Source organism: Saccopteryx bilineata, chromosome 2, assembly GCF_036850765.1.
Source record: "Saccopteryx bilineata isolate mSacBil1 chromosome 2, mSacBil1_pri_phased_curated, whole genome shotgun sequence".
In the NCBI taxonomy this organism is placed as follows: Eukaryota; Metazoa; Chordata; class Mammalia; order Chiroptera; family Emballonuridae; genus Saccopteryx; species Saccopteryx bilineata.
In genome coordinates this window covers 177,447,583-177,519,671 of record NC_089491.1, presented here as the reverse complement: position 1 = coordinate 177,519,671, position 72,089 = coordinate 177,447,583, and the positions used below count along the sequence as shown (strand labels likewise).

Sequence of the window (72,089 nt, the reverse complement as noted above, 5' to 3'; positions counted from 1 at the left end):
TCAGGGAAACATTTCTATAGCATTTGAACTGTTGATTATGTTGTATACCCATCACCCAAAGTCAAGTCATTTTCCATCACCTTATATTTGTCCTTCTTTACACCCTTCCTTCCACCTCTCCCCAACAACCCCCTCCCCCATGTCTCCTTCCCCCTGGTAACTACTTTACTTTTATCTATATCTACGAGTATCAGTTTTATATCCCACCTATGTATGAAATCATGCAGTTCTTAGCTTTATCTGATTTACTTATTTTACTCAGTATAATGTTCTCAAGGTCCATCCATGTTGTCATAAATGTCACTATGTCATCATTTCTTATGGCTGAGTAGTATTCCATAGTATGTATGTACCACATCTTCTTTATCCAATCCTCTATCGAGGGACATTTTGATTGTTCCTATGTCTTGGTCACTGTGAATAATGCTGAGATGAACATGGGGCTGCATGTGTTTTTACACACCAATATGTTTGAGTTTTGGGGGTAGATAACCAGTAAAGAGATTTCTGGGTCATATGGTAATTACACTCTTAATTTTTTTTGAGAAACCTCCATACTTTCTTCCATAATGCTTGTACTACTTTGCATTTCCACCAGCAGTAAATGAGGGTTCCTTTTTCTCCACAGCCTCTCCAACACTTGTCTGGTTGATAATAGCCAATTTAACAAGTGTCAGGTGGTATCTCATTGTAGTTTTGATTTGCATTTCTTGAATAGCAAGTGAAGATGAGCATCTTTTCATATACCTGTTGGCCATTTGTATGTTGGCCATTCTCTTGGGAGAAGTTCAGGTCCTCTCCCCATTTTTTAATTGAATTGTTTGCTTGTTTGTTGCTGAGCTTTGTGAGTGCTTTATATATTTTGGATATTAACCCCTTATCGGAGCTGCTATTTGCAAATATACTGCTCACAAACATTAGGGGATATTTCAAAATGAATATGAAGTGATAAAATATCCCCTAACTTTTGTGAGCAGTGTATTATCTCCCATTTAGTTGGCTGCCTATTTGTTTGGTTGTCAGTGTCTTCTGCTATGCAGAAGCTTTTTAGTTTGATATAGTCCCATTTTATTATTTTTCCCTTTACTTCCCTTGCCTTTGGAGTCAAATTCATAAACTGTTCTCTACAGCCAAGGTCCATAAACTTAGTACTTATGTTTTATTCTATATAATTTATTGTTTTGGACCTTATATTTAGGTCTTTGATGCATTTTGAATTATCAATAATTTTTGTGCCAGGCAACAAACTGTAGCCACGTTACATTCTTTTGCATATTGCCTTCCAGTTTTCCCAGTACCGTTTATTGAAGAGGTTTTCTTTTCTCCACTGTGTGTTTTGGCTCCTTTGTTGAAGATGATTTGTCCATATATTTGCAGTTTTATTTCTGGGCTTTAAATTTTATTCCATTGGTCTGTGTGTCTGTTTTTCTGCCAATACCATGCTGTTTTTATTGTTGTGGCTCTATAGTGTAGTTTGAAGTCAGGTAGTTTGATACTTCTGGCTTCATTCCTTTTCCTCAGGATTGCTTTGGCTATTTGGGTTTTTTTATGGTTCTATACAAACCTGGTAGTTTTTTATTCTATTTCCTTAAAAAATGACATTGGAAATTTGATAGAGATTGTATTAAATTAGTATATGGCTTTGGGTAATAATGGCCATTTTAACTATTCAATATATTGATTCTTCCAACCCATGAACATAAAATATTTTTTCATTTCATTGTAATTTTTTATTTCTTTCAATATGTTTTGTATTTTTTGGTATATAGGTCCTTCACATCCTTTGTTAAGTTTATTCCTAGGTATTTTTTTTGTTGTTGAATTATAAAGGGTATTATTTGAGTTTATTTTCCTAAGTTTCACTGTTGGCATATAGAAAAACAATAGACTTTTCTATATTGATTTTGTATCCTGTGACTCTACTATATTGGTTTATTGTTTCTAACAGTTTTTTGGTGGAGTCTTTGGGGTTTTCTATATAGAGGATCATGCCATCTGCAAAAAATGATACATTTACTTCTTCTTTTCCAATATGGATGCCTTTTATTTCTTTCTCTTGCCTGACTGCTCCGTTTAAAACTTCCAGAATTGTGTGAATAAGAGTGGAGAGACTGAACAGACTTGTCTTGTTCCTGATCTTAGAGGGAAAACCTTCCTTTTATTCACCATTTAGAATGGTATTAGCTGATGGTTTGTCATATATGGCCTTTATTATGTTAAGGTACTTTCCTTCTATTCCAATTTTATTAAATGTTTTAAACATAAACAGATGTTAAATCTTATCAGATGCTTTTCTGCATGTATTGATAGGATTATATTATTTTTGTTCTTTGTTTCATTGATGTGGTGTATTATGTTGATCAATTTCCATATGTTGAACCATCCTTGTGTTTCTGGAATGAATCCCATTTGATCATGACGTATTGTTTCTTCAGTGTACTGTTGTATCTGATTTGCTAGTATTTTGTTTAGAATTTTTGCATCTGTATTCATTAGAGACATTGGTCTGTAATTTTCTTTTTTGTGTGTGTGTTGTCCTTGCCAGGTTTTGGTATGAGGATTATGTTGAATTCATAAAATGTGTTAGGGAGTATTGCTTCTTATTCTATTTTTTGGAAGGATAGGTACCAACTTTGAATGTTTGGTGGAATTCACTTGTGTAGTCATCTGGTCTTGGACTTTTGTTTTTTGGGGAGGTTTTTGATAGTTGTTTCTATTTCCTAACTGTTTTTTCTATTTCCTGATTGTTTTTTCAATCCCTTGAGATTCCATATGAATTTTAGTTTTGGTTTTCCTATTTCTGAAAAAAAATAGTTTTGGAATTTTGATAGGGGTTGCCCTGAATCTGTGGGTTGCTTTGGATAATATTAACATACTATTCCAACTGCTCATTGTTAGCATTTAGAAATGCAACTAATTTGGGGGCATTAATTTTGTATCCTGCTACTTTGTTAAATTTATTTTATTAGTTCTAATGGAGTTTTTTTGTTGTTCTTGTTCTTGTTTTATACTTATTTTAAGATGAGAAAACAGAGTCCCTGAGTAGTGAAGTGACTGGTCACCAAGGTCAAATGGCCTCTGATGTCTAATTTAGTCTTCCATGCTCTGTAATGGCAAAGGCCTATAAATATTTGTGTAAAAATAGTAATTTGAACTTGACATAAAATGCTTTGACAGTTATCTCTAGTGTTTCTTCTTCCTTTCTTATTCCTTCAAGTCTTCTGATTGCATTATGGTGTGGATCTTCACAGTCTGTCAATTCTGCTTGCTTCTAAGGAGGCATTTCCATTTTAAAATATTTATTTTATTGATTTTTAAAGAGAAAAGAAGGGAGAGAGGGAGAGAGATAAATATTGATCTGTTCTTGTATGTGCCTTGGCCAGAGATCAAACCAGCAACCTCTGTGCTTCTGGACAATGCTCTAACCCAAGGGTTCTCAAACTTTTTACACAGGGGGCAGTTCACTGTCCCTCAGACCATTGGAGGACCAGACTATAAAAAAAAACTATGAACAAATCCTTATGCACACTGCACATATCTTATTTTAAAGTAAAAAAAAAAAAACAAAATGGGAACAAATACAATATTTAAAATAAAGAACAAGTAAACTTAAGTCAACAAACTGACCAGTATTTCAATGGAAACTATGCTCCTCTCACTGACCACCAATGAAAGAGGTGCTCCTTCCGGAAGTGCAGCAGGAGCCGGATAAATGGCCTCAGGGGGCCGCATGTGGCCTGCGGGCCATAGTTTGGGGACCCCTGTTCTAACCAATTGAGCTATCAGGCCAGGATAGCATTTTCCCTTCAAAGTGGGGGTTTCGCTAAGGGCAGCTTTAGTGGTAGTAGAGACCATGGGCATGTTAGCTAGGGCGATCTTGGTGCCAAGTGAAATGAACTGAATCTGAACTAGGGACTTGAACATTGTGAGGACTCCTGCACTTCATTGCTTACCTTAGTTTTTTGGAACATCAGCTGTTTGCTTAAACTGGCTTTTCAAGTGGCTGGAGCCATTGTGGCTGTAGCTTTAGAGTCCCATATTTATAGTTCTAAGACTAGCAGGAAAGGTTCTCTGTTCTAAGCTCAAGTTTGGGAAAAAGCCAGCATAAGATTCTGATTGGCTTGACTTAGATCACATGTCTATTCCTAAACCAATCCCAATGGCTGAGGGTTGAGACTTTGTGATTGACTCCTCTTGAATCAGGTACCCATCTTTTGTCACATGTTGGAAACTTGCATCAGAACTATATGGTTTAAGAAAACATCTACCTTTGCCTGTGGTGGTGGCAAAGTGGATAGAGTGTTGACCTGGAACACTGAGGACTCAGGTTTAAAACCCTGAGGTTTCTGGCTTGATTGTGGGTTCATCAATATGATCGCAGGGTAGCAGGCTTGAAGATAAGGTGGCTGGCTTGAGCAAGGGTCACTGGCTTAGTTTGAGCCCCCACCCCCACCCCATCAAAGCATGTATGAGAAACAATCAATGAACAACTAAGGTGACCCAATTATGGGTGATGATTCTCATCTCTCCCCCTTCCTGCCTCTCTCTCTCTCTCTCTCTCTCTCCCCCCCTATTTCTCTCTCTCAAGAAGGAACAAAAGAAAAAAGAAAGAAAGAAAGCATCTACCTTCAGATGTTGTTCTGAACACCTGTTTTAACAAATTTTTCTTTTGAAATTCCTTTCCCTCTGTTTTCATATTTTTTAATTGATTGAATTTAGAGAGACAGAGAGAGGGAGAGAGAGAGAGGCAGAGGGAAGCATTTATTTGTTGTTCCACTTAGTTGTGCATTTATTGGTTGTTTCCCATATGTGCCCTGATCAAGGATGGAACCAGTGATGGGTTTCAAATAATTTAACAACCAGTTCTCTGCCATAATGACTATCTTAAGTATAAAAAACAATATACTAAAAGGTAGTTTATTATTTCATGCATTTAATACTTAAATAAGAATAATAAAAGAAGCACACAAAACTAGATGATGTTATAAAAAAAAGTTTTAGAATATTAATGAAAAAATATTAAATAATACCTGAGAAAAAACAATAAAACTGCTATTTAAGATATTTCCGAGGATAAGTTGTCACTCCCTAGTTTGGCACTTTTCTCTATATGTTATATGTTTATTTACTGAAGTAACCAACGTGAGGAATTAAAATGTAGTATTTCATCAAAGGTATAATAAATTTTATTAAATGAATAAATAAATATTACAAGCATAGTTCTGTCAAAATTTTTTCACCTGTAGATGCAATGAAGATTACTACAGGTGTAGCCTGACCTGTGGTGGCGCAGTGGATAAAGCATTGACCTGGAAATGCTGAGGTCGCTGGTTCGAAACCCTGGGCTTGCCTGGTCAAGGCACATATGGGAGTTGATGCTTCCAGCTCCTCCCCCCTTCTCTCTCTCTGTCTCTCTTCTCTCTAAAAATGAATAAATAAAATAAAATAAAAAAAAAAGATTACTACAGGTGCTTCGCATATGCTGTTGTGCAGATGAACATTAAGAAAGAGTAAGGAATGTAAATTTGTGATTTCCACATTGGGTGGCTTCCCAAGTGCCCACCTTAGAGAGAACTCTATTACAAGCGCCATTTTAACAACCAGTTCATCGAACTCAACAAAAATTACATGTCGGTTCTGCCACACCTGTGCAAACTGGCTGAATCCCACCACTGGATCAAATCCACAACCTTGATGTCTCAGGATGCTCTAACTGACTGAACTGGCTGGCCAGGGCTCTTTATGCTTATATATTTATAAAAATAGCATAGAACAGATGGACAGCTGTCAGAGGGGAGGGATTTGGGGGACTAGATGAGCAAAGATGAAGGAATTAAGCAAGAAACCAAAACAAACCAAAATTATATTTTTTGGTTTGTTTTGTTACACACACACATACACATACACACATACACATATATTTAACATGTAGACACAGACAAGATGTAATGATAGCCAATGGAAAAGGGGGGGAGGGGGAGGGGGAGGTAGGCAAACGGGGAAAATGAAGGCGAAAGAGACTTTGATTGTGGCAATGGCACACAATGCAGTAGCAAATGGTGTTTTATTGAGTTCTCACCTGAACCTGTACCCCAATAAATTCAATTTTAATTTTTTTTAAATAACATTAGGAGCAAGAACCTCTGTTAGGTCTCTCTTTATAGTATAGATGTTATTCAAGGCCAGGCAATAAAGCAGCCCAAACAGTCACATACTAATATTCTCTTCTTTCTAGGCTTCTTTGTGAATATATTAAATAGAAGACAAGCTAGTTTCCATTTAGTGTAGATATATAACTGAAAATTATTCTGGGCCACAGTGAAAGCACAACTGCTGTGCTATTCACCTTGCAAATAAATTTACTCTTTAGCATTCCAATCATGCATTCACTTACTGTATTGTCTGATTGTTCTTATATCAAACAGCTAAATTTTCTGCCTTCTTCCACTTGCAGTACTGGAAGTATTTCTTTTTCAAAATTGTATATCTTATTAGAGGAGCTGGCACTGAAAAAATGAACAAGTTAACAGGGTAGAAGAAGATCTTGTTCTGAAGTACTGACTTGGAGTGTCACCTGATGGAGAGGTGGGACAACAAGGGAAAGGTGTCAGGCTGTAGCCTCAGGTGAAGTGATGCACAGTGATTGGCTGGCTACTGGGCAGTGGGCTGTCCATACCTGAGGTATGAAGCCACCCTTGATTGAATTCTGGAAAGGGTAAATGAACCAAAGCCCATGAACATGAAGAGAAGTTTGGTATGGCAGACGGATTGGCTCCACTGCATATTTGAAATGTGTTTCTGAGTTCAGTTGAGCCTAGAGTACATTTTGAGTATTTAGCTCCTGAAAGAGTCTACTTTCAGAAGATTAATATTTACCAACTTTATGCATATCTCCTGAAATTATGCATCTTTGTCTCTCAGGTGACTAGAAATGTCAAGTGTCATCAGCAGAGTAAATATTTGGTCCTTTATGAGCACTACTGTTACACCAAAAAAAAAAAATTCAATGCACACATAAAACTAAAGAGAAAAGGGAGTACTGTATAATGCTTACCAGGTCAGTGATCCATTGATGAGCTTTACCAACCTCTTCTCTAAACTCTGACAAACAGTACATTCACTAACACTCTCATCTGGGGCAGCGGTTTTTATATCTGGATGTATAGAACAGAGTTATATGTTATTTTCTCCTCAGCATTTAAACTTAACTGGAGGAGGCAAGGCTGTGTTTAGCTAATTAATAAGGTTTTTTTTGTTTTTTTTACAATTGCATGTATCTGGTATTTTTCTTTTCTTTTTTTTAAAGGACAAAAAGAGAGAGAGAGAGGAGCAGACAAAAAGAGAGAGAGAGAGATGAGAAGCATCAACTCTTTGTTGCGGCACTTTTAGTTGTTCATTGATGGCTTTCTCATATGTGCCTTGACCCCTTGCTCAAGCCAGCAACCTTGGGTTCAAGCTGGTGACCATGGGGTTATGGCTATGATCCTGTGCACAAGCTGGTGACCCCATGCTCCAGCTGGTTAGCCTGTGCTCAAGCTGGCAATCTCGGGGTTTTAAACCTGGGTCCTCACCATTCCACATCAACATTCCCTCCAATGCATATCTGGCATTTTTATGATAAAACTTCCAAACCAATTAAAAATTAGACCAAAAAATAATCCACATCTTTCCCTTGCCTTATAGAGCTGAAAAATTGGCTGGAGAAGGCCTTACGCAAACTTCTGAGCTAGGACATATGCCAAGAAAGAGAGGAAGAGTGTGGACACAATAGGACAGGTGCAGTCTCTCTCTCTCTCTTATCTGAGCACCAACCTGTCTATGCTCCAGTTTTCAGCACACAGAAATTTCTGGTCCTTATCTATTAGCTGTGAGAAATATAGAAACCCCCCTAGAATCACAGACTCAGCATCTACTATAGCCTGTTTTCTGTGTCCTGCCAATCAACATACATTCAAAGGGTCTTGCTCTCTGGTGCCAGCCAGCCTGAGCTCTGCTCTGAGCTCCTAGGGCTCCTGCCTTGAACACACCCTTCTTATTAAAAGACACATTGGCAGCTCATTTTTGTTAAGAATGTTCAGATGCAAACATGAGGAATACTCAGTGTGGCTTAGGCAGTGAAAACAAAATAGATAAATTATAGTTGGTAATGTAAATAACAATAACTACAATCAGTTCTACTCAGCACTTGGCATATGAAAGGAAAAGGAATACAAATCTTTGGGCAATATTTAGTCACTCAAGACTTACTTACTGAGCACCCATTTTTGTGCAAGGTACCATGCAGTGGGGGTTCAAAACTAAAATAAAAATGCTGTTCCTTCCCTTGAGGCTCATACAATCCAGGAAAAAATGGTGAAAAAAAAATGGTTTCTTCTCCCTCTCCATTTTCTGTTAACCAACAACTACATTGACTCTCATTTCCATCACTCAATAGAACACATTGTTCAAAGTGAAGTTTTGGTCCCAGCGTCAGGCCAGTGAGGGAGGCATTTTTTAACAAGTGTCTTCAGTGCTTCTCCAATTTTACAATGCAGGTGACAGTCCACAGCAAGAGTCATTCTTTGCTTAGATAACCATTGCCACCTCTCCTGGCTAAAGGGATCTTTCATACTCCATCCACCCTTACAACCTCCCTGAGAAATTTGTCTTGACCTCTGAAGGGGCCACCTGAAGAAGCTATTTCATATCCAAAAAGCAAGAATGATACAGCCTGGTGAATTGGGTGAGTCTTGCTACCCACCAGCCACTATCCTCCCATAACTTCCTCAAACCTTTTTTTTTATGTGAAGGAATACTGTGTTCTGGTGAATCAATGTGCCAACCTAGGGTGATATGAACTGAACTGTGTTCCCACCACAAATTTAGATGTTGAAACCCTTCCCCCATGTGACTGTGTTGTACATATGGCCTTTCAGGAGATGATTTAGGTTAAATGAGGTCATAAGAGTGGAGCCTAGTCTGCTAGAACTGGTGTCCTTTTACCCTCCTTTACCTTCTGCACCCCCACTTCCTGCAGGTAATCAACATACTGTTGTCTACATCTGTAAGAGTTTGTTTCTTAATCCCTAGAGAGCCTCTCAAACTGCGAAAAATGTTGGATTTTGATTTTTCTGTTTGCTTAGAGCAGGTATGTGCAGGATAAAGTCTTCAAACCAAATCTGACTAACTACCCTCCATTTTTATAATCAAAGCATAGAAGAGACTCACAATATTAAAACAGATATAAATAATATAAATCTTGGCAATAAAAAAATAATAGGACATACAAAATAATTTGATAAGCAGAAGGAAAAGAGTAAGACTGTAAATTTCCTCATTTCTCATGGTGGATAGTCAGTGGAGTTAGGTTGGGAGAACAAGTTCTCAATTATCATGTACAGTGTTGCAATATTTTTGCACAATATTCAATTATACCTTCAAATTTTCCTCTAGAAGTAAAATTGTTCAGTACAGGATCAGTATATTTTTAAGGCTTTGATACAATATGCTGCCAAGTTATCTGTTAAAAAATGTACTATTTTATATTTTTACCAAGAGAGTAGGAAAATGCATATTACTTAAAACTGCATCTACCCAAGGTTTTATCCAACTTTTAAAACTTTTTTTAGGACCTGAAGATGGCAGCAGAGTAGGCAGATGCACAGACACCCAGCTCTCACCACCAAACTGGAATACAAATCAATTTAGAAAAAATCAGCATGAAAAACCAACTCTAAACTATAAGAACAGCTCTCAAAAACCAAGAAGCAAAAAGAAGCTACAACAAACCTGGTAGGGAGTGCATAAATCTCCCCTGCTTACAGGAATGGGGGGGTGAGGCTGAGAGCCCAGAGGGGATCTCATCCCAGGGAAAAGAGCAGAAAATACTGCTCAAAGCCACTTGCCTGGTGACCAGGGAGCAAGGAGTGTTGAAAAAACGAGCTTATCTCCCAAGTGGAAAGGAAAGAGAGAGGGACAGACTGTGAGGGGCTAAGGAATGCAGAGACGATCTAAAAAAAAAAAAAAAGCTGATTCATTCGTGCTGGAGGAAGCCAAAGCAGGGGGAGGGACTGATCCTTCCCACAAAACAGTACTGAATTACTTCCGAATCAGACATCTCTCCAGCTCCAATCAGCACAACAAGACACAGCTGAAAACAAGAAGTGGGGAAGAGGGGCAGTAACTCAGGTCTCCATGGAGATCTGAGATACACCTCCCCCTACTGAAGCTGAGAAAACACCCTGCCCCCAGAGGGATTAGTTGGTGGAAGAGGCCTTCAGAATCTCAGGTTACACCCACCGCATTCCTGGATACAGTTTCAAGGAAGCCCCCTGCTGAGATCAGTAAACAAGACTATCACCTGTTAAGAAAACAAACAAATCAAGACTTCAAAGCTGCCCAAATCAAAAAGTGGATTACAAATAATAGCTGATACCAACCCAAGAAGACCTAGAAATAATACAGCTGAAAACTGGAGGCAGACAACACCAAGCCTAGACTCAACCAACTCTACAAATAAAACACAGACAATGAGAAGACAAAAAAGTGCAATCCAAATGAAGCCTTCAGGAGATGAACTCAGTGATATGGAAATAATCAAACTTCCAGATGTGGAGTTCAAAATAATGATCCTAAGGATGCTTAAGGATCTTAAAACAACAATGGATGGTCATTAGGAACACCTAAATAAAGAAATAGCAAGTATAAAAAAGAATCAGTCGGAGATGACAAATACAATATCAGAAATAAAGACCACAATGGAAGGAATTAAAAACAGGATAGTTAGAGCTGAGGATTGAATCAGCGAGTTGGAGGACAACTGGAATGAAGGCATGAAAGTAGAGAAGAAAAGAGGAAAGAGACTCAAAAAGCCTGAGGAAACTCTTAGAGAGCTCTATGACAACATGAAGAGAAATAACATCCGCATCATAGAAGTTCCTGAAGAATAAGAAAAAGAACAAGGGATAGAGACTTTGTTCAATCATATCATAGCTGAAAACATCCCTAAATTAATGCAGGAGAAACTCTCAAAAGTTCAAGAAGCACAGAGGACTCCATTAAAAAGAAACCCAAAGAAACCTACACCAAGACACATCATAATTAAAATACCAAAGCTAAGTGATAAAGAGAAAATATTAAAAGCTGCAAGAGAAAAAAAAGCTATCACCTACAAAAAGCCCCCATAAGGATGACATCTGACTTCTCAACAGAAACACTTGAGGTCAGAAGAAAATGGCAAGAAATATTCAAAGTAATGCAGAACAAAAACCTACACCAAGACTACTTTATCCAGCAAGGTTTCATTTAAAATCGAAGGAGAAATAAAAACCTTCCCAGACAAAAAACAACTCAAGAAATTCATTACAACCAAACCAGTGCTACAGGAAATGTTAAGGGGCCTGTTGTAAACAGATCAAAGTGGGAAAAAATATAGCAAAAAAGGAATACAGCTTTAAAGAATAAAATGGAAATAAACAACTACATATCAATAATAACCTTAAATGTAAATGGATTAAATGACCCAATCAAAAGACATAGAGTAGCTGCGTGGATAAGAAAACAGGACCTGTAATTATGCTGTCTACAAGAGACACACCTTAAAACAAAAAGATACACATAGATTGAAGGTAAAAGGATGGAAAAAAACATTTCACGCAAATGGAAATGAAAAAAAAGCTGGGGTAGTAATACTTATATCAGACAAACTGGAATTTAAAACAAAGGATATAGTAAGAGATAAAGAAGACCACTACATAATGATAAAGGGAGAAATCCAACAGGAAGATATAACTATCATAAATATCTATGCACCTAATATAGGAGCACCTAAATATATAAACCAGACTTTGATGGATTTAAAGGGCGAGATCAACAGCAATACTATAACAGTAGGGGATTTCAATACCCCACTAACATCACTAGATAGATCCTCAAGAAAGAAAATTAACAAAGAAACAGCAGACTTATTTGAAACACTAGATCAACTCGATTTAATAGATATCTTCAGAACCTTTCACCCTAAAGCAGCAGAATATACATTCTTTTCAAGTGCTCATAGTACATTCTCTAGGATAGACCACATGTTAGGGCACTACAGTGGTCTCAACAAATTTAAGAAGATTGAAATCATATCAAGCACTTTCTCCGATCACAAAGGCATGAAACTAGAAATGAATCACAACAGAAAAGCTCAAAAATTCTCAAACACAAGGAAACTAAATAGCAGGTTGTTAAGTAATGAATGGATTAAGAATGAGATCAAAGAAGAAATTTAAAAATTCCTAGAAACGAATGACAATGAGCATACAACAATTCAAAATTTATGGGACACAGCAAATACAGTACTGAGAGGGAAGTTCATAGCACTACAGGCACACTTTCAGAAGCTAGAAAAAGCTCAAATAAACAACCTAACCCTGCATCTAAAAGAACTAGAAAAAGAACAGCAAGTAAAGCCCAAATGTAGTAGAAGGAAGGAAATAATAAAGAGCAGAGCAGAAATAAATGACATAGAGGCTAAAGAAACAATACAGAAGATCAATGAAACTAGGAGCTGGTTCTTTGAAAAGGTAAACAAGATTGATGAACCTTTAACTAGAATCACCAAGAAAAAGAGAGAGAGGACTCAAATAAATAAAATTAGAAATGAGAGTGGAGAAATAACAACTGACACAACAGAAATACAAAATGTTGCAAGAAAATACTATGAAGAACTGTATGCCAAAAAACTAGACAACCTAGATGAAATGGACAAATTCCTTGAAACATACTATCTTCCAAAAATCAATCTGGAAGAATCAGAAAACCTAAACAGACCAATTACACCAAATGAGATCGAAGCAGTTATCAAAAAACTCCCAACAAAGAAAAGTCCGGGGCCTGATGGCTTCACAAGTGAATTCAACCAAATATTCAAAGAAGAACTAACTCCTATCCTTCTCAAACTATTTCCAAAAATTCAAGAGGAAGGAAGACTTCTAAACTCCTTTTAGGAGGTGAGCATAATTCTGATTCCAAAACCAGGCAAAGACAACACAAAGAAAGAAAATTATAGGCCATTATCTCTGATGAATATAGATGCTAAAATCCTCAACAAAATATTAGCAAACCGGATCCAACAATATATGGAAAAAATCATACACCATGATCAAGTGGGATTTATTCTGGGGAGGCAAGGATGGTACAACATTTGTAAATCAATCAATGTGATTCATCACATAAACAAAAAGAAGGAGAAAAACCATATGATAATTTCAATAGATGCAGAAAAAGCATTTGATAAAATTGAGCACCCATTCATGAGCAAAACTCTCAACAACGTGGGAATACAGGAAACATACCTTAACATGATAAAAGCCATCTATGAAAAACCCACAGCCAACATCATACTCAATGGGCAAAAATTAAAAGCAATACCCTTAAGATCAGGAACAAGGCGGGGTGCCCCCTTTCACCCCTTATTCAACATAGTTCTGGAAGTCCTAGCCACAGCAATCAAACAAGAAAAAGAAATAAAAGGCATTCAAGTTGGAAAAGAAGAAGTAAAACTATCATTATTTGCAGATGATATGATATTGTATATAGAAAACCCTAAAGTCTCAGTCAAAAAGCTACTGGACCTGATAAATGAATTCAGCAAAGTGGCAGGATATAAAATCAATACTCAATGATCAGAGGCATTTTTATACACCAACAATGAACAGTCAGAAAGAGAAATTAAGGAAACAATCCCCTTCACTATTACAACAAAAAAAATAAAGTACCTAGGAGTAAACTTAACCAAGGAGACTAAAGACTTGTACTCAGAAAATTACAAAGCATTGATAAAAGAAATCAAGGAAGATACAAACAAGTGGAACCATATACCGTGCTTATGGTTAGGAAGAATAAACATCATTAAAATGTCTATATTACCCAAAGCAATCTATAAATTCAACACAATACCAATTAAAATACCAATGACATACTTCAAAGATATAGATCACACATTACAAAAATTTATATGGAACCAAAAAAAACATGAATAGCCTCAGCAATCTTTAAAAAAAAATAATAAAGTGGGAGGTATCACACTTCCTGATATCAAGTTATACTACAAGGCCATGTACTCAAAACAGCCTGGTACTGGCATAAGAACAGGCATATAGATCAATGGAACAGAACAGAGAACCCAGAAATAAACCCACAGTTCTATGGACAACTGATATTTGACAAAGGAGGTAAGGAAATACAATGGAGTAAAGACAGCCTCTTTAACAAATGGTGTTGGCAAAATTGGACAGCTACCTGCAAAAAAATGAAACTAGATCACCAGCTTACACCACTCACAAAAATAAACTCAAATGGATAAAAGACTTAAATGTAGGCCATAAAACCATAAGCATCTTAGAAGAAAACATAGGCAGTAAGCTCTCTGACATCTCTCGGAGCAATATATTTGATGATTTATCTCCATGGGGAAGTGGAATAAAAGACAGGATAAACAAATGGGACTATATCAAACTAAAAAGCTTTTGCACAGCTAAAGACAATAAGAACAGAATAAAAAGACAAACTACACAATGGGAGAACATATTTGACAATACATCTGATAAAGGGTTAATAACCAAAATTTATAAAGAACTTGTAAATCTCAAAACCAGGAAGACAAACAATCCAATCCAAAAATGGGAAAAGGAAATGAATAGACACTTCTTCAAAGAGGACATACAGATGGCCAACAGGCATATGAAAAAATGCTCAACATCACTAATCATTAGAGAAATGCAAATTAAAACCACAATGAGATATCACCTCACACCAGCCAGAATGGCGCTCATCAACAAAACAACACAGAATAAGTGCTGGCGAGGATGTGGAGAAAAGGGAACCCTCCTGCACTGCTGATGGGAATGCAGACTGGTGCAGCCACTGTGGAAAACAGTATGGAGATTCCTCAAAAAACTGAAAATAGAAATGCCTTTTGACCCAGCTATTCCACTTTTAGGAATACCCCAAGAACACCATAGAATAGCTCCAAAAAGAGAAATGCACCCCCATGTTTGTGGCAGCATTGTTCACAATAGCGAAGATCTGGAAACAGCCCAAGTGTCCGTCAGAGGACGAGTGGATTAAAAAGCCTTGGTACATATATTCTATGGAATACTACTCCGCCATAAGAAATGATGACATCAGATCATTTACAATAACATGGATGGACCTTGATAACATTATACGGAGTGAAATAAGTAAATCAGAAAAAACTAAGAACTATATGAATCCATATATAGATGGGACATAAAAATGAGACTCAGAGACATGAACAAGAAGAATGTGATGGCAATGGGGGTGGGGGGGCAGAGAGGGAGGGGGCAAGGAAGGAGAGAAGGGGTGGGGGAGGGGAGGGGCACAAAGAAAACCAGATAGAAGGTGACAGAAGACAATTTGACTTTGGGTGAGGGGTATACAGCACAATCAAATGTCAAAATAATCTGGAGATGTTTTCTCTAAACATATGTACCCTGATTTATCAATGTCACTGCATTAAATTTAATAATAAAAATGCACAAAAAAATAAAAATAATAAAAAATTTAAAAAAGAAAGTAAAATTTTTCTTTTTATTTTTAAGTTTTATTTAGAAAATTAACTTTAACATGCTGATATTGATCAATAAGAGTACATAGTTTTCAGGAAAACATTTCTATAGCATTTGAACTGTTGGCTATGTTGTCTACCCAAAAGTCACCCAAAGTCAAAATATTTCCTGTCACCTTATATTTGTCTCTCTTTACACCCTTCCCCCACACCCTCCTCATACCCCTCTTCCACCTTCCCATTACCCTAGTAACCACTTCACTTTTATCTATGTTCGTGAGTCTCAGTTTTATATCCCACCCATGTGTGAAATCATACAGTTCATTGCTTTTTTTAATTTACTTATTTCACTCAGTGTAATGTTATCAAGATCCATCCATGTTGTCATAAATGTCACCATGTCATCATTTTGTATGGCTGAATAGTATTCCATTGTACATCTTCTTTATCCAATCTTCTATTGAGGGACACTTTGGTTGTTTCCATGTCCTGGCCACTGTGAATAATGCTGCAATAAACATGGGGTGCATGTGTCCTTACATGCCAATATTTTCAAGTTTATGGGGTAGATAGATACCTAGTAGAGGGATTGCTGGGTCATATGGTAATTCTATTTTTAATTTTTTGAAGAACCACCATACTTTCTTCCATAATGGTTGTACTACTTTACATTCCCACCAGCAGTGAATAAGGGTTCCTTTTTCTCCACAGCCTCTTCAACACTTGTCATTACCTGTCTGGTTGATAATAGTTAATCTAACAGGTATGAGGTGGTATCTCATTGTAGTTTTGATTTGCATTTCTCAAATAGCTAATGAAGATGAGCATCTTTTCATATATCTGATAGCCATTTGAATATCCTCTTGGAAGAAGTGTCGGTTCAGGTCCTTTCCCCATTTTTCAACTGGATTGTTTGCTTGTTTGTTGCTGAGCTTTGTGAGTTCTTTATATATTTTGGATAATAACCCCTTATCAGACCTGCTGTTTACAATTCTTATATCTCATTTAGTTGGCTGCCTGTTTTGTTGGCAGTTTCCTTTGCTGTGCAGAAGCTTTTTACTTCAATATAGTCCCATTTATTTATTTTTGCCTTTATTTTCCTTGCCTTTGGGGTCAAATTCATCAATTTGTCTACAGCCAAGGTTCATGAGCTTAGTACCTATCTTTTCTTCTATGTAATTTGTTGTTTCAGATCTTATATTTAGGTCTTTCATCCATTTTGAATTAATTTTTGTGCAGGGGTACAAACTGTAGTCAAGTTTAACTCTTTTGCATGTGGCTTTGCAATTTTCCCAGCAACGTTTGTTGAAGAGGCTTACTTTTCTTATTGTTTGTTTTGGGCTCTTTTGTCAAAGACCATTTGTCCACATATTTGTGGTTTTATCTCTGGGCTCCTGATTCTGGTTCATTCATCTGTATGTCTGTTTTCCTATGGCTTCTTTTTTCCCAGGGTTGCCTTGAATATTTGGGGGTTTTTATAGCTCCATTCAAACCTGGTATTTTTTTTTAATGGCATTGGGATTTTGATGAGGATTGCATTAAATATGTATATTGTTTGGGGTAATATGGCCATGTTAACTATATTGATTCTTCAATTTATAAACATGAAATATTTTTCCATTTTATTGTGTCTTTTTCAATTTCTTTTAATAATATTTTGTAGTTTTCAGTATATAGTTTATTTCCAAAGTTTCATTGTTGGCATATAGGGAAGCAATAGACTTTTGTATATTCATTTTGTATCCTGCGACTTTACTATAATGGTTTATTGTTTATAACAGTTTTTTGGTGGAATCTTTGAGGTTTTCTGTATAGAGGATCATGTTATCTGCAAAAATTGAGACCTTTACTTTTTATTTCCCCATATGAATGCTTTTTATTTCTTTCTCTTGCCTGATTGCTCTGGTTAAAACTTCCAGAACTATACTGAATAAGAGTGGAGAGAGTGGGCAGCCTTGTCTTGTTCCTGATCTTAGAGGAAAAGCCTTCATTTTTTTACCTTTTAGTAAGATATTAGCTGATGGTTTGTCATATATGGCCTTTATTATGTTGAGATACTTTCCTTCTATTCCAATTTTTTGAGTATTTTGAACATAAAGGGATGTTGTATCTTATCGAATGCCTTTTCTGCATCTATTTATAGGATCATGTGATGTTTGTTCTTTGTTTTGTTGATGTGGTGTGTTACATTAATTGATTTTCATATGTTGAACCATGTTTGTGCTCCTGGAATGAATCCCACTTGATGGTGATGTATTGTTTTTTTAATGTGTGGTTGTATTTGATTTGCTAGTAATTTCTCTAGTATTTTTGCATCTGTATTCATTAGATATATTGGTCTGTAGTTCTCTTGAGTGTGTTATCCTTGCCAGGTTTTGATATGAGTGTTATGTTGGCCTCATAAAATGTGTTGGGAAGTATTGTTTCTTCTTCTATTTTTTGGAAGACTTTGAGAAGGATAAGTACCAAATCTTTGAGTAGATTTGGTAGAATTCACTAGTGTAGCCATCTGGTCCTGGATTTTTGTTTTGGGGGAGTTTTTTGATAGTTGTTTCTATTTCCTAATTGCTTATAGGTCTATTAGTGTTTCCACTTTGTGACTCAGTCTAAGATAATTGTATAGTTCTAGGAATTTATCCATTTCCTCTAGGCTGTTGAATTTGGTGGCATATAACCTTTCAAGATATTCCAGTGTGATTTTTTGTATAATATAAAATATCTATGGTAAATTCTCCTCTTTTATTTTGAATTTTGTTCATATGAGCCCTTTCTCTTTTTTCCTTAGCAAGTCTAGCCAGTGGTTTTATTGATTCTTTCTAAGAACCAGCTCTTTGTTGTATTAATTTTTTCTATAGGTTTTTTGTTGTTGTTGTTCTCTATTTCATTTAGTTCTCCAATTTTTACCATTTTCTTTCTTCTGTTGATTTTGGGTTGCCTTTGTTCTTCTTTTTTTAGGTCCTTAAGGTGTGATGTTAGTTGTTTACTTGGGAGCCTTCTTGTTTATTGATATAAGCTGGTGAAAATATAAGCTTCCCTCTTATTACTGCTTTTGCTGCATCCCAGAAATTTTGCTATGTCATGTTGTCATTTTCATTTGTCTATATATATCTTTTATCTCTGCTTTTATTTTTTCTTTGACCCAGTCATATTTTAGAAGTATGTTTTTTAATTTCCACATTGTTGTGTGTTTCTTTACTTCCTTTTTACATTTGAATTCTAATTTCAAAGCCTTATAGTCAGAAAATATGCTTGGTATAATTTCAATCTTCCTGAATTTGTTCATGTTAATTTTGTGGCCCAACATATCATCTATCTTTGAGAATGTTCCATGCACACTGGAGAAGAATTTATAATCTGACATTTTGGGATGAAATGTTCTGTAGACGTCTATCATGTCCATTTGGTCCCGTGTGTCTTGTAAGGCCGATATTTCTTTACTGATTTTCTTTTTGGATGATCTATCTAAAGCCATTAATCGGTGTGTTGAAATCTCCAAGTATGATTGTGTTTATGTCAGTTTCTGCTTTTAGATCAGTTAGTAGATATCTTATATATTTTGTGGATCCCTGATTCAGTGCATATATATTAAGAGGTGTTATGTCCTCTTGATACAATGTCCCCTTTATCATTATGAAATGTCCATCTTTGTCTCTGGTTACCTTTGTTGTCTTGAAGTCAGAGTTGTCAGATATGAGTATGACTACACCTGCTTTTCATTGGATATTATTTGCTTGGAGAATCATTTTTCTACCTTTCATCTTGAATCTACTTTCTTCTTTTTAGATTTAGGATAATTATTAACACTTGAGGATTTCCTATAGACATTTTATGTTTTGTTTTCTGGTAGTTCTCTGTCTTGTTTGGTTCTTCTCTTTTCTGTTTCTGTGGGTTGTTTTTGTTTGGTGGTATTCCATACTTCTTACCCCTGTTTCTTTTTTTTAAAGCTGTGTGGTTCAGTAGTGGCTTTTTTGTGGGTTATTACCATTAAGTTATCAAAAGAAAAATTGTCATATGTACAAAAGCCCTTTTTCTTATGAGTGCTTCTGCACTCCATTCTCCTTTGCTACTGCAGATCTTTATCCTCTCTCCTTTTATGTTATTGTTGTTACAGATTATCCTTGCTTGTATTGTGATCTTGATGGAGCTTTTACTTATAGTTTTTATTTGTTTTGTTCTTTGTATCTGGTCAAATATCCCCCTTGAGTATTTCCTGCTGTGGGGTTTTTCAGGTGATAAATTCCCTCAGCATCTGTATGTCTGGAAATTTTTTTATTTTTCCTTCATATTTGAAGGACAAATTTTTTTTAAAATAAATTTTTATTAATGGTAATGGGATGACATTAATAAATCAGGGTATATATATTCAAAGAAAACATGTCTAGGTTATTTTGTCATTAAATTATGTTGCATACCCCTCGCCCAAAGTCAGATTGTCCTCCGCCACCCTCTATCTAGTTCTCTGTGCCCCTCCCCCTCCCCCTAACTCTCTCCCTCCCTCCCTCCCTCCCTCCCATGTCCTCCCTCCCCCCACCCCTGGTAACCACCACACTCTTGTCCATGTCTCTTAGTCTCGTTTTTATGTTCCACCAATGTATGGAATCATGTAGTTCTTGTTTTTTTCTGATTTACTTATTTCACTCCGAATAATGTTATCAAGATCCCACCATTTTGCTGTAAATGATCTGATGTCATCATTTCTTATGGCTGGGTAGTATTCCATAGTGTATATGTGCCACATCTTGAAGGATAAATTTGATGGCTATAGTATTTTTGGCAAGTAATTCCTCTCTTTCAGTACTTTGAAGGTTTGGGTCAACTCTCTCACGGCTTGTAGAGTTTATGCTGAGAAGTCTGATGATAGCCTAATAGGCATTTTGTTATATGTTATGTTCTTCTTTTCCCTAGCTGCCTTGAGGATTCTATTTTTGTCCTTAATTTTTGACAATTTTATTACAATGTGCCTTGGAGTAGGTCTATTTAGGTTGTGGTATCTCAGTGTTCTGTTTTCTTCTTGGATTTGAGGTTCTAACTCTTTACATAAGCTTGGGAAGTTCTCATCAATTTGCTTGAATAGGCTCTCCATTCCCTTCTCCCTTTCTTCTTCTTCTGATACAGCCATTATTCTTATATTGCTTTTTCTGATGGAGTCAGATGATTCTTGCAGAGCTCTCTGTTTTTTTAACTTGTGAGTCTATCTCATCTTCTTTCTGTAGCATCTCTAGTTGCCTGTCTAGTGTCACTGACTTTTTTCTTTATCTGGCTTGTTCTATTAGCTAAACTTGATACCTCAGTCTTTAATTCATGTACTGAGGTCTTCATCTCTGTTTTTAAAGTTTTTATCTCCTTGGTGGGGTATTCATTTTGTTCATTAATTTATTTTCTGAGCTCATTTTTTTTGCCTATTAGTGTTTTCTTGCATCTCATTTAGTATTTTCAGAATTTCAATTTTGAATCTCTAACATTTAACTCCAAGGTTTCCATGTGGTTAAGATTTTTTTCTAGAGATTTTTTTTTCTTCCTAAACTATGTCTCTGTTTTATGTAGTCATGGTATTCTTTTTCTTCTTCTTTGATGGCATTTGAGTGGTATTGTTAGAAATACTAACAAAAATATCTCCTAAAAATAAAAAATTTAAATTTATAAAAATACAATAAAAATATAAAAATTTATGGAATTATTACAAGAATAAAAAGCACAGAATAAATTCTTTTTTTAATAAATTTTTATTAATGGTAATGGGATGACATTAATAAATCAGGGTACATATATTCAAAGAAAACATGTCTAGGTTATTTTGTCATTAAATTATGTTGCGTACCCCTCGCCCAAAGTCAGATTGTCCTCCGCCACCCTCTATCTAGTTCTCTGTGCCCCTCCCCCTCCCCCTAACTCTCTCCCTCCCTCCCTCCCATGTCCTCCCTCCTCCCACCCCTGGTAACCACCACACTCTTGTCCATGTCTCTTAGTCTCATTTTTATGTTCCACCAATGTATGGAATCATGTAGTTCTTGTTTTTTTCTGATTTGCTTATTTCACTCCTTATAATGTTATCAAGATCCCACCATTTTGCTGTAAATGATCTGATGTCATCATTTCTTATGGCTGAGTAGTATTCCATAGTGTATATGTGCCACATCTTCTTTATCCAGTCTTTTATTGAAGGGCTTTTTGGTTGTTTCCATGTCTTGGCCACTGTGAACAGTGCTGCAATGAACATGGGGCTACATGTGATTTCACGTTTCAATGTTTCTGAGGTTTTGGGGTATATACCCAGTAGAGGGATTGCTGGGTCATAAGGTAGTTCTATTTGCAGTTTTTTGAGGAACCACCATACTTTCCTCCATAGTGGTTGTACAACTTTACATTCCCACCAACAGTGTATGAGGGTTCCTTTTTCTCCACAGCCTCTCCAACATTTGTTATTACCCATCTTGTTGATAATAGCTAATCTAACAGATGTGAGGTGGTATCTCATTGTAGTCTTGATCTGCATTTCTCTAATAACTAATGAAGCTGAGCATCTTTTCATATATCTGTTGGCCATTTGTATTTCTTCCTGGAAGAAGTGTCTGTTCATGTCCTCTTCCCATTTTTTTATTGGATTGTTTGTTTGTTTGTTGTTGAGTTTTATGAGTTCTTTGTATATTTTGGATATTAGGCCCTTATCTGAGCTGTTGTTTGAAAATATCATTTCCCATTTAGTTGGCTGACTGTTTATTTTGTTATCAGTTTCTCTTGCTGAGCAAAAACTTTTTATTCTGATGTAGTCCCATTTATTTATCTTTGCCTTCACTTCTCTTGCCATTGGAGTCAAGTTCATAAAATGTTCTTTAAAACCCAGGTCCATGATTTTAGTACCTATGTCTTCTTCTATGTACTTTATTGTTTCAGGTCTTATATTTAGGTCTTTGATCCATTTTGAATTAATTTTAGTACACGGGGACAAACTGGAGTCGGGTTTCATTCTTTTGCATGTGGCTTTCCAGTTTTCCCAACACCATTTGTTGAAGAGGCTTTCTTTTCTCCATTGTGTGTTGTTGGCCCCTTTATCAAAAATTATTTGACCATATATATGTGGTTTTATTTCTGGGCTTTCTATTCTGTTCCATTGGTCTGAGTGTCTATTTTTCTGCCAATACCATGCTGTTTTGATTATCGTGGCCCTATAATATAGTTTAAAGTCAGGTATTGTAATGCCCCCAGCTTCATTCTTTTTCTTTAGGATTGTTTTGGCTATTCGGGGTTTTTTATAGTTCCATATAAATCTGATGATTTTTTGTTCCATTTCTTTAAAAAATCTCATAGGGATTTTGATGGGAATTGCATTAAATTTGTATATTGCTTTGGGTAATATGGCCATTTTGATTATATTTATTCTTCCTATCCAAGAACAAGGAATATTTTTCCATCTCATTGTATCTTTTTTGATTTCCCTTAACAATGCTTTGTAATTTTCATTATATAGGTCCTTTACATTCCTTGTTATGTTTATTCCTAGGTATTTTATTTTTTTTGTTGCAATAGTGAAGGGGATTATTTTTTTGAGTTCGTTTTCTACTATTTCATTGTTGGCATATAGAAAGGCTATGGACTTTTGTATGTTAATTTTGTATCCTGCGACCTTACTGTATTGGTTTATTGTTTCTAATAATCTTTTTGTGGAGTCCTTCGGGTTTTCGATGTATAGGATCATATCATCAGCAAAAAGTGATAGCTTTACTTCTTCTTTTCCGATATGGATGCCTTTTATTTCTTTGTCTTGTCTGATTGCTCTGGCCAGAACTTCTAGCACCACGTTGAATAAGAGTGGAGAGAGTGGACAACCCTGTCTTGTTCCTGATTTAAGGTAGAAAGTCCTCAGTTTTATGCCGTTTAATAGGATGTTGGCTGATGGTTTATCATATATGACCTTTATCATGTTGAGATATTTTCCTTCTATACCCATTTTGTTGAGAGTCTTAAACATAAAATTGTGTTGTATTTTATTGAAAGCCTTTTCTGCATCTATTGATAAGATCATGTGGTTTTTGTTCTTTGTTTTGTTGATATGGTGTATTACGTTAACCGTTTTGCGTATGTTGAACCATCCTTGAGATTCTGGGATGAATCCCACTTGATCATGATGTATTATTTTTTTAATATGTTGTTGTATTCGGTTTGCCAGTATTTTGTTTAGTATTTTAGCATCTGTATTCATTAGAGATATTGGTCTGTAGTTTTCTTTCTTTGTGCCATCCTTGCCAGGTTTTGGTATGAGGGTTATGTTGGCCTCATAGAATGTGTTTGGAAGTATTGCTTCTTCTTCAATTTTTTGGAACACTTTGAGTAGAATTGGAACCAAGTCTTCTTTGAATGTTTGATAGAATTCACTAGTATAATCGTCTGGCCTGGACTTTTATTTTTGGGGAGGTTTTTAATAGTTTTTTCTATTTCCTCCCTGCTGATTGGTCTGTTTAGGCTTTCTGCTTCTTCATGACTCAATCTAGGAAGGTTGTATTGTTCTAGGAATGTATCCATTTCTTCTAGATTGTTGTATTTGGTGGCATATAATTTTTCATAGTATTCTACAATAATTCTTTGTATATCTATGATGTCTGTGGTGATCTCTCCTCTTTCATTTTGGATTTTATTTATTTAAGTCCTGTGCCTTTTTTCTTTGGTGGGGCTTGCCAAGGGTTTGTCAATTTTGTTGATCTTTTCAAAGAACCAGCTCCTTGTTTTATTGATTTTTTTTATAGTTTTTCTGTTCTCTATTTCATTTATTTCTGCTCTGATTTTTATTATCTCCTTTCTTCGGCTGGTTTTGGGTTGTCTTTGTTCTTCTTTTTCTAGTTCCTTAAGGTGTGAAGTTAAGTGGTTTACTTTGGCTCTCTCTTGTTTGTTCATATAGGCCTGAAGTGATATGAACTTTCCTCTTATTACTGCTTTTGCTGCATCCCAGAGATTCTGATATGTCGTATTTTCATTTTCATTTGTCTGTATATATCTTTTGATCTCTGTGCTTATTTCTTCTTTGACCCATTCATTTTTTAGAAGTATGTTGTTTAGTTTCCACATTTTTGTGGGTTTTTCCCCCTCTTTTTTGCAGTTGAATTCTAGTTTCAAGGCTTTATGATCAGAAAATATGCTTGGTACAATTTCAATTTTTCTAAATTTGCTGATATTGTCTTTGTGGCCCAACATATGGTCAATTCTTGAGAATGTTCCATGTACACTAGAGAAAAATGTATACTCTGTCGCTTTGGGATGAAGTGTCCTGTAGATGTCTATCATACCCAGGTGTTCTAGTATTTCGTTTAAGGCCACTATATCTTTATTGATTCTCTGTTTGGATGACCGATCTAGAGCCGTCAGCGGTGTATTGAGGTCTCCAAGTATGATTGTATTTTTGTTAGTTTTTGTTTTAAGGTCAATAAGTAGCTGTCTTATATATTTTGGTGCTCCTTGGTTTGGTGCATATATATTAAGGATTGTTATGTCTTCTTGATTCAACTTCCCCTTAATCATTATGAAATGACCATTTTTGTCTCTGAGTACTTTTTCTGTCTTGTAGTCAGCATTATTAGATATGAGTATTGTTACACCTGCTTTTTTTGGGGTGTTGTTTGCTTGGAGTATTGTTTTCCAGCCTTTCACTTTGAATTTGTTTTTATTCTTGTTGCTTAGATGTGTTTCTTGTAGGCAGCATATAGTTGGATTTTCTTTTTTAATCCATTCTGCTACTCTGTGTCTTTTTATTGGTAAGTTTAATCCATTTACATTTAGTGTAATTATTGACACTTGTGGGTTCCCTACTGCCATTTTATAAATTGCTTTCTGTTAGTTTTGTATCTAGTTTGATTCTTCTCTTTTGTTTTTCTATCATTTGTTTTTGTTTGTTTGTGTTCCATACTTCTTTCCTCTGTTGCTACCTTTTTTAAGTCAAGTGTTTTTGTGGTGGTTTTTTCAAGGGTGGTTACCATTAAGTAATGAAAAGGGTACCTACCATATTCATTGTAGTACCCTATCTTATAAGTATTTCTGCATTTCATCATCCTTTGCTACTGTTAATCTCCGTCCTCTCCCCCCTTTTTTTCCTTTGTTGTCACAGTTTAATTTTGGTTTTATTGTGTTCTTGGTGGAGCTGTTACTTGTGGTGTTGTTTTCTTTTGTTCTTTGAATCTGGTTGGAAAACCCCCTTTAGTATTTCCTGGAGTGGGGGCTTTCTGTTGATAAATTCTCTCATCTTTTCTGTATTTGTGAATGTTTTTATATCTCCTTCATACTTGAAGGATAGCTTTGATGGGTATAGTATTCATGGCTGAAAGTTCCTCTCTTTCAGGGCTTTAAATATTGGGGTCCACTCTCTTCTAGCTTGTAGAGTTTCTGCTGAGAAATCTGATGATAATCTAATAGGCCTTCCTTTATATGTTGTACTTTTCTTTTCCCTGGCTGCCTTGAGAATTTTTTCTTTGTCATTGGTTTGTGTCATCTTTATTTGATGTGCCTTGGAGTGGGTTTGTTGGGGTTAAGAAAACTTGGTGTTCTGTTTGCTTCTTGAATTTGAGGCTTTAGTTCTTTCCACAGGCTTGGGAAGTTCTCGTCTATTATTTGTTTGAGTATATTCTCCATTCCATTTTCTTTCTCTTCTCCCTCTGATATACCTATTATTCTTATGTTATTCTTTCTGATGGAGTCAGACAATTCCTGTAGGGCTTTCTCGTTTTTTATTATTTTTGAGTCTCTTTCTTCTTCTCTCTGTTGTGCCTCAAGTTGTTTGTCTTCTATTTCACTAATCCTATCTTCAATCTGGGCTGTTCTGTTAGCTAAGCTTGTTACCTCATTTTTCAGCTCATGAATTGAGTTTTTCATTTCTGTTTGATTTGTTTTTATAGTTTCAATTTCCTTGGTAGTATATTCTTTGTGTTCATTGAGTTGTTTTCTGATCTCCCTATATTGCCTTTCTGTGTTTTCTTGTATACCTCTGAGTATTTTTAAGATTTCTTTTTTTATTTTTTTTTTATTTTTATATTTACCATTTTAGCCCATTCTTTTTTTTTTTAATTTAATAAATTTTTTATTAATGGTAATGGGATGACATTAATAAATCAGGGTACATATATTCAAAGAAAACATGTCTAGGTTATTTTGTCATCAAATTATGTTGCAAACCCCTCGCCCAAAGTCAGATTGTCCTCCGTCACCCTCTATCTAGTTCTCTGTGCCCCTCCCCCTCCCCCTAACTCTCTCCCTCCCTCCCTCCCATGTCCTCCCTCCCCCCCCCCCACCCTTGGTAACCACCACACTCTTGTCCATGTCTTATTTTTAAGATTTCTATTTTAAATTCTCTGTCATTTAGCTCCAAGGCTTCCAATATATTAAGTCTTTTCTCCATAGATTTTTCCACATCTATTTGTGTTACCTCTCTTTCTTTTGTATCCATAATATTCGATTTCCTCTTTCTTATTGGCATCTGAGGGTGGTCTTGTTGATAGCACTAATTAGAATTAATAAAGAGTAAAAAGTAAAAAAAAAAAAAAAAAAAAATGGGGTAAAACACCCCACAAAAAAAAACAATAATAATTTATTATTTCCCCCTTTTTTCTTTCTTCTCTTTCCCTCCTCTCCCCTTCTCAGGGAAATATCGTGCCTATAATGGAGGGCCTGATTTTGGGTGAAGAGTTCAAGGGGCAAAAAAAGGGAGTAGGGACCTACTAAATGCAAAAAAAAAAAAAAAAAGGAAGAAAATCTTAGACAAGCATAAGATGATTTGCTTGTAAGTGATGGTCAACTAAGAGATATAATGAGAGGGATAAGAGGGAACCAGAAAAAAGGACCAAAAAAAGAATAATAAAAAAGAAAAAAATAAAAATAATAAGTAAAAATCTGTTGTATTAAGTGGAGCGAAGACTAAATACAATGGAGACCTTGGGTTGGGAGGACCCAAAATGCCACAAAAATAAACAAACAAGAAAAAAACAAAAACAAAAGCAAAAAAGAAAATAAAGCCAAAAAAAAGCCTTGAGTCCCAAATGAACTAATTTGTTCGTGATTGAGGATTAAATGGGAGGAAAGTAAAACGAGAAAAGAAAAAACGAATAGAAAGGAAAAAATAAGAAAAAGAGAAAAACGAAGGAAGAAATAACAAAGGAAGAGAAAAAAACAAAATAAAGCAAAACAAAAAAAAAACAAAAGAGGAGAGAGTGAGAGTTAAGTGTTTTGGAGTATAACCTTAAAGGGGGGTGAGGATGAAGAAGAGAAATAAAATGTAACACTCATGGGTAGTGTAGTTCAAGAAAAGGGAAGCATAAGATGGGCAGAGAATAGAAGGACCGATGTGGAGGAAATAAAGGCAATAAGATAGAAGAAACAAACAACAACAAAAAAAAATTAGTGGAACAAGTTGTAAAGTCTGTGGATTTTTCTTGATTTTGAGAGGTTAACTTCTTCCTTTTTCTTTTCTCTCCCTCTTCCTGGTCGGTGACTCTGTACCCCAGGCTCTGCCCCTGTGTCACACTTAGGTAGGGATTTGCAGTTGATGGGATTCTATGGCAATGTCATATAATTGGCTTTAGTCTTGCTGGTAGTCAAGGCTTGGCGTTTGCAGGGTCCAACAATGAGAGAGTTTGCTTTCCTGGATTCTCTCTCCTAGTCCCCCCTTCCTGAATTAGCAGCCTGGTGATCCAGCTATAAGGCTGCAACTGCTTCTGCCTGGGGAGTAAGAGGCTCAAAGAGCTGGGAAATCCCCACTCTATCCCCACTCAGTGCAAGGCTTTGGGAAAGGCTCTTGCAGTCAGGGCCTCCAGTGTAATCAGGCGGGGGTGGGAGTCAATTGTTGTCAAGGTGACTGTTCAGCGCCTAGCATTCAGTTGGACCTCTCAACCCAGGCTTTCCACACTTTGTAGCCTGTTTTGGCTGGGAAGAAGAGGCACTAGTCTCTGCTTGCGACTAGTGTAGTATAGATCTTATTATCTGCCAAGTCCTTCTTGTTAGTGTTTATCCCTGAATATTGAGGCTCTATCAATCAGAAGTTGCCCCCGCCCCTTTAGCGAGAGGCACTAAAAAATATCACGCCTCTTGTCTTGGGTGAACTGAGAGAGATCTTATCAATTAGAACCGAGGGTGCGCAGATTTCATGGGTTAAGCTAATTTCAGTGATTGGGTTGCAGCTGTGCTCCCGAAGATATTTTAGGCTGCCTGCGTGCGCCCCTCCCCCAACGCTTGATTGTTAGCTTGAATGGCTGGGTGAGGTGCCCCGCCCACGGAGAGAATCTCCCAAGTAGGGAAGACCACCCTGGTGCCTCTCCCGCTCGCCCTGCCGCTGGCGGCTGGATCGCACCAGGCGCAGGATAACGTAGCACCCTGGGTGTGCGGGCCAGTAGGGTGCTCTGGGCATGTGGAATGCCCAGGGCACGCGCGTGGATGGGGTGCTCCGGGCACCGGTGGCTGGCGACTCTCACTCGCAGTGCGCGGGCCGCTGGGAACGTTAGCAGTGCTCGCTCTGCAATCGGACCGGGCGCGCGCCGGCGGCTGCTTGCTGCTCCCGAGTGTGGGCGGTGCTCGCTCTGCAACCGTACCGGGTGCGCGCCAGTGGCTGCTCGCCGCTCCGGAGTGTGGGCGGTGCTCGCTCTGCAACCGGACCAGGCGCGCGCCCTCGGCTGCTCGTGGCTCCCGAGTGTGGGCTAACTCACCACAGGCGCACTCCCTCGTGGCTTGAATGAACGTCCCTGCGGTAGCTTCCTCCACACCCTCGTCTCTCAGATTCAAGTGATAACAGTCCTTTCGCTTTCAGTTTGTGTGGAACTCCGGAATGCTCCGAGGATAAATTTTTCTGTTTCTAGTTGATAAATTTGTTGTGATTTAGGGGAGATCTGTCGGACGCGCTGCTCACGGCGCCATTTCCGTGACATCACTAATTCTTAAAAACAAACAAATAAATCAAAAACAAACACTCACAAAAATAAGAATATCAAATGTAAAGTTAAAGAAAATGAAATTCAAAAGAGAAAATGAGAAAAAAAGAATAAGAATAAAAAGGAGAAAAGAAAAACGTCCGATAAAAATAAAAAATAAATTTTAGTTTTGAGAGGTTTCTTCTAGTAGGTGTCACTGTATTACAAGTTTTAGCTCTGTGAAGTTCCTGAGCTATCTGCTGAGATGTTGATATCACAATGATGTAGGAGGGGCCGCAGGTGTGTTGGTGGGTGGGACATGTTGTGAGAACTTTAAGACTTTGGCTTTATGGTCCTAGCAATGGAGATCTCATGCCTCCAGGCACTCCTCCTCATGTCTCAACAGACCTGGGGACCAGACATGGATCATCTCTGTTGTTCTGGGGAGAGCTGTGGGGTTTTTCTCTGCCTCTCTCTGTACTTCATAGTGAGGGAGGTAGGATCTGGGAAGCTGGGAACCACACTTAAGTTGTCTCTGTCTCTGCTAAATGTGGGCTGCAGACAGACCACAGGAACGTGGCTGTGACCCTATGCTCTGGCCGCTTTGATTTATCTCATCCTCTGCTGCTTTACCTCACTGCTCCTTCTGGCAGAAGGAGACCCAGTCACTCTGAGTTTTCCTTTCTGTACCCCTCAGATATAATGCAAACAGCCTGAGCTTCCCTCCTCCCCATAGTCTAGCAGAGAAAAAAAAAGTCACACCAGGTTTGTCTCCTCCTCATAGCTGACAGTGCGTTTTATCTTCTGCGCCCTTTTTCTACCCGACCCACCTTTAGTCCATTCAGTGCATGGATCTTTCAGGTATGACTGGGAGTCCAGCTGGGGTTCCTTTGCTGCATTATCATTGTTCAATTTGTTGACATTTCAAGGGGAGATATCAGGAGTTATGTCTCATGCTGCCTTTACTCTGATGTCATTGATCTAGTTTCTAATCTGTTTTAGTAACCCTGCATAGCAAAGTTGACTAAATTAACATTTAAATAAAATCTAAGTTTCACAAAGCATTCTAAAAGGCCTTTTGTGACTCAAATTTCATCAGTGATACATTAGCACCCTCTGCTGGCTAAATTTTTCAATAGCTCAAATTGTTTAGTACTGCTTTTTGTTTTCCTTGATATTTTTTCTTTAAGAGCATTAGATGTTTCATTTTGGTTCAATTTTTTACATGTAAATTAGCAAATAAATATTAATAGAATAGTAATAAAAATGTGCAGAATTCTTTAAAATTATTATTTCATGTTTCAATCCTCACCTTAGAGGTGTTTTTGTGAAAAACCACCTAGAGACTTCCTGGTGGGCTGTAATCATGGAGTATATGTCATTGTCCTTTAAATTGTAAAATATTCAATAAAAGGCAATTTGTGTAGGCATCCTGCTAGCAGAACATATGGGTTCCAATTTTTATTAATTATAGGTATAATTTCCTGTTTATTTTATATGACCTATTGCTTAGGGGTGTCAGACTTAGAAAATAGAAATATTCCTCATGTGCTTTCATTGGACATACTTTTAATAAATACTTATACTAAAAAAATAGCAAATTGGTGAGTAAAAAATACCTATTGCTTATCTGATCTTTTTTTAGATTATTTATTTATTTTTAGAGAGAGGGAGAAAGAGAGGAGAGAGAGAAGGGGAAGGAGCAGGAAGCATCAATTCGCATATGTGCCTTGACCAGGCAAGCCCAGGGTCTCAAACCAGTAACCTCAGTGTTCCAGGTCAATGCTTATATCCACTGTGCCACCACAGGTCAGGCTGAAATTTAAATTTAACTGGGTTTCTTGTATTTTATCTGCAGAAATTACCTAGTTTCATGTGTATGTTCTGACATTCACAATTGAAATTCTTTTTTCTTGTGATATTCACTGTTTATCCTACCATGACAATGAATAAAAGCAAAACATCTCTTTCTCTGTTTTTTATTTCTGCCCCCACATTTTGTGAGATACTGCATAGGTTTTGACATATCAAAGCCTAAAGCAAAATATTGAATTAGCAGGATAGGCTAGGCATGAGATTAAACATATTTGTTGTTAAAAGTTATTTAATTAATGAATAGTTTGCATGAGAAAAACTCTGAATTCCTAGATATCTTTTATGTAGAAACAAAGATACTATATAAAATAAATTACATATTTGTTTCATTTTGTTTGTTTTCAGAATGGTAAATTTGGGCACCTAGATGCAACATAAATCAGTGAATCTCAAGCCTGCACAATAGATTCAATCACCTGGAGAAGTTTTAAATATCAAGGATGTCCAGACTCCACCTGCAGGCCAATTAAATCAGAACCCCTGAGGTTGGGCTCCCAAGGAACCTTAGGACTTAAAAGTAGCCCAGGTGATTTTAATACGCAGCCAGGATGGCAAGCCACTGTTCTGAGGCCAGCAAGTTCCTCCAGTGAGTGCTTCTTAACTTTGATGTGCATGCATGTCAATGGGCATTTCTAACCAGCATCCAGTCCATACAGTTACTGCTAGGCCAAGAACCTCAGTCAGAGAAGAAAAATCTTAGAAGAGGTCAGAAAAGACAAAGCATTTTTATTTCAATATGGAATGGTATAATGCTTGTGTAAATTTAATATGCAGAGCACTTATAACCACATTAATATAATGAAAACTGCCATAGAAATGAAGGAGGAAAAGTAAAAAAAAAAAAAACTTTTCTGGCCCTGGCCAGTGGCTCAGTGGATAGAGCATCAGGCCAGTGTATAAACGTCCCAGGTTTGATTTCTGGTCAGGGCACACAAGAGAAATGACCATCTACTTCCTCTCCCCTCTCTCTTCCCCTTCTTTCCCTCTTTCCCTCCCACAGCCAGCTTGATTGGTTCAAGTGTGGTGCCCCAGTTAGCTCCATTGAAGTGCATCTTCAGGCACTAAAAATAGCTCAATACTCAAACATTGGCCCCAGACAGGGTTGCTGAGTATATCTTGGTCAGAGCACATGAGAGAGTCTGTTTCACTATCTCCCCTCCTCTCACCTAAAAAAAACAAACAATAAAAAACTTAGTGAGTTACTGTATCATCTTCACTTGACTTACTGTTTTCTGTTACAGTATCCCACACTGGCCAAAAAGAGTTAATGTTTTCTCCCTGACTACTTTTTCAACACTGGTATGAGAATTTGCATTAGATCATTTTATATGCAGCATCTCAAATATGCAGTAATTTAAAGCATATAAGTTTAGATCATATTAGAATTTAGTTCATAGTTCATTTCCATCAGACCTTTTTTAACTCTTTTAGTCTGCTCAGACTTAAAGCAGCAATATGCAGAATTGTGCAACCATGTGAAGCTGATCAAATCAACCCTTGAAAGTATAATTAGTAAATCTACTCATGTGCTTTTGAAAAATTAATCAAGACAGGTTTAGTGAACCTTTGCTGAGAGAGTCTCTTTAGGACAAATGACTTGGTTCCCAATATATTTGCCAGTAAGGAAAACTCCAGCTGCATATCCCAGGGTGACCCATTTGTCTTGCTTGGATGGAGCATAATGACTTCTTAAGCACTGAAAATAATTCTGCTGGTTTAAAATCAATTTGGTTAATACAATTAAATGAAACTATTTGATCCTTCAGGTTCAAAAACCATCAATTCGATTCATACATTAACATTTTAATATAGAAACTGTCACCATTATCTTTCGATGCCTTCTTACAATGTTCTGCAGCAACATGTTGAGGAAAGCAGTGCATATAACATTGTCTTTAAAATCTCTCCAAAATTAGTTGTGAGAATTGATATTAAAATATTTCTTCCTCAAACATTTAAATTTTACCTCAAAGCCAATGCCTTTTGCCTGTATTTACTGGAAAAGACAGAGAGATCCAAACAGTGCTTTAAGTTCCATTGGATAGCCTATCTCCCCACCCCACCACCTTCAAAGTTATGAGACCTGCTTGGAGCACAAAAGTATAGTCAACAATATTTTCTTTTTTTTTTTTTTATAATTTTATTTTTTTAATGGGGTGACATCAATAAATCAGGATACATATATTCAAAGATAACAAGTCCAGGTTATCTTGTCGTTCAATTATGTTGCATACCCACCACCCAAAGTCAGATTGTCCTCTGTCACCTTCTATCTTGTTTTCTTTGTGCCCCTCCCCACCCCCTATCCCTCTCCCATTCCCCCCTCCCCCCCGTAACCACCACACTCTTGTCAATGTCTCTTAGTTTCAGTATTATGTCCCACCTACGTATGGAATAATACAGTTCCTGGTTTTTTCTGATTTACTTATTTTGCTTCGTATCATGTTATCAAGATCCCACCATTTTGCTGTAAATGTTCCGATGTCATCATTTCTTATGGCTGAGTAGTATTCCGTAGTGTATATGTGCCACATCTTCTTTATCCAGTCATCTATTGATGGGCTTTTTGGTTGTTTCCATGTCCTGGCCACTGTGAACAATGCTGCAATAAACATGGGGCTGCATGTGTCTTTACGTATCAATGTTTCTGAGTTTTGGGGATATATACCCAGTAGAGGGATTGCTGGGTCATAAGGTAGTTCTATTTGCAGTTTTTTGAGGAACCACCATACTTTCTTCCATAATGGTTGTACTACTTTACATTCCCACCAACAGTGTATGAGGGTTCCTTTTTCTCCACAGCCTCTCCAACATTTGCTATTACCTGACTTGCTAATAACAGCTAATCGAACAGGTGTGAGGTGGTATCTCATTGCCGTTTTGATTTGCATTTCTCTAATAGCTAAAGAAGATGAGCATCTTTTCATATATCTGTTGGCCATTTGTATTTCTTCCTGGGAGAAGTGTCTATTCATATCCTCTTCCCATTTTTTTATTGGATTGTTTGTTTGTTTGTTGTTGAGTTTTATGAGTTCTTTGTATATTTTGGATATTAGGCCCTTATCTGAGCTGTTGTTTGAAAATATCATTTCCCATTTAGTTGGCTGTCTGTTTATTTTGTTATCAGTTTCTCTTGCTGAGCAAAAACTTCTTAGTCTGATGTAGTCCCATTCATTAATTTTTGCCTTCACTTCTCTTGCCATTGGAGTCAAATTCATAAAATGCTCTTTAAAACCCAGGTCCATGAGTTGAGTACCTATGTCTTCTTCTATGTACTTAATTGTTTCAGGTCTTATGTTTAGATCTTTGATCCATTTTGAGTTAATTTTTGTACAGGGGGAGAGACTGTAGTCCAGTTTCATTCTTTTGCATGTGGCTTTCCAGTTTTCCCAGCACCATTTATTGAAGAGGCTTTCTTTTCTCCATTGTGTGTTGTTGGCCCCTTTATCAAAAATTATTTGACTATATATATGTGGTTTTATTTCTGGACTTTCTATTCTGTTCCATTGGTCTGAGTGTCTATTTTTCTGCCAATACCATGCTGTTTTGATTGTCGTGGCCCTATAATACAGTTTGAAGTCAGGTATTGTTATGCCCCCAGCTTCATTCTTTTTCTTTAGGATTGCTTTGGCTATTCGGGGTTTTTTATAGTTCCATATAAATCTGATGATTTTTTGCTCTATTTCTTTAAAAAACGTCATTGGAAGTTTGATGGGAATTGCATTAAATTTGTATATTGCTTTGGGTAATATAGCCATCTTGATTATATTTATTCTTCCTAGCCAAGAACAAGGTATATTCTTCCATCTCATTATATCTTTTTCGATTTCCCTTAACAATGGTTTATAGTTTTCATTATATAGGTCCTTTACATTCTTTGTTATGTTTATTCCTAAGTATTTTATTTTTTTTGTTGCAATCGTGAAGGGGATTATTCTTTTGAGTTCCTTCTCAGTTGTTTCATTGTTGGCATATAGAAAGGCTATTGACTTCTGTATGTTAATTTTGTATCCTGCGACCTTACTGTATTGGCTTATTGTTTCTAGTAGTCTTTTTGTGGATTCTTTGGGGTTTTCGATGTATAGGATCATATCATCTGCAAAAAGTGATACCTTTACTTCTTCTTTTCCGATATGGATGCCTTTTATTTCTTTGTCTTGTCTGATTGCTGTGGCGAGAACCTCTAGTACCACATTAAATAAGAGTGGAGAGAGTGGACAACCCTGTCTTGTTCCTGATTTAAGGGGGAAAGCCTTCAGTTTAGTGCCATTTAATATGATGTTAGCTGATGGTTTATCATATATGGCCTTTATCATGTTGAGATATTTTCCTTCTATACCCATTTTGTTGAGAGTCTTAAACATAAAATTGTGTTGTATTTTATCGAAAGCCTTTTCTGCATCTATTGATAAGATCATGTGGTTTTTGTTCTTTGTTTTGTTGATATGGTGTATTACATTAACTGTTTTACGTATGTTGAACCATCCTTGAGATTCTGGGATGAATCCCACTTGATCATGATGAATTATTTTTTTAATATGTTGTTGTATTCGATTTGCTAGTATTTTGTTTAGTATTTTAGCATCTGTATTCATTAGAGATATTGGTCTGTAGTTTTCTTTTTTTGTGCCATCCTTGCCTGGTTTTGGTATGAGGGTTATGTTGGCTTCATAAAATGTGTTTGGAAGTATTGCTTCTTCTTCAATTTTTTGGAACACTTTGAGTAGAATAGGAACCAAGTCTTCTTTGAATGTTTGATAAAATTCGCTGGTATAGCCGTCAGGGCCTGGACTTTTATTTTTGGGGAGGTTTTTAATGGTTTTTTCTATTTCTTCTCTACTGATAGGTCTGTTTAGGCTTTCTGCTTCTTCTTGACTCAGTCTAGGAAGGTTGTATTTTTCTAGGAATTTATCCATTTCTTCTAGGTTGTTGAATTTAGTGGCATAAAGTTTTTCATAGTATTCTACAATAATTCTTTGTATATCTACAGTGTCCGTGGTGATTTCTCCTCTTTCATTTTGGATTTTGTTTATATGAGTTCTTTCTCTTTTTTCCTTGGTAAGTCTTGCCAAGGGTTTGTCAATTTTGTTGATATTTTCAAAGAACCAGCTCCTTGTTCTATTAATTTTTTCTATAGTTTTTCTGTTCTCTAATTCATTTATTTCTGCTCTGATTTTTATTATTTCCTTTCTTCGGCTGGTTTTGGGTTGTCTTTGTTCTTCTTTTTCTAGTTCCTTAAGGTGGGAAGTTAAGTGGTTCACTTGGGCTCTCTCTTGTTTGTTCATATATGCCTGAAGCGATATGAACTTCCCTCTTATCACTGCTTTTGCTGCATCCCATAGATTCTGATATGTCGTATTGTCATTTTCATTAGTCTGTATATATCTTTTGATCTCTGCACTTATTTCTTCTTTGACCCATTCATTTTTTAAAAGTATGTTGTTTAGTTTCCACATTTTTGTGGGATTTTTTTCCTCTTTTTTGCAGTTGAATTCTAGTTTCAAGGCTTTATGATCAGAAAATATGCTTGGTACAACTTCAATTTTTCTGAATTTGCTGATGTTGTTTTTGTGGCCCAACCTATGGTCAATTCTTGAGAATGATCCATGTACACTGGAGAAAAATGTATACTCAGTCACTTTGGGATAAAATGTCCTGTAGATGTCTATCATATCCAGGTGCTCTAGTGTTTTGTTTAAGGCCACTATGTCTTTGTTGATTCTCTGTTTGGATGACCGATCTAGAGCCGTCAGCGGTGTATTGAGGTCTCCAAGTATGATTGTATTTTTGTCAGTTTTTGTTTTAAGATCAATAAGTAGCTGTCTTATATATTTTGGTGCTCCTTGGTTTGGTGCATATATATTAAGAATTGTTATGTCTTCTTGATTCAGTGTCCCCTTAGCCATTATGAAATGGCCATTTTTGTCTCTGAGTACTTTTCCTGTCTTGTAGTCAGCATTATCCGATATGAGTATTGCTACACCTGCTTTTTTTTGGATGTTATTTGCTTGGAGTATTGTTTTCCAGCCTTTCACTTTGAATTTGTTTTTATCCTTGTTACTTAGATGAGTTTCCTGTAGGCAGCATACAGTTGGATTTTCTTTTTTAATCCATTCTGCTACTCTGTGCCTTTTTATTGGTGAGTTTAATCCATTTACATTTAGTGTAATTATTGATACTTGTGAGTTCCCTATTGCCATTTTATAGATTGCTTTCTGTTAGTTTCGTGTCTTGTTTGATCCTTCTCTTTCGTTTTTCTATCTTTTGTTTTTATTTGGTTGTATTCCATACATCTTTCCTCTGTTGCTATCTTTTTTATCTCATGTGCTTCTGTGGTGGTTTTTTCAATGGTGGTTACCTTTGAGTAATGAAAAGGGTCTCTACCCTGTTCATTGTAGCGAACTATTTTGTGAGTACTTTTGCACTCCATCGTCCTTTGCTACTGTTAATCTCCGTCTTCTCCCCCTCTTTCTTTTTGTTGTTGTCACAGTTTAAATTTGGTTTTATTGTATTCTTCTTGGAGCTTTTACTTGTAGCTCTGTTTTTTTTTGTTCTTTGTATCTGATTGGAGAACCCCATTTAGTAATTCCTGGAGTGGGGAATTACTCATGATAAATTCCCTCATCTTTTCTGTATCTGTGAATGTTTTTATTTCTTCTTCGTATTTGAAGGATAGCTTTGATGGGTATAGTATTCGTGGCTGAAAGTTCCTCTCTTTCAGGACTTTAAATATTGGGGACCACTCTCTTCTAGCTTGTAGAGTTTCTGCTGAAAAATCTGATGATAATCTAATGGGCCTTCCTTTATATGTTGTATTCTTCTTTTCCCTGGCTGCCTTGAGAATTTTTTCTTTGCTGTTGGTTTGTGTCAATTTCATTATGATATGCCTTGGAGTAGGTTTGTTGGGGTTAAGAAAACTTGGAGTTCTGTTTGCTTCTTGAACTTGAGGCTTTAGTTCTTTCCACAGGCTTGGGAAGTTCTCATCTATTATTTGTTTGAGTATGTTCTCCATTCCATTTTCTCTCTCTTCTCCCTCTGATATACCTATTATTCTTATGTTATTCTTTTTGATGGAGTCAGATAATTCTTGTAGGGCTATCTCATTTTTTTTAATTTTTGAGTCTCTTTCTTCTTCTCTCTCTTGTGCCTCAAGTTGCTTGTCTTCTATTTCACTAATCCTCTCTTCTATCTGACCTGTTCTATTAGCTAAGCTTGTTACTTCGTTTTTCAGCTCGTGAATTGAGTTTTTCATCTCTGTTTGATTTGTTTTTATAGTTTCAATTTCCTTGGACATATATTCTTTGTGTTCATTGAGTTGTTTTCTGAGCTCCCTATATTGCCTTTCTGTGTTTTCTTGTATATCTCGGAGGATTTTTAGGATTTCTATCTTGAATTCTCTGTCATTTAGCTCCAAGGTTTCCAATATATTAAATTTTTTCTCCATAGATTTTTCCTCATCTAGCTGTGTTACCTCTCTTTCTTTTGTATCCATGATATTCGATTTTCTCTTCCTTAATGGCATCTGAGGGTGGTTTTGTTGATAGTATTAATGAGATTTAATAAAGAATAAAAAGTTAAAAAAAATAAAAAAAATAAAAAATCGAAGAGTTGTTTTTTTAAAAAAAATTAATAATGAAATAAAGAAAAATAAAATAAAATAAAAATTTTTAAAAAAAGGAAATTATTCCCCCCCTCCTTTTTTCCTCTCCTCTCCTCTCCCCTCTTTCTTGAGAAAATCTTGTGGTGGACTGTGAGTTATAACAAACAATGCCTGTGATGGAGGGCCTGAATTGGGGAAAAGTAATAAAGGGGCAAAAAAGAAAAAAATAAAAAAAATAAAAAAAAGGAAAAAAAGAAAAAAAAAGAGCGTATGGACCCACAAAAAGCAAATAAGGAAAAAATTTGGGTCAAGAATAAAATGATTTGCTTTTAGGTGTTGGTTGTCTAAGAGTTATGATGAGAGGAATAAGAGGAAAACGGAAAAATGGGGGGACAAATTAAAAACTTATTATTGTATTTAGTGGAACAAGAACTAGATAATATGGAGAGCCAGGGATGGGAGCACTGCTAGTGAGTTAAAAAGGTGAAGTAAAAACCCCCCAAAATGCCACAAACATAGGTTTGAGTCCCAGATAAGATAATTTGTTTGTTATTGAGGTTTGAATGAGAGGAGATGTAAAGGAGAAAGGAAGAAACTAATATAGAGGGAGAAAAGAAAGAGAGAGAGAGAAAAAAAAGAGGGAACCACTAAAAGAAGAAAAAAGAAAGGAGAGAGAGAGAGAGTTAAGGGTTTTGGAGTGCAACCCTCATAGAGAGAAAGGAAGAGAAGAGAAAAGATAATGGGAGATGTAACACTAATGGGTAGTGTAGTTCAAGGAGAGGAGAGAGTAAGACCAGTAGAGAGTTAATCGGCCAAATTGGAGGAAGAAAAAAAAGTATCAAGAATGAAGATAAGAGAAACAAACGAACAAATATAATAAAATGTGATAGGTTATAAAGTCTGCAGATTATTCTTGATTTTGAGAGGTTATCTTCTTGCTTTTTCTTTTCTCTCCCTCTTCCTGGTCGGTGACTCTGTACCCCGGGTTCTGCCCCTTTGGCACGCTCAGGTAGAGGCTTGCAGTTGATAAGTCTCTATGGCAATGTCATGTATTGTGCTTTAGTCTCGTGGGAGTCGAGGCTCATTAGCATTTATAGGCTCCGACAGTGAGAGAGTCCGTGTTCCTGGAGCCTTTCTCCTAGTCTTTCCTTCCTCAATTAGTAGCCTGATAATCCAGCTATGGGGTTGCTGCTGCCTCTGCCTGGATAGTAAGAGGCTCAAAGAGCTGGCAACTCCCCACTCTATTTCCACTCAGCACAGGGCTCTGGGTAAGGCTCAGTCAGTCAGAGCTGCTAGCATAATCAGGCGGGCTTTCCGCCCACTCAAAGACCACTGGCTCTGCCACTCTGTCCGGTAACACAAGCTGGCGCCCACTTCTGGGGGGCGCTTGGAGGAAACTCTCACTCACTGTCTGCGACCAGGATATCCAGCCAGCAGTCTCACGCTCTGAGTGAAACCCCCAACCGCAGAGAAAAGTTGCAGCGTTGGAATTGAGTCTCGCTCCGTCCCCGTGCGCGGCTTTTGCAAGGCGCTGGGGCGGCTCGAGATTCCGCTTTGGCCCACACAAAGGCCCCTGACTCTGCCCCTCTCTGCGATAACACGGGCGCGCACTGCGGAGGCACTCGGAGGAATCGCTCACTCCTTATCTGCGCGCGCACACCAGGATATGAGGCCGGCCGCGGTTCCCTCTGAGTGAAACCTTCACCAGCAAGGAAAATCTCCACCGTTGGAAGTAGTTCTCACTCCCTCCCGTGCGTGGCTTTCCCAGGGCGCTGGGGCTGCCCAGAGACTCTGTCCTCGGCCCACAGAAAGGCCTCTGACCCTGCCTCTCCGTGGGGCAACACGGGCACCCACTCTCGGGGCCTAGGAAGAAATTCTCGCCCACTAACTGCGCACCGACCAGGAGACCGGGTAAAATGGCCGCTCCGCTTGTCTTTCTTTGTTTGGGTTTGGCGCGAGTGTTAGCTTGTATTGCCCGGGTTGCCACAGGATCAGATTTTCCTCGGCTTGGATCTGTGTGCCACCGCCTGGTTCGGCCGTTTGTGCCGCGGCGGCCTGGATCTATTCACCCCCTTTGCCCGCCTCAGTTTCTATATTCACAGTTACCAGAGAAAGCCGCCCTGTTTAGGTTAGTGAGGAAGGTGGAGCATTTCTTACTCCCTTTTTCCTTCGGGGTTTGGTTATATATTTAGCCAATTTTTCACTCAATCATACCTTTGGGTGTATTGCGAAGCATCTGGAAGCTCCAAGTATAGGTTTTTCTGTTTCTGGTTGAAGATCTTGTTGAGTTTTGGGGGAGATTTATCGGTATCGCTTCCTACCCCGCCATTACTCTGACGTCATCCCACACTCTTCGTCAACAATATTTTCAATTCCCATTTTAGTGACTCAGTCGTTGGTATGTAACACTGGAGATTGCTTCCTCTCTTGGAACTCACTGCTCTGTTTTTCTAATAGTGTACCACTCTTTCTTTTGGTCTCTTTGACCACACTCTCTCCATCTCTTCTTTCTCTAACAGAACTGTAAATGCCGGTAAGCCCCAGCCTATAATCCTCAGCACTTTTGCCTTCCCATTTTATTTCTCTCCCTTCATTCTTATGGCTTCAACTATCACATATATGATAATTCCATCTGTAACTCCAGGCCTAGCCGCTCCTCCAAGCTTGAAATCCATGATGTTCAATGGGGTAGCTATTAGTCCCATGTGGCCAATAAATTTAAATTAAGAATAAATAAGCCTGACCAGGCAGTGGCGCAGTGGATAGAGCATCGGACTGGGATGCAGAGGACCCAGGTTTGAAACCCTGAGATCTCCAACTTGAGCTCAGGCTCATCTGGTTTGAGCAAAAGCTCACCAGCTTGGACCCAAGGTTGCTGGCTCGAGCGAGGGGTTGCTCGGTTTGCTGAAGGCCCGTGGTCAATGTTCATATGAGAAAGCAATCAATGAACAACTAAGGTGTCACAACGAAAAACTAATGATTGATGCTTCTTATCTCTCTGTTCCTGTCTGTCCCTCTCTCTGTCTCTGTAAAAAAAAAAAGGATAAATAAAATTTAAAATCTCATCCCATTCTTCACATTAGCTTAATTTCAATATTCAACAGCTACTTATGTCTAGTGTATCTAGTGGATAGGTCAGATAAAACACATCTCCAACATCACAGGAAATTCTATTGAACAGTTATACCTAGATAACAACAACAAATAATACAGGGTGGGGCAAAAGTAGGTTTACAGTTGATCATATGGAAAAATGATACAATAATTAATAAACAATAATACAAAAATAAACTGTTTCACATATTCATAAGTGTAAACGTACTTTTGCCATACCCTATATATGTGCCAGAGCTCTTCTGAGTCTCTTACATATAAACTAATTTAATTCTCACATAAAACTTTTGAGGTACTTATAGTAGTCAAAATCACAGAGGCAATGATCCCTGGCCAGTTGGCTGAGTAGTAGAGCATCTGCCTGGCATGTGGATGTCCCTGGTTTGATTCCAGGTCAGGGTACACAGAAAAAGTGACCATCTGCTTCTCTACACCTCCCCCTTCTCTCTCTCTCTTTCTCTCTTCCCCTCCTACACCATGGCTCAATTGGTTTGAGTGTATTAGCCCCAGGCACTGAGGATGGATCCCTGGAACCTCTGCCTCAGGTGCTAAAAATAGCTTGGTTGCCAGCATGGTCCCAGATGAGCAGAGCATTGGCCCTAGATGGGGGTTGCTGGGTGGATCCCAGCCTGGGTGCATGCAGGAGTCCGTCTCTCTAACTCTCCTCCTCTCACTTAGAAAAAGAGAAAATATGAATAAATGAATAAAATCATAGGGACAAAACCTAGAATGTTGGTTAGTGGGGGGTCAGGGAATGAAAATGGAGGAGTTATTGTTTGATGAGTATAGAATTTCAGTTTTGCAAGATGAAAATAGCATTGGAGATGGAGGATGGGGAGGGCTGCACAACAATATTAATGTACTTAATACCACTCAACTACACACTTAAAAACATCCAAGATGGACACTTCTGCCCTTTCAGCTCTCTGAGAAGCACCATGGTGGTTGGCAAGAACAAGTACCTTACAAAAGGCGGCAAAGGCTTTTTGAAGATGGCAGCGGAGTAGGCGGACACACAGACGCCCAGCTCTCAACACCAAACTGGAATACAAATCAATTTAGGAAAAATCAGCATGAAAAACCAACATTGAACTGCAAGAACAGCTCTCAAAAACCAAGGAGCAAAGAGGAAGCCACAATAAACCTGGTAAGAAGTGCCTGAATCTCCTCTGCTTACAGGAACAGCGGGGGGGGGGTGAGGCTGAGAGCCCAGAGAGGATTTCACAGAGGAAAAAGAGCAGAAACTACTGCTCACAGCCACTTACCTGGCGACCAGGGTGCAAGGTGGGTTGAAAAGACCAGTTTATCTCCCAAGTGGAAAGGACAAGGAGAGGGACAGACTGTGAGGGGCTAAGATATGCAAGAAATGAAATAAAAAAGCTGACTCATTCGTGCTGGAGGCGGCCATAACTGGGGGAGGGACTGAACCTTTCACAAAACAGAGCTGAAGTGCTTCCAGATCAGAGATCTCCGGACATCTATCCAGCTCCAATCAGCACAACAAGACACAGCTGAAAACAAGAAGTGGGGAGGAGGGGCAGTAACTCAGGTCTCCATGGAGATCTGAGATACACCTCCCCCTACTGAAGCTGAGAAAAAACCCTGCCCCCAGTGAGATTAGTTGGTGGAACAGACCTTCAGCGTCTCAGGTTACACCCACAGCATTCCTGGTTACAGTTTCAAGGAAGCCCCCTGCTGAGATCAGTTAACAAGATTATCACCTGTTAAGAAAACAAACAAGCCCTGGCCGGTTGGCTCAGCGGTAGAGCGTCGGCCTAGCGTGCGGAGGACCCGGGTTCGATTGCCGGCCAGGGCACACAGGAGAAGCGCCCATTTGCTTCTCCACCCCTCTGCCGCGCTTTCCTCTCTGTCTCTCTCTTCCCCTCCCGCAGCCAAGGCTCCATTGGAGCAAAGATGGCCCGGGTGCTGGGGATGGCTCTGTGGCCTCTGCCTCAGGCGCTAGAGTGGCTCTGGTCGCAACATGGCGACGCCCAGATTGGGCAGAGCATCGCCCCCTGGTGGGCAGAGCATCGCCCCATGGTGGGCGTGCCGGGTAGATCCCGGTCGGGCGCATGCGGGAGTCTGTCTGGCTGTCTCTCCCTGTTTCCAGCTTCAGAAAAATGAAAAAAAAAAAAAGAAAGAAAACAAACAAATCAAGACTTCAAAGCTGCCCAAATCCGAAAGTGGATTACAAATAATAGCTGATACCAATCCAAGAAGACCTAGAAATAACACAACTGAAAACAGGAGGCAGAAAACACCAAGCCTAGACTCAAGCAACTCTACAAATAAAACACCATTCTGAGAAGACAAAGGAGTGCAACCCAAATGAAACCACAAGAGACACCCTTGAGAGATGAGCTGAGTGATATGGAAATAATCAAACTTCCAGATGCGGAGTTCAAAATAATGATTGTAAGGATGCTTAGGGATCTTAGAACAACAATGGAGGGGCAGTTTGAAAACCTAAATAAAGAAATAGCAAGTATAAAAAAGGATATTGAAATATTAAAAAAGAATCAGTCAGAGATGACAAATACAATATCAGAAATGAAGACCACAATGGAAGGAATTAAAAACAGGATGGATACAGCAGAGGATCGAATCAGTGAGTTGGAGGACAACTGGAATGAAGGCATGAAAGCAGAGAAGAAAAGAGAAAAGAGACTCAAAAAGTCAGAGGAAACACTTAGAGAGCTCTGTGACAACATGAAGAGAAATAACATCTGCATCATAGGGGTTCCTGAAGAAGAAGAAAAAGAACAAGGGAGAGAGACTTTGTTCAATCATATCATAACTCAAAACTTCCCTAAATTAATGCAAGAGAAACTCTTACAAGTCCAAGAAGCACAGAGAACTCCATTAAAGAGAAACCCAAAGAAACCTACACCATGACACATCATAATTAAAATACCAAAGCTAAGCGATAAAGAGAAAATATTAAAAGCTGCAAGAGAAAAAAAAGTTATCACCTACAAAGGAGCCCCCATTAGGATGACATCCGACTTCTCAACAGAAACACTTGAGGCCAGAAGGGAATGGCAAGAAATATTCAAAGTAATGCAGAACAAGAACCTACAACCAAGACTACTTTATCCAGCAAGGGTATCGTTTAAAATCGAAGGAGAAATAAAAAGCTTCCCAGACAAAAAACAACTCAAGGAATTCATTACAACCAAACCAATGCTGCAGGAAATGTTAAGGGGCCTGTTGTAAACACCTTCTCCGATCACAACGGCATGAAACTAGAAATGAATCACAGCAGAAAAGCTCAGAAATTCTCAAACACATGGAAACTAAATAGCAGGGTGCTAAATAATGAATGGATTAAGAATGAGATCAAAGAAGAAATAAAAAAATTCCTAGAAACGAATGACAATGAGCATACAACAACTCAAAATTTATGGGACACAGCAAAAGCAGTGCTGAGAGGGAAGTTCATAGCACTACAGGCACACTTTCAGAAGCTAGAAAAAGCTCAAATAAACAACTTAACCCTGCATCTAAAAGAATTAGAAAAAGAACAGCAAGTAAAGCCCAAATGTAGTAGAAGGAAGGAAATAATAAAGAGCAGAGCAGAAATAAATGACATAGAGGCTAACAAAACAATACAGAGGATCAATGAAACTAGGAGCTGGTTCTTTGAAAAGGTAAACAAGATTGATGAACCTTTAACTAGACTCACCAAGAAAAAGAGAGAGAGGACTCAAATAAATAAAATTAGAAATGAGAGAGGAGAAATAACAACTGACACAACAGAAATACAAAATATTGTAAGAAAATACTATGAAGAACTGTATGCCAAAAAACTAGACAACCTAGATGAAATGGACAAATTCCTTGAAACATACAATCTTCCAAAAATCAATCTGGAAGAATCAGAAAACCTAAACAGACTGATTACACCAAATGAGATCGAAACAGTTATCAAAAAACTCCCAACAAAGAAAAGTCCGGGGCCCAATGGCTTCACAATGGAATTCTACCAAATATTCAAAGAAGAACTAACTCCTATCCTTCTCAAACTATTTCAAAAAATTCAAGAGGAAGGAAAACTTCCAAGCTCCTTTTATGAGGCGAGCATAATTCTGATTCCAAAACCAGGCAAAGACAACACAAAGAAAGAAAATTATAGGCCAATATCTCTGATGAATATAGATGCTAAAATCTTCAACAAAATATTAGCAAACCGGATCCAACAATATATGGAAAAAATCATACACCATGATCAAGTGGGATTTATTCTGGGGAGGCAAGGCTGGTACAATATTCGTAAATCAATCAATGTGATTCATCACATAAACAAAAAGAAGGAGAAAAACCATATGATAATTTCAATAGATGCAGAAAAAGCATTTGATAAAATCCAGCACCCATCCATGATCAAAACTCTCAGCAAAGTGGGAATACAGGAAACATACCTCAACATGATAAAAGCCATCTATGAGAAACCCAGAACCAACATCATACTCAATGGGCAAAAATTAAAAGCAATACCTTTAAGATCAGGAACAAGGCAGGGGTGCCCCCTTTCACCACTCTTATTTAACATAGTCCTGGAAGTCCTAGCCACAGCAATCAGACAAGAAGAAGAAATAAAAGGCATTCAAGTTGGAAAAGAAGAAGTAAAACTATCATTATTTGCAGATGATATGATATTGTATATAGAAAACCCTAAAGTCTCAGTCAGAAAACTACTGGACCTGATAACTAAATTCAGCAAAGTGGCAGGATATAAAATCAATACTCAGAAATCAGAGGCATTTTTATACACCAACAATGAACAGTCAGAAAGAGAAATTAAGGAAACAATCCCCTTCACAATTACAACCAAAAAAACAAAGTACCTAGGAGTAAACTTAACCAAGGAGACTAAAGACTTGTACTCGGAAAATTACAAAGCATTGATAAAAGAAATCAAGGAAGATACAAACAAGTGGAAGCATATACCGTGCTCATGGTTAGGAAGAATAAAAATCATTAAAATGTCTATATTACCCAAAGCAGTCTATAAATTTAATGCAATACCAATTAAAATACCAATGACATACTTCAAAGATATAGAACACATATTCCAAAAATTTATATGGAACCAAAAGAGGACACGAATAGCCTCAGCAATCTTAAAAAAGAAGAATAAAGTGGGAGGTATCACACTTCCTGATATCAAGTTATACTACAAGGCCGTTGTACTCAAAACAGCCTGGTACTGGCATAAGAACAGGCATATAGATCAATGGAACAGAACAGAGAACCCAGAAATAAACCCACAGTTCTATGGACAACTGATATTTGACAAAGGAGGTAAGGAAATACAATGGAGTAAAGACAGCCTCTTTAACAAATGGTGTTGGCAAAATTGGACAGCTACCTGCAAAAAAATGAAACTAGATCACCAGGTTACACCACTCACAAAAATAAACTCAAAATGGATAAAAGACTTAAATGTAGGCCGTGAAACCATAAGCATCTTAGAAGAAAACATAGGCAGTAAGCTCTCCGACATCTCTCAGAGCAATATATTTGCTGATTTATCTCCACGGGGAAGTGAAATAAAAGACAGGATAAACAAATGGGACTATATCAAACTAAAAAGCTTTTGCACAGCTAAAGACAACAAGAACAGAATAAAAAGACAAACTACACAATGGGAGAATATATTTGACAATACGTCTGATAAGGGGTTAATAACCAAAATTTATAAAGAACTTGTAAAACTCAACACCAGGAAGACAAACAACCCAATCCAAAAATGGGCAAAAGAGATGAATAGACACTTCTCCAAAGAGGACATACAGATGGCCAATAGGCATATGAAAAAATGCTCAACATCACTAATCATTAGAGAAATGCAAATTAAAACCACAATGAGATATCACCTCACACCAGTCAGAATAGCACTCATCAACAAAACAACACAGAATAAGTGCTGGCGAGGATGTGGAGAAAAGGGAACCCTCCTGCACTGCTGGTGGGAATGCAGACTGGTGCAGCCACTGTGGAAAACAGTATGGAGATTCCTCAAAAATCTGAAAATCAAACTGCCTTTTGACCCAGCTATCCCACTTTTAGGAATATACCCCAAGGACACCATAGAACGGCTCCAAAAGGAGAAATGCACTCGCATGTTTGTGGCAGCATTGTTCACAATAGCGAAGATCTGGAAACAGCCCAAGTGTCCGTCAGAGGACGAGTGGATTAAAAAGCTTTGGTACATATATACTATGGAATACTACTCAGCCATAAGAAATGATGACATCGGATCATTTACAATAACATGGATGGACCTTGATAACATTATACGGAGTGAAATAAGTAAATCAGAAGAAAAAAAAAACTAAGATGAATCCATACATAGAAGGGACATAAAAATGAGACTCAGAGACAAACAAGAATGTGATGGCAACAGGGGCGGGAGGTTGGGGGAGGGGGGAGGGGGTGAAGAAGGAGAGAGGGGTTAGGGGAGGGGAGGGGCACAAAGAAAACCAGATAGGAGGTGACAGAAGACAATTTAACTTTGGGGGAGGGGTATACAGCACAATCAAATGTCAAAATAATCTAGAGATATTTTCTCTCAACATATGTACCCTGATTTATCAATGTCACTGCATTAAATTGAATAAAAAAAAAAACTGAAAAAAAAAGGCGGCCAAAAGGGAACCAAGAAGATAGTGGCTGATCCACTTTCTAAGGAAGATTGGTGTGATGTGAAAGCTCCAGCTGTGTCCAACATAAGAAACATTGGAAAAATACTACTCATGAGAACTCAAGGAACCAAAATCGCATCTGATAGTCTCAGGGTCATGCTTTGGAAGTGACCCTAGCTAGTCTGCAGAATGATGAAGTTGCATTTAGAAAATTTAAGCTAATTACTGAGGATGTTCTAGGTAAAAACTGATTAATATTCATGGCATAGATCTTACCCATGACAAAATGTGCTCCATGGTCAAAAAATGGCAGACCATGGTTGAAGCTCATGCTGAAGTCAAGATTACCAATGGTTATTTGCTTATCTATTTTGTATTGGTTTTACTTAAAAACGCAACAATCAAATTTGGAAGACGTCTTATGTTCAGCATCAACAGGTCTGCCAAATTTGGAAGAAGATAATGAAAATCATGACCTGAGAGCTGCAGACAAAAGACTTAAAAGAAGTGGTCAATAAACTGGTTCCAGCCTGATCAAGTGGTGGTGCAGTAAATAGAGCATCAGCCTGGGACACAGAGGACCAGGTTCAAAACCCCAAGGTCGCCAGCTTGAGTGCAGGCTCATCCAGCTTGAGTGTGGGGTCAATGGCTTGAGGATGGGATCATATACGTGACCCCATGGTCTCTGGCTTGAGCCCAAATTTCGCTGGCTTGAAGCCCAAGGTCACTGGTTGAATAAGGGGTCACTGGTTCAGCTGGTCAAGGCACATATTAGAAAGCAATCAATGAACAACTAAGGTGCCGCAACAAAGAATTAATGCTTCTCATCTCTCTCCCTTCCTTCCTGTCTGTCTGTCCCTACCTATCCCTCTCTCTCTGGCTAAAAATAATAATAATAATAATAAATTGATTCCAGATAGAATTGGAAGAGACATAGAAAGGCTTGTCAATCTAGTATTTATCTGCTCCATGATGTTGTTGTTAGAAAAGTCAAAATGCTGAAGAAGCCCAAGTTTGAATTGGGAAAACTCGGAGCTTCATGGTGAAAGTAGCAGTTCTGAAAAAGCTACTGAGATGAAACAGATGCTAAAGTTGAACAAGCTGATAGCTGTAAATTCCCAGTACAAGAATCTGTTTAAAATTCAGAGATTTAATGGTGACAAATAAAAAGTCCTATCTGTGATTTAAAAAAAAAAAAGTCTAAGATAGTAAATTTTATTTGTATAGTAGTACAATAAAAACAAACAAGTTTGTACTAAGTACTTTTCAGATTGTGGTGAAACTAGCATGCACTGTAACCTTAGAAATGAGTAGTGAGGACACCTCATTATCACAGAAAATCAGTGCCAGCTAGAAAATCTAATTAAAATGGGAACTTTTACCTGACAAGGCAGTGGCACAGTGGATAGAGTATCAGCATAGGCTGCTGAGGACCCAGGTTCGAAACCCTGAGGTCTCCAGCTTGAGTGCGAGCTCACCAGTTTGAGCTCACCAGTTTGAGGTCTCCAGCTTAAGCATGGTATCATAGACCTGACCCCATAGTTGCTGGCTTGAGCCCAAAGGTCACTGGCTTGAAGTTCAAGGTTGCTGGTTTGAGCAAGGGGTCACTGGATCAGCTGGAGCCCCCCAACCCCCCATCAAGGCACATATGATAAAGCAATCAATAAACAATTAAGGTGCTGTAACTACGAGTTGATGCTTATCATCTCTCTCCCTTCTTGTCTGTCCCTGTCTGTCCCTGTCTTGGAAAAAAAAATGGGAACTTTGATAGACAGTTAAAAAAAAAAAGGTCTGGCCATGGCAGGTTGGCTCAGTGGTAGAGTGTTGGCCTGGCATGCAGGAGTCCTGGGTTTGATTCCCGGCCAGGGCACACAGGAGAAGCGCCCATCTGCTTCTCCACCCCTCCCCCTCCCCTTCCTCTCTGTCTCTCTCTTCCCCTCCCACAGCCAAGGCTCCATTGGAGCAAAGTTGGCCCGAGCGCTGGGGATGGCTCTATGGCCTTTGCCTCAGGCACTAGAATGGCTCTGGTTGTAACAGAGCAACACCCCAGATGGGCAGAGCATCACCCCCTAGTGGGCATGCTGGGTGGATCCCGGTCGGGCGCATGCAGGAGTCTGTCTGACTGCCTCCCTATTTCCAACTTCAGAAAAATACAAAAATAAATAAATAAATAAATAAGTAAATAAATAAATAAATAAATAAAATGGTATGCTTAGAACTTTAGCTTAAAAAATGAAACTGGAAGTGACGTCAGAGAAATGGCACCGTGAGGAGCGATACCGATATAACTTCCCAAAATTTCAACAAGTTCTTCAACCAGAGACAGAAAAATCTATCCTTGGAGTGTCTAGAAGTCCCACATACTAAACACGAAGTATGATCTAGTGAAAAATTGACTAAATATATAATCAACCCCAAAGGAAATAAGACGGAGAAGGTAACACTCTGCCTTCCTCACTAACCTAAGCTAGGACTGCTTTCGCTTGGAACTGAGATAGAGGGCTAAGGGGGGTAAAGGGTGTGGAGAGAGCCAGGCTGCAGCACAGATGTCCAAGCCAAGGATAGAGTGTACCTGCGGAGACTCAGCCAACGTGAACTAACACCCTCGCCGGACCCTGATAAAAACGGGCGAGTGGCGGCCACCATTAGCCTCGATATCCTGGTCAGCAAGCACGGATAGTGTGCAAGAGGTTCCTCCTAGCACCCCAGGAGGGGGTGCCTGTTTTCCCGGACAGAGGGGCAGAGTCAGAGGCCTTTTCATGGCCTGTGACCAGAGTCTTGGTGTGGTACCTGCACCCTGAACAGTGGCGCATGGGGAGTGCACAAAAGTGAACTTCCCTACACCCAAACTTCTCCGGGCGGGCGGGGTGCCTCACCCAGCCATATAAGCTAACAGCCCCGGGAAGGAAAAAAAATACAAAAGCATTGGGAGGAGGGGCGCGCAAGCAGCTTGCAGTCTGACTCGGGAACATATCTGTGGAACCAATCGCTGAAATTAGCTTAACCCACAGTCCGCTCACCTCCCAACTGACCTATGCGGTTCTAACTGACAAGATCTCTCTCAGTTCAGCATCCAAGAAAAGAGGCATAATATTGTTTAGTGCCTCTTGCTAAAGGGGTGGGGGCAACTTCTGATTGGCAGAGCTTTCATACTCAGGGCTATATGTTAAAAAGAGGTATTTGGCAGCTTGTAAGGCCTCCTGTTTTGCAAATAGTGAGTAGGGCATCTTCTACCCAGCCAAAATAGGTTACAAAGTGCAAAAAGCCTGGGGAGAGTGGTCCCACAGAGTGCTGAGGCATACTGGACATGCCTGGAGGCACATAGAAAGAACCCTGATAGCAATTGGCTCACAGCCCTGCCTTATTATGCTGGCGGCCTTACCCAGAGCCCTGTATTGAGTGGGGATAGAGTGGGGATTTGCCAGCTCTTTTGAGCCTCTTACTCCCCAGGCAGAGGCAGCGGCAGCCTCATAGCTGGATCATCAGGCTGCTAATTCAGGAAGGAGAGACTAGGAGAGAGGATCCGGGAAAACAAACTCTCTCATTGTCAGAGCCTACAAATGCTAACAAGCCTCAACTGCCAATGAAACTGAAGCCTAATATATGACATCGCCATAGAAACTTATCAACTGCAACTTTCTACCTAAGTGTGCCACAGGGGCAGAGCCTGGGGTACAGAGTCATTGACCAGGAAAAAGGAGAGGAAAGAAAAAGAAAAAAGATAGCCTCTCAAAATCAAAAAAAATCCACAGACTTTATGACCTTTTCCATTTTTTTGTTTGTTTTTTTCATCTTCTTGTCTTATTTTCTTCTTCTTCCACTTTGGTCGTTTTATTCTCCACCCATCTTATTCTTTCCTCTTCTTGAACTACACTACCTATAAGTGCTACATTTACCATTTTTTTTCTTCCTTCTTTCTTTCTCTCTATAAGGGTTGCACTCCAAAACCCTTAACTCTTTCTCTCTCTCTTTTTGTTCTTTTTTTTTTTGTCTTTTCATTTTTTCCTCTTTCTTTTTTTCTCCCTCTATATTAGTTTCTTTCTTTCTCTTTTGCTTTTCCTCTCATTCAATCCTCAATCATGAACAAATTATTTTATTTGGAACTCAAATTTTTTCTTTGTGGCACTTTGAGTGCTTTTTACTTGGCTTTTTAACTCATTAGAATTTCTCCCAACCCTGGCTCTCCATTCTATCTAGTTTTAGCTCCACTTAATACAATAGTAATTTTTTTATTTTTTTCCTTTTTCCTGTTTCCCTCTTATCCCTATCATTATATCTCTTAGTCAACCATCACTTAAAAGCAAATCATCTTATTCTTGACCCAAATTTTTTCCTTTTTTGTATTTTGTGGGTCCCTACCTCCTTTTTTTCCCCTTTATCACTTATCCTCAACTCAGGCCCTCTGTTATAGGTAGTTTTTGTTCCATTTAGCACAATATAATTCACAGTTCATCACAATTTTTTCTCAAGGAAGAGGGGAGAGGAGAGGAGAAAAAAAGGGAAATAATAAATGTTCTCTTTTTTCCATTTTTTTTTACTTTTTATTCTTTATTAATTCTCATTAGTACTATCAACAAAACCATCCCAGGATGCCATTAAGGAAAAGGAAATTGAACATCATGGATACAAAAGACAGAGAGGTAGCACAGATAAATGAGGAAAAATCTATGAAGAAAAAATTTAATATATTGGAAATCTTGGAGCTAAACGACAGAGAATTTAAAATATAAATACTAAAAATACTCAGAGATATACAAGAAAACACAGAAAGGCAATATAGGGAGATCAGAAAACAACTCAATGAACACAAAGAATATATTACCAAGGAATTTGAAACTATAAAAACAAATCAAACAGAGATGACGAACTCAATTTACGAACTGAAAAATGAGATAACAAGCTTAGTTAATAGAACAGGCTAGATAGAAGGTAGGATTAGTGAAATAGAAGACAAGCAACTTGAGGCACAACAGAGAGAGAAGAAAGAGACTCAAAAATTAAAAAAAAATGAGAAAGCCCTACAGGAATTGTCTGACTCCATCAAAAAGAATAACATAAGAATAATAGGTATATCAGAGGGAGAAGAGAGAGAAAATGGAAAGGAGAACATATTCAAACAAATAATAGATGAGAACTTCCCAAGCCTGTGGAAAGAACTAAAGCCTCAAATTCAAGAAGCAAAAAGAACTCCAAGTTTTCTTAACCCCAACAAACCTACTCCAAGGCACATCATAATGAAATTGGCACAAACCAACGACAAAGAAAAAATTGTCAAGGCAGCCAGGGAAAAGAAGAATACAACATATAAAAAATGGTCTATTAGATTATCATTGAATTTCTCAACAGAAACTCTACAAGCTAGTCTAGAGTGGACCCCAATATTTAAAGTCCTAAAAGAGAAGAACTTTTAACCAAGAATACTATACCCATCAAAGCTATCTTTCAAATACGAAGAAGAAATAAAAACATTCACAGATACTGAAAAGATGAGGAAATTTATCAGCAGAAAACCCCCACTCCAGGAATTACTAAAGGGGGTTTTCCAACCAGATACAAAGAACAAGACAAAACCACAAGTAAAAGCTCCACCAAGAGCACAATAAAATGAAATTTAAACTGTGACAACAAAAACAAAAAAGAAGGGGGGAGAGGACGGAGATTAACAGTAGCAAAGGACAATGGAGTGCAGAAGCACTCATAAGATAGTGTACTACAATGAACATGGTAGGTACCTTTTCCATTACTTAATGGTAACCACCCTTGAAAAAACCACCTCAGAAGCACATGACTTAAAATAGATAGCAACAGAGGAAAGAAGTATGGAATACAACCAAATAAAAACAAAGGATACAAAAACAAGAGAAGAATCAAACAAGATACAAAACTAACAGAAAGCAATTTATAAAATGGCAATAGAAAACCCACAAGTGTCAATACTTACACTAAATGTAAATGGATTAAACTCATCAATAAAAACACACAGGGTAGCAGAGTGGATTAAAAAAGAAAATTCAACTGTGTGCTGCCTACAAGAAACACATCTAAGCAACAAGGATAAAAACAAATTCAAAGTGAAAGGCTGGAAAACAATACTCCAAGCAAATAACATCCAAAAAAAAGCAGGTGTAGCAATACTCATATCTCATAATGCTAACTACAAGACAGCAAAAGTACTCAGAGACAAAAATGGTCATTTCATAATGATTAAGGGGACACTGAATCAAGAAAACATAACAATTCTTAATATATATGCATCAATCCAAGGAACATCAAAATATATAAGACAGCTACTTATTGACCTTAAAACAAAAACTGACAAAAATACAATCATACGTGGAGACCTCATTACACTGCTGATGGGCCCTGGCTGGTTGGCTCAGTGGTAGAGTGTCAGCCTGGTGTGCAGGAGTCCCGGATTCGATTCCCGGCCAGGGCACACAGGAGAAGCGCCCATCTGCTTCTCCACCCCTCCCCATCTCCTTTCTCTCTTCCCCTCCCACAGCCAAGGCTCCATTGGAGCAAAGTGAGCCCTGGCACTGAGGATGGCTTATGGCCTCTGCCTCAGGCGCTAGAATAGCTCTGGTCGCAACATGGCGACACCCAGGATGGGCATAGTATCGTCCCCTGGTAGGCATGCCAGGAGAATCCTGGTCGGACGCATGTGGGAGTCTGTCTGACTGCCTCCCTATGCTTCTCACTTCAGGAAAATACAAAAAAAATACTTAAAATACACTGCTGGCGGCTCTAGATCATTCATCCAAACAGAAAATCAATAAAGATATATTGTCCTTAAACAAAACACTAGAGCACCTGGATATGATAGACATCAACAGGACATTTCATCCCAAAGTGACAGAGTATACATTTTTCTCTAGTGTACATGCAACAATCTCAAGAATTGACCATATGTTGGGCCAAAACAATAACATCAGCAAATTCAGAAAAATTGAAATTGTACCAAGCATATTTTCTGATCATAAAGCCTTGAAACGAGAATTCAACTGCAAAAAAGAGGAAAAAAACCCACAAAAATGTGGAAACTAAACAACATACTTTTAAAAAAATGAATGGGTCAAAGAAGAAATAAGCGCAGAGATCAAAAGATATATACAGACCAATGACAATACGACATATCAGAATCTCAGGGGTGCAGCAAAAGCAGTAATAAGAGGGAAGTTCATATCACTTCAGGCCTATATGAACAAACAAGAGAGACCCCAAGTAAACCACTTAATTTCACACCTTAAGGAACTAGAAAAAGGAGAACAAAGACAACCCAAAACCAGCCAAAGAAAGGAGAAAATAGAAATAAATGAAATAGAGAACAGAAAAACTATAGAAAAAATTAATAGAATAAGGAGCTGGTTCCTTGAAAAGATCAACAAAACTGACAAATCCTTGGCAAGACTCACCAAGGAAAAAAAAGAAAGGACTTATATAAACAAAATCCAAAATGAAAGAGGAGAAATCACCACAGATATCATAGATATACAAAGAATTATTGTAGAATATTATGAAAAACTATATGCCACTAAATTCAACAATCTAGAAGAAATGGATAAATTCCTAGAACAATACAACCTTCCTAGACTGAGTCAAGAAGAAGCAGAAAGCCTAAACAGACCAATTAGCAGGGAAGAAATAGAAAAACTATTATAAACCTCCCCCAAAATAAAAGTCCAGGCCCAGACGGTTATACTAGTGAATTCTATCAAACATTCAAAGAAGACTTGGTTCCTATTCTACTCAAAGTCTTACAAAAAACTAAAGAAGAAGCAAGACTTCCAAACACATTTAATGAGGCCAACATAACCTTCATACCGAAACCTGGCAAGGACGGCATAAATAAAGAAAACTACAGACCAATATCTCTAATAAATACAGATGCTAAAATACTAAACAAAATACTAGCAAATCAAATACAACAACATATTAAAAAAATAATACATCATGATCAAGTGGGATTCATCCCAGAATCTCAAGGATGGTTCAACATACATAAAATGGTTAACGTAATACACCATATCAACAAAACAAAGAAAAAAACCATATGATTTTATCAAGAGATGCAGAAAAGGCATTCAATAAAATACAACACAAGCCTGACCAGGCAGTGGCGCAGTGGATAGAGTATCGAACTGGGATGTAGAGGACCCGGGTTCGAGATCCCAGCTTGAGTGCGGGCTCATCTGGTTTGAGGAAAAGCCCACCAGCTTGAACCGAAGGACGCTGGCTCCAGCAAGGGGTTACTCAGTCTACTGAAGGCCCGCGGTCAAGGCACATATGAGAAAGCAATCAATGAACAACTAAGGTGTTGCAACGTGCAATGAAAAACTAATAATTGATGCTTCTCATCTCTCTCCGTTCCTGTCTGTCTGTCCCTGTCTATCCCTCTCTCTGACTCACTCTCTGTCTCTGTAATAAATAAATAAAAATTAAAAAATAAATCTAGTCTTTAAAAAAAAAAATGCAACACAAATTTATGTTTAAGACACTCAACAAAATGGGTATAGAAGGAAAATATCTCAACATGATAAAGGCCATATATGATAAACCATCAGCTAACATCAGATTAAATGGCACAAAACTGAAGGCTTTCCCCCTTAAATCAGGAACACGACAGGATTGTCCACTCTCTCCACTCTTATTTAACGTCATGCTAGAAGTTCTAGCCAGAGCAATCAGACAATATAAAGAAATAAAAGGCATCCATATTGGAAAAGAAGAAGTAAAGGTATCACTTTTTGCAGATGATATGATCCTATACATCGAAAACACCAAAGACTCCACAAAAAGATTACTAGAAACATTAAGCCAATACAATAAGTCACAGGGTACAAAATTAATATACAAAAGTCCATAACCTTTCTATATGCCAACAATGAAACATTAGAAAATGAACTCAAAAAAATAATCCCCTTCATGATTGCAACAAAAAAAAATTAAATACCTAGGAATAAACATAACAAAGAATGTAAAGGACTTATATAACGAAAACTACAAAGCATTGTTAAGGGAAATCAAAAAAGATACAATGAGGCTCTGGCCAGTTGGCTCAGCGGTAGAGCATTGGCCTAGCGTGCGGAGGACCCAGGTTCAATTCCTGGCCAGGGCACATAGAAGAAGCGCCCATTTGCTTCTCCACCCCTCCGCCACGCCTTCCTCTGTCTCTCTCTTCCCCTCCCGCAGCCAAGGCTCCATTGGAGCAAAGATGGCCCAGGCACTGGGAATGGCTCTGTGGCCTCTGCCTCGGGCACTAGAGTGGCTCTGGTCACAACATGGCAATGCCCAGGATGGGCAGAGCATCGCCTCTTGGTGGGCAGAGCGTCGCCCCTGGTGGGCGTGCCGGGTGGATCCCGGTCGGGCGCATGCGGGAGTCTGTCTGACTGTCTCTCCCTGTTTCCAGCTTCAGAAAAATGCAAAAAAAAAAAAAAATACAATGAGGTGGAAAAATATTCCTTGTTCTTGGATAAGAAGAATAAATATAATCAAAATGGCCATATTACCCAAAACAATACACAAATTTAATGCAATTTCCATCAAAATTTCAATAACATTTTTTAAAGAAATGGAACAAAAAATCAGATTTATATGGAACTATAAAAAATCCCGAATAGCCAAAGCAATCCTAAAGAAAAAGAATGAAGCAAGGGGTATTACAATACCTGACTTCAAAATACAATATATTATAGAGCCACGACAATCAAAACAGCATGGTACTGGCAGAAAAATAGACACTCAGACCAATGGAACAAAATAGAAAGTCCAGAAATAAAACTACATATATATGGTCAAATGATTTTTGATAAAGGGGCCAACAACACACAATGGAGAAAAGAAAGCCTCTTCAACAAATGGTGCTGGGAAAACTGGAAAGCCACATGCAAAAGAATGAAACTTGACTACAGTTTGTCCCCTTGTACTAAAATTAATTCAAAATGGATCAAAGACCTAAATATAAGACCTGAAACAATAAAGTACATATTCAATAGAAGAAGACATAGGTACTAAACTCACGGACCTTGGTTTTAAAGAGCATTTTATGAATTTGACTCCAAATGCAAGGAAAGTGAAGGCAAAGATAAATGAATGGGACTACATCAGACTAAGAAGTTTTTGCTCAGCAAGAGAAACTGATAACAAAATAAACAGACAGCCAACTAAATGGGAAATGATATTTTCAAACAACAGCTCAGATAAGGGCCTAATATCCAAAATATACAAAGAACTCATAAAACTCAACAACAAACAATCAAACAAGCCAATAAAAAAATGGGAAGAGGACATGAACAGACACTTCTCTCAGGAAGAAATACAAATGGCCAACAGATATATGAAAAGATGCTCATCTTCATTAGTTATTAGAGAAATGCAAATCAAAACTGCAATGAGATACCACCTCACGCCTGTAAGATTAGCTATTATCAACATGACAGGTAATAGCAAATGTTGGAGCGGCTGTGGAGATAAAGTAACCCTCATTCACTGTTGGTGGGAATGTAAAGTAGTACAACCATTATGGAAGAAAGTATGCTGGTTCCTCAAAAAACTGCAAATAGAACTACCTTATGACCCAGCAATCCCTCTACTAGGTATATACCCCAAAAACTCAGAAACATTGATACGTAAAGATACATGTAGCCCCATGTTCATTGCAGCATTGTTCACAGTGGCCAAGACATGGAAACAACCAAAAAGCCCTTCAATAGATGACTGGATAAAGATGTGGCACATATTCAATATATACTATGGAATACTACTCAGCCATAAAAATGATGACATCGGATCATTTACAACAAAATGGTGGGATCTTGATAACATTATGCGGAGTGAAATAAGTAAATCAGAAAAAACTAAGAACTGCATGATTCCATACATAGGTGGGACATAAAAACGAGACTAAGAGACATGGACAAGAGTGTGGTGGTTAGGGGGGGAGGAGGGAGGGAGAGGGGAAGGGGAGGGGGAGGGGCACAAAGAAAACTAGATGGAAGGTGACGGAAGACAATCTGACTTTGGGTTATCGGTATGCAACATAATTGAATGACAAGATAACCTGGACATGTTTTCTTTGAACATATGTACCCTGATTTATTGATGTCTGCCCATTAAAATTAATAAAAAAAATTTAAAAATGAAATTCATATGATGAAAGTAAATTTAATATTGCAATTATTTGCTCATACTTAGAACACTCATTGGTTATCTTTACATAATAGTTTTGCAAATACTATAAATAAAAATTAGTGAATAGGCACTAATTAATTTTTTAGATAATAATGCACATGTACAACTCTGGCTAGTTAACTCAGATGGTTAGGAGCTTCATCTCAAAACAACAAGGTTGCAGGTTTGATCCCCAGTCAGGGCATACACAGGAAGCAACCAAAGAATGCATGACTGAGTGGAACAACAATAAATGCTTCTCTTTCCCCCTCCCTCCTTTCTTCTCTCTGTCTCTCTAAAAAAAATTAATAAAAAAAAAATTAAGCCCTGGCCAGATAGCTCGGTTGATTGGAGCATCGTCCCAGAGCACGGAAATTACCGGTTCGATTCCCAGTCAGGGTACATACAGGAGCAGCTCGATGTTCCTGTCTCTGTCTCCCTGTCTCTCTCAAAAATAATAATAATAATAATAGTAATAATAAAAATAATAGTTCACATGCACAAAATTCAAAAGGTTTAAAAATGTACTCAGTTAATAGTAACACTCCCTCCCTCTTCAGTATCCAGTTCACTATCCCTGGTGAAGATAAGTGTTTCCCCCTTTCCCTCTTCAATGCCCCACTGCTTTCACTTAGCAATATATCATAGAAATCAGTTCATACCAGGAGTATGTATATTTAAATAACACCTGCCAAATTACTCTTCCTAGAGATTATAGTCTAATTAAATGCCCTCACTAACAATGTATGATAGTGTATCATAATTTTTAATTTATTTTTTATTAAATTAGTTTCAGTTAAATGACATAATGATTATCTATTTGTCAACATTGTGAAATGACTGCAACAATTTAAGTCTAGTTAACATCTTCCATCTTATACAGTCACCAAAATATTTTCTCCTATGATGAGAATTTTTAAGGTTAACTGCTAGCAATTTTCAATATATAATATATCATGTAGCATTAAGTTTAGTCATTATGCTACACATTACAGCACCACAATTTATTTATAACTGGAAGTTTGTACCTTTTGACCCCTTTTACCCATTTTTCCCACCTCCCACTCCCCGACCTCTGGCAACCACCCATCTGTTCTGTGTATCTATGAGCTTGGTCTTTTGGAATTCGTTTTTGTTTTTGTTTTTTTAGATTACACATATAAGTGAAATCATACTGTATTTGTCTTTCTCTGTGTAACTTATTTCACTTTGCATAATGCCCACAAGAGCCATCCTCATTGTCACAATGGCAAGATTTCATTCTTTTTATGGTTGAATAATATTCCATTGTATATGTAAATATACCACATTTTTTTTATTCACTCATTTGTCTGCGGACACTTTTGTTATTTCCTTGTCTTGGCTATTTTAAGTAATGCTGCAATAGCCATGTGGTGCATATATCTTCTCAAGTTAGTGTTTTCATTTTCTTTGGATAAATATTTTTAATTTTCATAGTGGCTGCACCAGTTAACATTTTTACCAAAAGAGCTCAAGAGTTTCCTTTTCTCCATATCCTCACCAATACTTTTTATCTCTTGTCTTTTTGATAATAGCTTTTCTAACAGGTGTGAGGTGATAAGTCATTGTGCTTTGATTTGCATTTCCCTGTTAATTAGTGAGGTTGAGCATCTTTTTGTATACCTGTTGGCTATCTGCATGTCTTCTTTGGAAAAATGTCTATTGAGAAAAATATTCATTGATTTGTTTTTATTATTGAGTTGTATGAGTTCTTTATATTTTTTAAATATTAAGCCTTTATGAGATATATGATTTACAAATACTTTCTCTCATTCTCATTCTCATTTTATTGATGATTTCTTTTGCTGGGCAGATGTTTAGTTTCATCTTTTTCATATTTTTTATACTGGTAAATTTTACAGGTGAAGCAGTATGTCATAGTTTACATATCTGTTATTATGAGTAAGGTCATATAAATTTTACGCTTAAGAGGCACCCATTTGTATTTTCTACCATGTCATTTGCTCATTTTTCTGTTCTTTTATGTAGATGTAAAAAATTTATTGACATGATTTTATTATAAAATAGCATGTTATTTCATGATTTATTGTTGAAAATATTCTTTCATTTAACTATGTTTTTGAAGATTTAAAAATATACCATTAAGGGCCCTGGCCAGTTGGCTCAGTGGTAGAGCATCAGCCTGGCGTGCAGGAGTCCCGGGTTCGATTCCCAGCCAGGGCACACAGGAGAAACACCCATCTGCTTCTCCACCCCTCCCCCTCTCCTTTCTCTCTGTCTCTCTCTTCCCCTCCCACGGCCAAGGCTCCATTGGAGCAAAGTTGGCCCGGGTGCTCTCTGGCCTCTGCCTCAGGTGCTAGAATGGCTCTGGTTGCAACAGAGCAATGCCCCAGATGGGCAGAGCATCGCCCCCTGGTGGGCATGCCGGGTGGATCTCGGTCTGGCACATGCAGGAGTCTGTCTGACTGCCTCCCCGTTTCCAACTTCAGAAGAAAATAATAATAATAATAATAATAATAATAATATATACACCATTAAGTATATCAATATAATCTTTTATGGTTTTGTGCTTTTTGTGTTAGTTTAGGATTTTCAATTCTAAGATTATTTAAAAATCCTCCCATGGATGGCTCTGTGGCCTCTGCCTCAGGCGCTGGAGTGGCTCTGGTCGCAACATGGCGACGCCCAGGATGGGCAGAGCATCGCCCCCTGGTGGGCAGAGCGTCGCCCCTGGTGGGCGTGCTGGGTGGATCCCGGTCGGGCGCATGCGGGAGTCTGTCTGACTGTCTCTCCCCGTTTCCAGCTTCAGAAAAATGAAAAAAAAAAAAAAAAAAGAAAAAATAAATAAATAAATAAATAAAAATCCTCCCATGTTCTGGCATGTTTATGGCTTTCTTTTCTATTAACATCTTTGCTATCTCTGGAATTTATTTTGGTATAGGAATGAGTTAGGGATTTAACTTAATTTCTTCCAGATGTCCCTAGTTTTCCTCAAACCCTTTACAGAATATTTTATTCTTTCCCACTATGTTTACCTTTTTGATTTGAGACTCAGATCACATAGTTTCTCCTTTCCCTGAGAATTAGGTACATATTTCCTTGAGAACCAGGCAGTTTGTTTAACATACCCGTTTCCATAGACCTTCTCCCACCACCCCTAACCCATCATGAGGCCTTCACATAAAGGGCCTCTGTTGTAGTAATATAAGGTTATAGTAATTAAATATATAAAAATATAGAAGATATATAAAATCAATTAAAATAATATTAAAATAATTATTAAAATTAAATAAAAGTTATACCATTTGGATTAACATAGTGGCTTAGTGCCATAACTCTGTAATGTGATAAACAGACTCTGACTTACAAGCAGGGCCCAGTTAGTATGTATGTAAAGTTAAACCTAGATAAGAAGTAGCTTGTTGTTATTTACATTAACTTTGTAAACTGACGTAAATAAGAACATCTTAAAAAGTGGTTTGATGTAAACATTTCAGTAGATTGACATAGAGGGGATTCCCTGCAAGGAACTCTCAAAAAGGTGGTTTGAGGTGATAATCCTGTAGATTGACACCTGTTAGAAGGCATTGGCCAGAAAAGGTACTAAAGATACTACCTGATGCAGTAGTCGCCCAGACTCCAACGTTGATGTGGACTGTCTCCACATTGCTCTGAGCTCTGACCAAAGCCAGCTGAGAGGAGCATGCTGGGGCCCCCTTAAGCTGTATCCAGGCACCCCAAAAGGATTTTTGGGTAATAAATTGCCTGTGTTATTATTGCAACCTATTTGTGTGTTGGTCATGTCTTTCCTCCAGTGGCACTTAACAGTAGCATCCTCATAGCCGCCTCAAGAGTAGTCTTGACATGGACAAGAGTGTGGTGGTTACCAAGGGTGGGGGGGGAGGGAGGACATGGTAGGGAGGGAGGGAGAGAGTTAGGGGGAGGGGGAGGGGCACAGAGAACTAGATAGAGGGTGACGGAGGACAATCTGACTTTGGGCGAGGGGTTTGCAACATAATTTGATGACAAAATAACCTAGACATGTTTTCTTTGAATATATGTACCCTGATTTATTAATGTCATCCCATTACCATTAATAAAAATTTATTAAAAAAAAAAAAAAGAGTAGTCTTGAAGACACTGCCAGCCCTGCTGATAATAAGCAGGAGTGTCCCACTGCACGGGGAAGTCAAATCAGGGAAACCTGATCGACGTAGAGCTTGGGCTGTACTGGGACAGTCTCCTCTTGTCTGGAGGTCTCCTTTCCCAGCCCCATAACTTGCTACCTCTCTTCATACTTCAGGTCTCAGTTTAAATGTCACTCTCTCTAGGTTAGGTGCCATGTACTTCCTCTTTGGTGCAGCTGTTCCCACAATGACAAAGATTGAATCTATGTTGGTCACTTCAGGATCCCTAGTGCCTACATTAATATATAATGAACAGTGAGTGCTTGATAAATATGTGAATGAATGCAATGTCTATTTGTCTTTCAGACTGATTCTCCTCCTCATGCTGTGGTTGAGACTATGAGGGGGAGCTGTGGTTCCCCCAGTGAACCCTGAGTCAGGGAACTCTTAGAGCCCCTCAGGGCCTCCAAAGCAATGCTCTGCCCCTATGGGGTCTCTGCTCCATTGCTCAGCAACTGAATACCAATTTTTTTAAAGTTTTTATGGGAGTCAGCATTGTCAACTCAAAATGTCGCATGTCAAGACTGTCATAACCCAAGGACCCCCTGTATTCTACAGTAAATAGAATATCCTGGGTGACATCAGAGAAATGGCGCCATAAGGAGTGATACTGATAAATCTCCCCAAAAATTCAACAAGATCTTCAACAAGAGACAGAAAAATCTATCCTTAGAGCCTCCAGAAGTCCCACACTAAACGCAAAGGTATGATCGAGCGAAAAATTGACCAAATATATAATCAACCCTGAAGGAAATAAGGAAAAAGAAACACTCCACCTTCCTCACTAACCTAAATAAGGGCTGCTTTCACTGGGAACTGAGAGTATAGGAACTGAGGCAAGCATAGGGTGTGAATAGAACCAGACTGCAGCACAAACATCCGAACCAGGCTGTGGCATGGACATCCAAGCTGAGGAAAAACTGCGCTTGTGGCAACCCAGTCAACACAAGCTAACGCTCGCACAAAATTCAGACAAAGACAGGCACTTGGGACAGCCATCCTCCCCGATCTGGTCGGTGCGCAGATAGTGGGTGAGAGATCCCTCCTAGAGCCCCGGGAGTGGGCGCCTGTGTTACCAGACAGAGGGGCAGAGTCAGAAGCCTTTGTGTGGGCCAAAACCGTAGTCTTCAGGTCACCCCTGCGCCCCAAAAAGCAGCGCACGAGGAGGGAGCAGGAGCAAAATTCCCTATACTCGAACTTTTCCATGCGGGCAGGGTGCCTCACCAGGAGAGAAAAGAAAAAGCAAGAAGATAACCTCTCAAAATCAAGAATAATCCACAGACTTTATAACCTATCCCATTTTATTATATTTGTTTGTTTGTTTCTCTTATCTTCTTGTCTTGATTATTTTTTTCCTCTTCCAATTTGGTCCTTTAATTATCTGCCGGTCTTACTCTCTTCTCTCCTTGAACTACACTACCCATAAGTGTTACATCTCCCATTATCTTTTCTTTCTTCTTCCTTTCTCTCTATGAGGGTTGCACTCCAAAACCCTTAACTCTCTCTCTCTCTCTCCTTTTATTCTTTTTTCTTCTTTTTGTGTTTTCCTCTTTCATTTTTTTCACCCTCTATATTAGTTTCTTCTTTTCTCCTTTACTTATCCTCTCATTCAATCCTCAATCACGAACAAATTATTTTATCTGGGACTCAAATTTTTCTTTGTGGCACTTTGGGGGGTTTTACTTTGCTTTTTTAACTCACTAGCAGTGCTCCCAACCCTGGCTCTCCATTTTATCTAGTTCTTGTTCCACTAAATACAATAGTAATTTTTAATTGTTTTCCCCTTTTCTCTATTTCCCTCTTATTCCTCTCATCATATCTCTTAGTCAACCATCACCTAAAAGCAAATCATCTTATTCTTGACCCAAATTTTTTTCTTTTTTGCATTTTGTGGGTCCATACCCCCTTTTTGGCCCCTTTATCACTTTTCCCCAAATCAGGCCCTCCATTATAGGTAGTTTTTGTTCTATTTAGCACAATATAATTCACAGTTCACCACAAGATTTTCTCAAGAAGGAGGTGAGAGGAGAGGAGAGAAAAAAAAGGGGGAATAATAATTTTTTATTCTTTTTTATTTTATTTTTTTAACTTTTTATTCTTATTTTTACTTTTTGTTTATTTTTTAATTTTTATTAATTTTAATGGAGTGACATCAATAAGTCAGGGTACATATATTCAAAGAAAACATGTCCAGGTTATCTTGTCATTGAATTATATTGCATACCCATCACCCAAAGTCAGATTGTCCTCCATCACCTTCTATCTAGTATTCTTTGTGCCCCTCCCCCTCTTCCTCCTTCCCTCCCCCCTCCCCTCATAACCACCACACTCTTGTCCATGTCTCTTAGTCTCGTTTTTATGTCCCACCAATGTGTGGAATCCTGCAGTTCTTGATTTTTTCTGATTTACTTATTTCACTCCGTATAATGTTATCAGGATCCCACCATTTTGTTGTAAGTGATCTGATGTCATCATTTCTTATGGCTGAATAATATACCTTGGTGTATATGTGCCACATCTTCTTTATCCGGTCTTCTATTTTTTTTTTACAGTAATTAAAGCCTTTAAGCAAACTCTTGGCCAATACAGCAAGAATCCATAAAAGAGTAGTGTCCTTAACATGTTCACCAAGTCCAATTTGGCCCCAACACCATGCCAAATCCTTGATAAATGCAACCCAATCCCAATTCAGTCTGTTAGGAGCTGTCCCAAGAAGCAAGAGTTCAGAAAAAGTCCACATCCAGAAAAAGTCCACATCCAGGAAAAGTCCGCATGGCACTGGAATTGTTACAATTCTATACTTCGCAGCTCACGTCCAAGTCCCAATGACCACTGCTTCTACCTGGTAATGATTCAGGTAGATTGGAAAAGCCATCTGCAGCATTGCGGAGATGGAGCTTCTGTTCTCCTCTGCCTGGAGAGATGAGACCAGGTTGCTTTTCCCTGGAGCTCTGTGACTGTGGCTTGGTAAAGAGAACCTTGGGATACACTAAGCTGGGTGGCAAAGGTAGAATCATAATAGAAGTTGGAAAAAGGGGGAAAGAGAGCAATAAATTAGGAGTAGATCCCAGCCTGAAATATGAGGGGGGCATTGAGGTAGGAGGAATACAGGAAACACTATATATTAAACAAAGTAGCAGAAAATGGGACTATCAACACCCACAACAGAGATCTTCGAGGGAAGAATAAAAAACCTGACTATTCAGGCAAGACATAGTTAAGTGGCCCTTGTGCAAATGAGATCAGTTTACCTGCATCTTGGAAGAAATACCCTAGGCTCGTCCACAGTGTCATAGATGGGGCCAACGGCCCTGGGCACCTTCAGCCTTCAGTGGCAAACCATAGCATTCTGGGCAAGGTTAGGTCATAGGTGGCTGGAGCAGGGCTGGAAGAGACTGAACCCTCCCTTAGAGGAGCAAGGGGGAAGCCTACATTCCAGTGTCCCTGTTTCTAACAGTAGAGGTATGTAAGTCTGGCAGGCTTTAGCTCAATGACCTTCCTTTCCGCTATTGAAGCAGGACCCAGATGGCATCCTATGAGACCCCTTTGGGGTGTTGGAGCCTTTAAGGGTGCATCCTAAAAGCTGGTAGTTCCCCTGATCTCTATTGGGCTTTTTGTGCCTCTTGGTATCTTAAAAGCCATGCTCAGAAGATCTTGCTGAGGAGTTTGAGGATCCCCATCCACCTATATAAATCTTTTCCAAGTATGGTGGTTCCTCAAAAAACTGAAAATAGAACTACCTTATGACCCAGCAATCCCTCTACTGGGTATATACCCCCAAACCTCAGAAACATTGATACGTGAAGACACATGTAGCCCCATGTGCATTGCAGCACTGTTCACAGTGGCCAAGACATGGAAACAACCAAAAAGCCCTTCAATAGAAGACTGGATAAAGAAGATGTGGCACATATACACTATGGAATACTACTCAGCCATAAGAAATGATGACATCAGATCATTTACAGCAAAATGGTGGGATCTTGATAACATTATAAGGAGTGAAATAAGTAAATCAGAAAAAAACAAGAACTACATGATTCCATACATTGGTGGAACATAAAAATGAGACTAAGAGACATGGACAAGAGTGTGGTGGTTACCAGGGGTGGGGGGAGGGAGGACATAGGAGGGAGGGAGGGAGAGAGTTATGGGAGGGGGAGGGGCACAGAGAACTAGATAGAGGGTGGCGGAGGACAATCTGACTTTGGGCGAGGGGTACGCAACATAATTTAATGACAAAATAACCTAGACATGTTTTCTTTGAATATATGTACCCTGATTTATTAATGTCATCCCATTACCATTAATAAAAATTTATTTAAAAAAAATCTTTTCCATATATCTGGAGCTATTTGGAAAAAGACAAAACAGTGTTATTAGCTGGATCAAATAAAGAAGGTAGTAGTTTGCAGGAGAAAAGTATTTGGCATCTCCTGTTCATCAGCATTCAAAAGAAATTTAAAAATTTTTAAGTAAAAAGCATGGTATGGTAACCCATAGGAGTTCCAGGACATGACTCCCCCCTTTTAAAATTTTTTTAATTGACCTTAGAATATTTGCTGAGTACACTTTAATAATACCTTGACTTTAAGGATTGTAAGAAATACACATAATTTGAAAGGTTTGACAAAATACAGTAAATGCTTTTTGCTCCATATGCAGGAGCATTGTCAGTTTAACCAGTTTAGGAAATCCAATAATAGAACAATGCATACAGACAATGAGCTATAACATGCTTAGCAGCCTCTCCTGTTCTGACAGAGGTTACTATAAATCCAGAATATGTATCCACTGTAACGTGGACATAGGACTGTTTGCCAAATGAAGGTATATGAGTAACATCCATTTGCCAAAGTTGTCCTGGTAGGGGTCCTTGAGAGTTAACTCCAAATGAAGGGACAGATTGTAGTATAGGACCACTTGGACAGGATTTACCAATCTGCCGTGCTGCTTTCCGAGAAACTTGAAACTGTTTACACAGGGCTGCAGTGTTCTGGTGATGAATAGTATGAGACTGAATTGCTCGATCTGTCATGGTTGCTCCAAATAATTTTCTTTTGGGTAGCTTGATCAACAAAGGCATTCCCTTGTGCTAAAGTTCCAGGGAGCATGGAGTGAGCTCGAGTATGTCCTATAAAACATGGAGCTCTATGTTGACATACAAGTCTTTGAAGAAGGAGGAAGTGCTGAAATAGTTCATCAGCATTGTCCCTAAGACTGCAGTCTTTATAGTTGAAACACCATAAGTAAATATTTGCTGTCTGTATATAGATTAAAGGGGGAATATGGCAAATGCTGAAAAGCCATGATAATGGTATATAATTCTAGTCTTTGAGCTGATTTTAAGTTGACAGTTTCAGTATAAAGTTGTCCATTGACTTGCAAGAGTGATTTGACATTTAGTGGAAGTTTCCCAGAGCCATTGTTGTTGATCCTTTGAAAAAAGGAACAATGATAATTCTGAGGCTCAAAACCTATAAGCTGTAAGGGTCGCTTATGCCCCTTGATAATCCAGGAGGCAACAAGATCAAAACATGGAAGTGTATTCCATGGGCTATTAGATGGTTCAATGTGCCCAAACTGTAGCTGCTCTTGTACCAATTGAGCAGCTACCCTAAGTTTCTCCTGAGAAAGGGGCCATTGGTCTACCCATACAGGATTATCTGATTTCCAAGTAGTTGGGTCTCCACAATGCATTATTGAGGTCAGAATGATGCTCATCAATAAAACAACACAGAATAAGTGCTGGTGAGGATGTGGAGAAACGGGAACCCTCCTGCACTGCTGGTGGGAATGCAGACTGGTGCAGCCACTGTGGAAAACAGTATGGAGATTCCTCAAGAAATTAAAAATCAAACTGCCTTTTGACCCAGCTATACCACTATTACGAATATACCTCAAGAACACCATAGCACTGGTTGAAAAGAAATGCACCCCCATGTTTATGGCAGCATTGTTCACAATAGCAAAGATCTGAAAACAGCCCAAGGGTCCGTCAGAGGACAAGTGGATTAAAAAGCTTTGGTATATATATACTATCGAATACTACTCAGCCATAATAAATGATGATGTCAGATCTTTTACAACAACATGGATAGACCTTGATAACATTACACTGAGTAAAATAAGTAAATCAGAAAAAACTAAGAACTATATAATTTCATACATGATGGGACATAAAAATGAGACTTAGAGACATGGACAACAGTGTTGGGGTTACAGGGTGGGGGGGAGGAGAGGGAGGGTGTTGGGGGAAGGGGGGGCACAAAGAAAACCAGTTAGAAGGCGATGGAAGACAATTTTATCAATGTCACCCCATTAAAATTAATCAAAAAAAAAGAATTTGTCTCACGGCTAATTCAGGCAGTTAAAAGAATAGTATAAGGATGCTAATTCTGCTTCTCAGGCCACATCCTGCAAAAGGGGCCCCAAGCAAATTGGTGATTTGGCTCCTCTGATTTTGCCAATTGGATTTTAAAAAAATAGGTCAGGAATGCCCTGAAGTGAAACTAACAATACATGAGCATAAATTTATAGGAATTTTAGATACTGCAGCTGATGTATCTGTTATTGCTAAGCTACATTGGCCTCCTTCTTGGACTACTCATGCAGCAGCCACAGAATTACAAGGTATAGGGCAGAGTAAATCCCCTCAACAAAGTTCTAGTTTCCTACATTGGGAAGATTAAGAAGGTCATTCTGGATTTTTTAAGCTTTATGTGCTCCCTGGATGGCCAGTTAATTGGTGAGGTAGAGATGTTTTGAAAAATATGGGAGCATTGCTTATCAGTCCTAATGGTTTAGTCAGTACTCAGATGTTTGATCGGGGACTTTCGCCCACCAAGGGACTAGGAAAAGAACAGCAAGGAATTCTCACCCCCATAGTAGTGGTACCCAATACCAGAGGTGTGCATTAGGATATCAAAATTTAGCATAGGGGCTTTGGTAGCTTTTTATTTTTTATTAATTCTCATTAATACTATCAACAAAACCACTCTCAGATGCCAGTAAAGAAAAGGAAATTGAATATCATGGATACAAAAGACAGAAAGGTAGCACAGATAGATGAGAAAAAATCTATGGAGAAAAAGTTTAATATATTGGAAACCTTGGAGCTAAATGACAGAGAATTTAAAATAGAAATCCTAAAAATACTCAGAGATATACAAGAAAACTCAGAAAGGCAATTTAGGGAGCTCAGAAAACAACTCAATGAACACAAAGAATATATTACCAAGGAAATTGAAACTATAAAAACAAATCAAACAGAGAAAAAAGTTGGCAGTGGAGTAGACGGATGCACAGACGCCCTGCTCTCACCACCAAACTGGAATACAAATCAATTTAGGAAAAATCAGCATGAAAAACCAACTCTGAACTGCAAGAACGGCTCTCAAAAACCAAGGAGCAAAGAGAAAATCACAGAAGTCCTGGTAGGGAGCCCCTGAACCTCCTCTGCTTGCCAAAACGGAGGGGAAGGTGGGGCTGAGAGCCCAGAGAGGATCTCGGAGGAGGGGAGCAGAAACTATTGCTCACAGCCACTTGCCTGGCGAACAGGGAGCGAGGTGCGTTGAAAGGACCAGCTTATCTCCCAGGTGCAGAGGACAGAGAGAGGGACAGACTGTGAGGGGATAAGGAATGCAGGAGAGGAGCTAAAAGGGCTGACTCATTCATGTGGAGGTGGCCATAGCTGGGGGAGGGACTGAACCTTTCACAAAACAGAGCTGAAGTGCTTCTGGATCAGAGACCTCCGGACATCTCTCCAGCTCCAATCAGCACAACAAGACACAGCTGAAAACAAGAAGTGGGGAGGAGGGGTAGTAACTCAGGTCTCCATGGAGATCTGAGATACACCTCCCCCTACTGAAGCTGAGAAAACACCCTGCCCCCAGTGAGTCTAGCTGGCTAAAGAGGCCTTCAGAGTCTCAGGTTACACCCACCGCATTCCTGGATACAGTTTCAAGGAAGACCCCTGCTGAGATCAGTAAACGAGACTATCACCTGTTAAGAAAACAAACAAATCAAGACTTCAAAGCTGCCCAAATCCGAAAGTGGATTACAGATAACAGCTGATACCAACCCAAAAAGACC

General features: G+C 38.4%; 1 pseudogene; it reads left to right on the top strand.

Annotated features, from left to right (window-relative positions):
- The first annotated feature begins 42,951 nt into the window (after nucleotides 1-42,951).
- On the top strand, nucleotides 42,952-49,799 carry LOC136323075 (small ribosomal subunit protein eS1-like; annotated as a pseudogene).
- Nucleotides 49,800-72,089: the final 22,290 nt, after the last annotated feature.